The following is a 70,623-nucleotide window of genomic DNA, read 5'->3' on the forward strand; positions in this document are numbered from 1 at the left end:
GGCTTAATACAGATGGCCCACCAACAGACTGGCAAATGGCAGGCTTATAATTTTCATACTGTTGCAGAAGACCCCCAGAAGCTGTTGTTAGCAGAATCAGGGAAAGAGAAGGCATTTCGGAAGGTGCACATTGAAAACAAGAGCTAAAGAAGGTTGAAAAATTTAGAGCAGGTGAAGCTGCTCAGAAGTTTGCTGCAGAGGCTGGCTTCATCTCAAGCTATCCTACACACCACATTCATTTCTCAGACCAATTTAAGCTCTCAGAAGCCTGAGAGTTATGAACAGTTACCACATCTGGCTGGGGGAATATTTCACCCTCAGTACTAAACTGCAATTTTGCTTGTATTTAACAATCACAATAATAACCCACATTTCTGGAACCTAAGGAATGCTGTAGTGCAGGCAAAACTTATTTCTGTAATCACTGTGCAAACAGAGGAAGTGCACAAAGGGGTGAAATACTGCAGATGCTGGAACATGGCACTTAGCAAGGTTGGACAAGCTGCCTGACAGAGATGACCCTGCCCAGCACTGGAGATGAGCACCTGGGCAAGATGAAGGCTCGTGAACATAGCCACCCACAAGAGCTGAGCACAGAGCCACCTCAACCTTTGCTCTGTCAGAGAGTGGTGGAAGACATTACCTTTAACAGAGGCTACAACACAAGGAGTGCATGCCACATCCCAGATTATGCAGCCACAGTTGGGTAGGGCTCCCCTCGAGTGCTAAACACCTTGAGAGGGAAAAGTGCCACATCCTGTGGGAATCCAAGGCAAGGAGAATGCAACCACCCATACTGTAACATACACCATGCAGTCTCCAAGGGCTGCTTTTCAAAGTTCTGGAAGTCCACTGCTCCAGCTAACATCTGTCAGCTGCAAGAAATTAGTCTCCCTGTGGCCTTGCTCACCTGCAGCCTACGTTGGCTCCAAAAGAAAGGGAAGACAGGGCTACCATGGTGGGGCTTTTTTGTTTAAGCTTTTTAGCCTTAACCTTTCCCATTCCATACTGAAATTCCCACCCCAGCTGTCTTTGAAAAACCTAAATAAACACATTCTTGAAGTACTATGAATAGAAACAGCAGGGCAGACCTTGCTTTGAACTGAGTTGTGCTGGCAATTTCTTCCAGGGAGCTTTTGACTTGAACATTTCCTACTAGCTTTGAAACAAAACCATGAAACAGACCTGCATCTGAATTTGTGAATATTTCCTTTCAAAATTGTCCCAAAAGGATGGACTCCCAAGCTTTCCAGTTCCTAGACAACAGGAGTGTTATCACTGAACCTTAAAGTAATGAAGTCTTAGTGGCTTATCTCATTCAATGAACAAGGCTTAAAGCTCAGTTCTAGCTACAGAGGGGAAACTGCATTACAAGCCCTGCAACCATAAACCTAATTTTGCTCTGGTCCACTTTCACTCCCTTCTCTTTTGCTGCAGAACAACTCCCATGTTGCTCTAAGAAAGAGAATCCGTTCTTGTGTGAAGCCCAAGGCAAGGCTTTAAAGCCAAGGCATGTCTGTTTTGCCACCAAAGGTGTAAATAACTGCAGTACATCTGGCTATCCTTTGGCCAGCTTTAAACAAGGTGTTTGTGATGGCAGCCCCTGAGGTGCCAGGGTAACAAGAGCTAAAGGGAAGACAGCACCCCCCATACCTCCAAGTCAATTAGCAGCCAGGATTGAAGCTTCATTTTTGAGCTTTGGCATCTGTGGGAAACCAGCCAAGAGCTAGTTTGCCTGCTGGTGCTGTGAGTGCCTCCATCTGCAGCACACACCTACTGCTGGGCAGAGTGGGAATTGTGAGAGGGCTGAGTTTCACCCTGAGTATGCAGGACCAGCAGTACCCTGGGATTTCAGAGGCAGCTCCTCATGGTTGCATTGACCTAGCTGCATCTCCTCCAGGTACTACCTTGAGTTTCACCAGCTGTGTTTGTTCTGTCTGTGGGCAAAAGGCTACTGTCCCACTGTCCCACAGCAGGGACCAGAGAGAGCAGAAGTGTGTTAGCTTCTCTGCAACTCAGCATTTTATTTTTAACCATCCTCTCCAGGGGTTTGGGGAAATGGATCAGGCTCGGAGCTGCTGGATCTGAGGCAAGACCACAGCTTTGCTCCACTGATGCTGCTGTGGGGAAAGTAACCTCCAAGAGGGTGCAGAGAGATTGATACAGCCCTGCACTGCTTTGGTTAAACCAGCTGAAACTTCTCCATCCCAGGGCTGTAGGAAGTGACTGCCAGTGGTGGAGGGGGCACCATTCCTGTCACAACAAATAAACTCCAGTCACTTCTCAGTGCACATGTTCATCTCGCCCGGCCCCTTCACAGCCTGCCTGCAATCCATGGCAAATTCTAGACAGCCAAGGGCGACAAGGGGAAGAGATGAGCTCCTCTGACAGCCAGGCAGGTGGTTAGGAAGGATCCTTCCATTCCTATCGCCCTTGTCCTGTCACAAACACTTCTATTTTAAGTCAAGGTTTTATTCCTTCAAGATTTCAGACTAGGTTAGCTCTTCCAGTAAAAGAGGATGCTGACAAACATCTCCCTGGTCTGACAGAGTTTGAGCAAAGCTGTGGGAGTGTCAAATCCACATTAGCTGAAAGAATTCTTACAAAAAACCCCCAACTTGCTCCATTTGACAAGCCACTTTCCATCAAAATGGCACAGGCAGACTATGTGATCCTTAAATTGGGAATTAAGAGATAGAAGAATGGGCTGATTCCCCATGTTTATCAAAATCTACATTTGAGACTCAGAGCATTTATCCTGCATGCCATCAGCAGTAACATTTTACTCCCTTACTGCTGTATGGAGATCAACTTACTGACAATCTGCATTGCTGGAGAGCAGCTCCTGGCTATGCTGGTTTGGGGTTTTTTTTTACAACCTCCTCCACTGCATTAAAGAGCCCATCCAATACCTCGTCTGCTGCTCTGCAGAAGTATTTGCACACCAGAATTGAAAAGCCACCTCTTCGTCTCCTTTCTGAAAGCTACGGTTCATATACAGTGGCTGGCTTCACAGTTAAAAAGAAAATTCAACACAAAACAAGCAACCTAACAAACTTAACCAATAAAATATTAATAGATTTTATTATAATTAACATTATTGGTATTACTCTTGGTGTTATTTTTCTTGGTGTTAATATTGGTTTAATAGCACTGCTGAGAATCTCTAATTAAAGCATGGATAGAACACAACTCCTGCCCTGAAGAGCTTAATGTCAAAAATTTGGCTTCATGGATGATATGTTGCAACCACCCACAGGTTATTGGGTTCACTACAGCAGTAACTATATCAAGCTGAATCGACTGTGATGTGATACACAAGAGGTCTGGAAAGATGATCTAGCAGTCCCTCCTGGTCTTAAGCTTGTGAATCTAAATAAACAAGACAGGAAGAAGACAGAGGTGAAATCACTTGGCAAACGGCAGAGCACTGCAAAAAAATCACTAAATTCACAGTGCAGCACTCCAGTCACTATGTCAACAAGTCTTTGAACTTTTGGGAACATGTACTTTTTCAGAGAAAATCTTTTGTGTTCTTCCACCAACATTTACTGTGAGTGTATGAACAAAACTGCATGTGTATTGTAACAACCACCCATCGTGTATTTGTGTGTGCTTTGAGGGCACAACCGACAATGCTTGAAGGGTAAAGACAGAGAAGGAAATCAGGATTTCATTTGCTTTAGATGACAGTTTTCAACACCTTAAACTCCCTGACATAGTCTTTCATGACCTTCCTCCACCCTTGCAGCTCACCCACTGTGGAACACTCTGCTAGATTATACCAGCTCTCATAGAAACACCTAAGATACAAGCATATGTAAAAGTCAAACATTCACATAGGCTTTCCTCACCTTGCTCACTATTTTCATGTTCTCCTTTTGTGCAGATCCCAGTCATCCATGACCTCCTTTTTTTTGCATCTGTGTGTGCTAGCATAAATGTTACATAAATGTGTAATTCCATGTAGGTTAGGGAAGACAGAAGCAAGAAAGGATGCACAGCTGTCAGCTGGGAATTGCAGGGGTAGGTGGAATTACACCTAGAATCAAATTGTTCCTCTCCTTTCATAGCACAGCTTTATTTGCCTTGATTTCCTGTTCTCATCATCCCTGTTCCTTTTCATGTCTTTGCTATTAAAGTTATTAGGAAAATTATTCATTCAATTGCTTGTAGAAGCTGCCCAAAGATAAATACATTCAGCTTAATAAATCTAGTTAGCAGAATGGAAAGGGAGAATGCCTAATTAATGTATTAATGATTATAATGCACTTTGAAGATGAAAAGTGCTGGGAGCTCTAAGGGCAAGTTTCTGCCCTCTGAAGTCCCTAGGAATCATGTGCAGAAGCTAATTCTAAACATTACCACTGCTACAGTGTGGCAGGAAAAAAGATGCCACAACTCCTCCTCAACATCCTGGACGTGGATGCAAAGGTGAGCCCATCTTCCAGATACTGCCTGCATTAAGACAGCACAGCTACATATTCTCTTCCAAAAACAGGATCAGAGGTGTGGTGCTATTGCAGGGAAAGGGCACGTGGGTCAAAGGAGGTTTCCAGCTGGTGAAGTTTCCATGGCTCAGGAACAAAACTATTTCTCTTCCACAGGTTTCTCCTCATCCAGGCAATACGGCACAGGCTGAGATCTGAAGAACAGATTTGCCTCTTGCCGCAGTAAGAAATCTTCCTTTACAGCAAGGGAAAATAAGTTGCTTAGAAAGTCCCTTAGATGTCACTGCACAAACAAAATACAAGCTGCTAATAACAGGTTTCTTAGTCACACTTCCTTTGCATGTGGCACCAGGAGGCACATACTCTAGGCTCTCAGTATTATGGGCTTAGGTTATGAAAACTTTCATGGACATATTTTAAATTTCAGTCTGAAGAAATCAGGTACTAGCAGCTGACATTTGCATAGCTGTCTCCTGAAAACACTGAACAATCTCAATAAAACCTAGAAAAGAGAGTAAAATGCACACTAAAGCAACAGCAAGATTCACATACACCTGGTGAGAAGACGAAAGGGGCAGAAATTATGCAGTCAGTCAACATATTTTCTGGTCATCACTGGAGATACTGTGGATCAGCTAAATAATGCTGTATCACCCATCTCTGTAGCAGTTAAAAAAAAAAAACAACTCAGTTCCCTTAGATACCCACAGAGCATTAAAATTTCTGCAAACTTCACAAATCTCTTACAGGGAAGACTCCTGTCTGTGTCAAAAGCCAGAGAAGGTAAGGCCTCAGCAAGCAAAGCACACAGGTGACCTGCAGCAGGTACAACACCAAAGCCACCACAAAGCCCCGAGCTTTACTCCCAGCCATGGGTGCTCAAAATCAGCTGCACTCCTGAGCCTCAGGAACAGGAACAAGCAGCAGCTACTTGCATTTGGGCAGACCAGCTGTGCTCAAGTGGCAATGTTTTCTTGCCAGGCTAAAATCAGCATCTGTTTGTTCTAGTGTCTCTCCTCAAGTGATAAGCATGGATGGCTACTTTCTCTTCAGGGGATTATGGGCTGACAATTACTGGATGAAGTGTGATAAATCAGCCTTCCCTCCATGAGTTAATACACTCTCTGATAAAGCTGAGGCTTTGTTTGCACAGACCACATAATTTACCAATGGAAGTATTGATCAAATTGTCTTTTATGGATTTGCCTGCTTATGCCCCAACATGAAATTCTGATTTTTTTTTTTTTTTTTTTTTTTTTTTTTTGGTAACATGGTCCTTTACTCTTCCTTTCTTTTCCTGGGATATTAACAAACCCCAAACCCAAGAATACTCTTCTGTGGGGTTACTGGAGGGAACTCCCACGTGCTGCTCTAAAACTGGCATAAAAAAATAAACACAAATCAATCACTTCTTCCTACAATGTTGTTTCTTCTCCCACCCACTGTCTCTCACACCTGGCAGTGTGCAGGGACAGCGAGTGCCTGCTCACAGTTCACACTACTGCACACGTGGTGGCCCATTGCCCAGAAAGGTTTCTAGGTGCTTGGAGCACACCAAATAAAGCAATGGATGTTTAAGACGCACTGAAAATCATGAACAGCCTGGTTTTCAAAGCTGCTCTCCTTTCAGCTACCAGAAACTTCCTTCTGTCTTGGAAGCTGCTAACTCCTACCCAAAATCAAATCATTAACAAAGCTATCTCAGCAAAGAGTCTTGACAATAGACTGGATGCATCCTAGACCTCCATTCCTGCTCTTTTGCTTCTCTCCCTTCCTACAGCAGAAGCAGCCCATGGTCATCATCCTTAGGGCAGCAATGTGTCCGTTTTGTGCACGTTCCTGAGCAGCCCCAGCACAGCTCTGTGAAAGCCTGGAGAACCAATCCCTCAAGCAGAGGCTGTAAAAATAAAAGCAGGGATACCTGAACCTAACAGAAAACCTGAATGGATGAATCAACAGGGGACCTGTCCCTGATTTTCCTCTCCTTTTATTCTTTGTTTGCTTTCCGAATCCTCTCTGCCAGCTATCAGCAAAAACACCCTGTCCTCTGGTTGTGGGGAAGAACTGAAAAAGCATTACAGTGACTTCCCAGATGAAAAGAGGGTCCAGGCCCTGCAGCAGCCTCCACAAGAAGATGCCTAATTCAGAGCAGATCATCTGTGGAACTTCTTTCAAGAAGCAATTCTGAATCCAACTTCTAAAAAATGTAATTAAAATAATGACAATTGCTCTGGGGCAGAAATTGGTCTCCACCAATCTTAAAAGAGAAACCTCAGAAGGACATGTCAGAATAAAGCTCTCCTGACATAAACAAGTCTACACCTAGAAAGGACCAAGCACTCACCACTGGCAGGCCTGTACCTCTTGCCACTCTATGCTTGCATTAGAAGACTCCTACAAAAGACAAAACTGATTTGGTCATTTTTGTTTGCTATCATCTTCAGAAATAGGTACAAAAATGTCAGTATCCAAGAGATGGCAATAAAGCTTAGGCACTTGGAGAGCATTTATTTATTCTTCACAGATTCTCTTGAAGAACTGCCGACAGGTTTGCTGGAGGGCTCTCCTAGACTAAAATTTCTGAGAAGGTCACAGGGACACACTTTCTTTCACAAATTTTCCAGACTTTAAAGTTAATTAAAAAAAAAAAAACTTTCACATTTTTTACGAAAGGTGTGTGAATACAGATGAGTGAGTACTGCTCCATAGCAAGACAGGTTTCACTTCCACTTGTCTGTGACATAAATATTACTGGGTAGGTACAGTAACAGGAGCCTCCTCCTTTTCGGGAATTTTGACTACTTGCAGAATACATCACTGATCATTCAGCAGTAAATGTCAGTACTGCTTACAATGGCACTTTTGCATGTTTCTCATTGAAAAAAATCAAGCAGTCATTTAGCTGAAAAAAAATTTAAAATTGTTCTGTGTTGAGGAATCCACCACTTCCCTGGGGAGATTACTCCAATGGCCAATTGTTCTCTCTGTGAAAAATTTTCCTCCTGTGTCCAATTGGAACGTCCTCAGTTTTACCATTAGCTTTTGTGTTTTCCATGTGATTCCTTGTAAAAAGGGAGTCTTCATCTTTGTAGCCACCCTTTAAATACAAGAACAAAGTGATAAGGTCTCCTCCTAAACCTTATTTTCTCAAGGCCAAACAAACCCAGTTGTCCTTTCCTCCCATGGAAGACTTCCCTGTCATTTGATCATCATTGTGGCCCCTCCCTGGACCTTGTCCTGCCTGTCCACATCTTTTTTGCATAGCGGGGAATAAAATTGATCACATTACTCCTGGTGTGGCCTGACAAGCATGGAAGAGAGTGGGAAAACGACTTCTTTCTCTCTTCTGGTGATGCAGTTGTTGATGGGATTGAATATCCCATTGGATTTCTTTGCCGCAGAAGCCCACGTTCACTCATACCGAGCCTGTTGTTCACTGGCACCCCCAGGTCCCTTTCCACAGAGCTGCTCCCCAGATGGGCAGATCCCAGCCTGAGCTGTGATGGACTCTTGGATTATGTTTTCCCAGGTGCAAGACCCTGTGTTTGTCTTTGTTGAACTTCATAAGGTTTTTGTTAGCCCAGCCTTCCAGCATACCCAGGTCTTCCTGCAGCTTGCCTCTCCTGTCCCAAGTGTTCACTTCCCCACTCAGTTCAGTATCAACAAACTGTATCACTGGAGACATTTAATGGTTCAGTAATAATGGTACAGAAATCTCTCAAAGTACTCCTTTATTCATATTATTATGCTTTAACCCATAAAGATAGCTTTGGAGGGAGCCTTCTGTTATCCAGAAGCCCCAGAACTGCATCAAGAAGTAAACAAATAGGAAGCTACTGATGCATTTCAAGCTTAAAGGAAAGTACTCCATACATTTTCTCTTCCCAGAAGGTATGATCAGCAAAAACAATTTTTGAATAAGTAAGACAATATCTAACGTCTTACACCATCATCTTTTTTGACATTTCTATCCACAATTGCAAGGTAAATCAAGTATTAAGCCCCACCATCAGGTAAGTAGAAAAATCAGCTGATTTTCACAGCAGCTACACAAAAATAAAGGGTAAATAAATCCAGCATGATCTTTGTTGGCCTTGACTATTCTTCTTGCCTTTCCTGTTCCTTGCTATTTGAGCCAGTTTTGGCACTGCAGACTTGGGCACTGCCCATGCACCAGTACCAAACACCACACGCAGAGTCACAGGCTGAGCCAGTGGCACAGCCAGCAGGACGCTGAGATCCCAGCCTCCGAGTTCTGCCTACGAGAGGTATTTCTGTCCGTGCTGCAGCAAGAAAAGCCCTCAGAAGAGATGCACTGCATCAACAATTGGAAATCTGGCCAAGAATATCTGTTGCAGAAGCCTGTAAGGCCTGGAGATTCACTCACACAAAGCAATGCTCCAGTGAAACAAAGGTCACGACTGCCGGCCTTTACCCCTGAGATGGTGCTTCTTCCAAAGCCTTTACCTTCCTGATGTTCGTAGCTCGTAAACTAACCCAGCCTAGGAGGAAGGGCTCCCAAACTGGTTTCAGACGGTGCTTTGTACCCTTGCAGCATGGCCCCACCGTGTGACAACAGAGGAACACTGCACCCATGTGGGAATGCTCTCGGGAGTACAAAGCCTGCTTTCTCAGCAGGTGGTCCTCTGCCAGTGATTTAATTTATTCCAGCTAAAAAAAAAAATCCGGAGCAGATCTTGGACAAAGACCTGGGATTAGCAAGTGAAAGACAGCCTTCCTTTTAACCCCTTTGTCACTTCTACACAGAAATGCTGCTTTGTGCTTCAGAACTCCACTGCTTTGCATGGAGAAGGAGGGGGGCTGTGGGATAAGTGGCAGTTGCACAGGGTGTTTGAAATAAAGGTTTAATTGTGGTAGGATTTCAAATTTTCATTCATTCAAGCATGCACTGCGTCCTTTTGATAGTGGGGGTTCGTTAATTCCATCACCCTTGTACATCTAAGTCAGTTACACATTTTCATTTCCAAGCCAAGAGATTAAAATTGGTAATGTTCATAAAGTTAGTATTAATGAAATAAAAAAATGTCAGCTCAACTCGTTTACCTCCTTTGGCTAACATTATTTACTGTGGTCTACACTCAGAAGCTTTTGAGCTAAGTGTGTGGCTTGCAACCATGCAGCTACATCGCGGAGCCTTGACACTTAACACACCAGAGATGCTACCTCACTTCCTTCCTCCCTCACTTCCTCCCCCGCTCCAAACCCAGCTCTCCTTTTTTCGCTGTTCTTTCCACATCCTCTCCCAGTGCTCAAAAACTCCTTTGATTTTCCTACTGTATTAACTGTCTCCACCCTGGAGATCTCCCCTCTTTGGCACCCCTTTGGATGCCCCCAGCTCATACATGTTTCCCTTCTGGGACCTATGTCACTGTCCCACTTCCTGGTGGAGCAGAAGTAACTCCCCCTTCCCACTGCTGGCCCACATGAAACAAAATACAGAAGTGGCCCAGTGGAGCACAGGATCCAGCTTGGATGGAGTTAACTCGCTTTGTGGCAGCCTATATGGCGCTGTGGTTTGCATTTGTGGCTAGAACAGTGTTGATAACATAGCACTATTACTTCTGAATAGCCCTTGCACAGTACCAAAGCTCTCTAAGATGCTTTTTCAGGATGAGAGGAGGGTCATGCCCAGTCCAGTGGATGAAGTTTAGCCCAGCCCTGCTCACCTCCCTCATCTGAGCCACATGGAATCTCCTGCCTCAGACAAACTTCATCCTTTGGACCTTGCTACAAGGCAGATGGACTCAGAAAAGTGGTAAGCCACATTCCATCCTCCCTCTGTCCACCCCCTATCTATGAATTAAAGCAGATAATAAAACGAAAGTATTGAGTTCTTTCTACTACCTACATGTATGTGTAAAGACTGTTTTACCACTTACATAAAAATTTACATCTTTAGTATCTATCATTTTCAAGAAAATAAGCTTCTGTCATTTAGCTAATGAAAGGGAGGTATTTGATAAAACTTGATAAAGCTTCCTGTCAGTTGAGCTGCAAGAAGTCTAGGCCTTACTCTTAACCTAGAGTGAATGCAAAGCAACAAGGCTGAGCTTAGACCAAAAAGGGTCTCAGATAGTAACAGTGGTAATTAACATTTGTCACAAGCTAAAACTGTACATGGAGAGTGATCACAGCTCAGATGACTACGTGTAATTGCTTAATGACAATAAATCGACCAGAGCTCCAGGTAGTCAGTCTTTTTGATTATCATGAGATCAGAGGATAATACAGTTGGGAAGGAAATTCAATAGGTCAGACCAGGTTGCCCAGGGCTGGACTGGACAGCAAAACCAATCAAGCGAAGAGATACAATCTTTCAAATTTTTTACTGTTATTTCTGCAGTTTTGCACAGTAACCTGCTGTACAGCTGTGTAACACTGACAAATTTCTTCAGCTACAAAATGTAAAATAACAGGGTACAAAAATAAGCACTTTAACTGCTTTAATTCTGCTTACCATGTAAGCGAAAGCAGGGGTTACATCCCTCACTGGTTTTTAGACCAGACTGTTGCTTCCACAGGAAAGCACCATGATGTGCCAAAGCCTGAAGCCTGACATCTGCTGCCAAACTGCAGTGAGCTCCCCAGGGCTCCCAGCAAGTTCACCAGGGGCCAGCAGAGGCACAGCAGTTCTGTCGTTTGCGGCACAACGCAGGACCAGACCAAACAGCACAGCACATCCTCCCTCCCCATCTCCCTTTTTCCCCCTTATGAAGGCTGGCTGTATAGGGATAAATGCAATTCATGTTTAGCACCCTCCTCAGGTTTGATCTTACTGGTCATCCCAAACCAAACAGCAACTGAGCATCTTCTCAGTGCTGCATGATCAGTTCATAACTGATCATGCAGCACCAGGCAGGATTCCTCATGCAGTGTACTTTTCCTCCCCCTGCTTTTTTGCTTTGTGGTAGTGGTTGTAATCATTATACAGATCCTTAAAGACCTCCCTCACGCCTGCTGGGAGCGATGCATTCAAGAACTTGATGTCCCGTTCAATGCAAAGGTCAAGGATGTGATATATTCCTTCTGTGAGATGTGTCTTCACAGCTGGGTGCAAAGTCACCTACAAGAAGAACAAAATTGTCTTAAACTTGAAGACAGAAAGGCAAGAAAACACCGTTTCCACAGTCAGTGTACATTAAATGCTGACAACGTTATCCTTTGCATCAGACCATCTGGAACAGCCCATTAGATAAAATCCAAGATTTTGACTTGTGCAGTATTTCCCTGATTTTTGCAAACATGTTTTGCAAAACAAGCACAGCCTTTACAGTAAAATCCACAGGAGTACTATATATATTGCTGCAGTGGCAAAGACACTAATCATCCTGGAATCACATAGACACTCCTCTGCACAACAACTGTAATTAAAAAACCCCTAAAATACTTGCCTTGGATTACACATTTCAGTAGATTCTGTATGTCTCCTATAGGCTCTATACTAGTAAGTCAGTTACAAATGAGCACTTCCTTTAGGCTGCTCTCTCATTTACATTGGGTAGTCAAACAATTATAACTTCTCATTTCGTAATTTGATATTTATCTAACAATTTTTTCCTGAGTACTTCAGTGTGCAAGCCTTAATAAAAGAAGCCTTCAAAAAGCTCAGGAGATGTATATTTCCTTAATCTGTTTTAACACCAGGAATGAGGCACCTTGCCTGAAGTCAGGCAGAAAGTTGGAGGAATACAAGAAATGACTCAGGACTCAGCGCCCTGCTCCCGACAACCCCACAACCGGCAGAACCCCCACTACAACCAGGAACAGCAGTGCTGCCTCTGGAGTCCTTTGCTGCTCTAGGCTAATTGAAATTTGTCCTGTGCTCACAAATCACTTGCTAAATACTTCACTGCCCAAGACAGTGCTAGCCTCTGGCATCATCACATTATTTTTGCTGCAGAACCATGTCTTATCTTTGCTGAATCCCAAAATTAGCCTTATGCCTCCAGATGTCAGCCTCTGCACTCCACACCTAATGAAAATTACATCAAAAGCTGTCACTAAAATTCAGGCTTCTTTCTTCCTTAGGCAACTAATAAACTTTCTGCTAATGAAGTGCACTCCTCACCACTGTGACAGGCTCCTGCTCTCTTTCTGCCCTACATGTGGAACAGCTAATATATTTTGTTAGATCCACTAACATAGCAGGGAAAAACATATAGCAGGCATTAAGGCACATAAGCCTTCATTAAGATCTGTGACCCTGAAGTGTTTGCATGTCCAAGAGGTTGTAATTTTCCCCTTCTCTGTCAGTTGATCAATTGGTTTGTTTCTAACAGATGTTTTTTCTCCCTACACTGTGCAATATGGTTGGAGAACAGCTGAGCATCACAGCTCCCAGTGAATGCACTGGGCTGGGCTCTCCCTTCCTAGGGCAGAGAAATGACTGCAGAGAACAAGGACAGGAAAACCCACAGCTATTGACAATATGGACCAGATGGCCCACTTGGGATAAGTAGCTATCTGAGAGCTGCAGTTAACGGAACTGCACCCCTCACACCACAAATTCATCTGGACCCATGCCTTATTTGGTCCATTCTTGCTCTGCAGTTTCCTATAAACACCAATAACACCATGGGAAGCAGAACCAAATTTAAACAGCTGCCACTACTGGCTGGCAGTTAATTATACTTGTAAGTGGTTTATGGTCTATACAGTTAGCATAACCAATTTGTCAAGCACTATAGAGCTCTTGATGTGAGACATTAAATGTGTGAAGAGGTATTTCACTGTTGCTGAATTAAGCAACAGCTCATAGGCAACAAGCAGAAAGCACTGTCAACAGTATGAAAGAGATGCCACCCACTCCAGCAAGGAATCTTTCTAGATTAATACAAAATAATTTGTGGTATAAAGAGGAAGCACTGAGGGAGCTGCTGCACAACCACTTTAGGGGTAAGTAACTACTTAGGCCAGTAGCTTTCATCAGCTCTAGTTTGCAGACCCTTAAAAGGGTTTCAGTAAGTGTGCAAATTCCCATGTAAAGAGTTAAACCTACCAACATGTTTTTCTCAGTTATGTTTGATGGACCCTCAGGGTCTTCATATCTCACACAGAAAGCCACTTGGAAGAGATGAATGGTTAAAAGAGTTTTTCTCTCCCTCCGCAGAGCAACATGAAAGATGTGTTCAAGCTCCATTTAAGACAGGCATGCTGAGGCCTCCCCTTCCTCTGATATCCATCAATTCCCACCAGTCTAACGAGCAAATAAATCATCACCTACTTGTGATCTATCTATTCTGTCAGACAGAAAACACTCCTTTGCCACAGCGTCTGGTGGCACACTACACCAATTCCCCCTTCCACACCCAAAGGTTCCATGCATACATTACTGATCTGTGGTTTCAGCTATCATCCATCATTTTCCATTTCCCAGTGAACATCTTGCACAAAACTTTCCTAGAAGTCTCATGAGACTTTGTGCTCCTGCTAATACTGAGACAAGTGTCCTTTCAACTTAAAAAGGTCGTTTGACAATTCAAGTCAGGCTTTCAGACTTACATTCAGTGATGACCAGATTACAGATTTCAGAGGTGGTTAAAGGGAACAGAAGTTGTCTTAACAGCAATTTTCCCTCTGCCGAACTACCATGTTCACTATGTAAACAATAACCAACTAACCAGGAAATCTGACATCTCCCATTGTTTTGCTCCACCACCCCCCCGGCCAAAAAAAAAAAAAAAAAAAGAAAAAAGACAGAAAAAAGGTCATGAGAGAAGGCAGCAAAGTTTAACCTCTGTAATAGCCTCCATGGTTAGTTACACTGGTTATACCACAATCCTTCAGGAACATAGCACCAGTTAGGATATTTTTATTTTTGTAAGAGGGCCTAAAAACAAAGACTAAAATTCCTTTCTGTATTTCAGCCCATGCCCAGGCCAGAACCACAAATAATCAATTTGCAGGTACTTGTGCCAGCACTCAAACCCTAATGAAATCTAAGTATATTGGGCTGAAGAAAATGACAAGCTGAAGTTACCTCCAGATGACAGGAAATACTGATCTGGCTCTGGCATCCATAAGAGCAGAAGTAGTTGCTCTCAGTAAGGATCAGAATGGTATCTTTGGTACAGAAGGATTTGGTACAGAATTACTGAAAAGCTAATAATTCTTGACTTGGTAACATTTTTTCTATTTACTTAATAATTTAGACCATATTAAAAGATATTTTCCAGAATTTTCCACCATTACTTTGCCAGATAGGGCCTTAACTACTACCAGTCCTGGACAACAAAACTATTTGGGAGACAAACTTTATTACCAGACGTATAAGACATTTTTAACAATGATGGTGGCAAAACTCTGGAACAGGTTACCCAGAGAGGTGGTGGATACCTCATCCCTGGAAACATTCAAGGCCAAGTTGGATGTGGCAGTGAGCAACCTGATTTATTTCAAGATGTCCCTGATCATTGTAGGGGAGTTGGACTAGACCTTTAAAGCTTATCTTTCAACCTTTCAATCCAAACCATTCTATGATTCTATGAAGAAAAGCAATACCCAACATGGCATGAAAGCAAAGCAGTTCTGTACATGGGCACTGCATTGTTTCATCTTAGAAAAAAAAAAGACACAGCCCATGCCTTTAGAAAATTTTCCAGGAGTTTGGTAAGAAACATTCTCAGAAACTCTTGCTCAGTATAACAGTCTGAATCAAACCTGTATCTCCATGAGGCATAACAACTTCTGTAACTTCACAAATTTTACAAAATATAACAGAGTTGCCTTTGGAACAGAAACTCCAAAGCTAGCACAGTACTGTGGCACTTTCAAGATAGATGAGAACATACCTTCTGCAATTCAGTCACATACTGAGCCACAATGAAAGCAGAAAACACAGTGAAGTCCTCCATTTCTGCAGCAATATGAGTATACATCCGTTCCACCAAGTGTGCACATTTCAGTATCATTTCAAACTCATCCGTGTTGCCTAAAACACAAAGTGAGATGCAGCCTGGCATTTGAGGCTTAAAAACATTAGGAAAGAAACCCCAATGAATCACTCAGTCTTGGTGCTTGAACTACATGAGGCCAAGGACAGGTTGCCCATTTTATCATCTTTTCTTATCAAGCCACAGCTAGAGGCCCCGTACAACACACAAAATACATCTCTTAGAATGGCTATTTTGTAAGAGTATACTGATTCCAATTTCATGTGCACTGCAAGGCAAAAATTATTTGTTATAGACGTTGAAGTGCTCAAAGCAGCAGTTATGGTCCCTTCCATGATTAAGTCCCAACTAGCACTGTGGAGGAGAGAACAAGGAGACAAGAAAATTGTATTCCCTACCTAGAGAAAATCAGAAGACATTTCTTAGAAACAACATGGTAAGAAAGCTTTCTGATGAGATCTATTATGTGGAATATGGCAGCAAAAGCTACATCACTGGAGATATTTAAAGTGAGACTGGTGAGATCAGCTGAGAATTACCTCAGTAGGCAGAGAATGAAGAGAGCTAGCATAAACAGCGGAGAAGCCAGAAATTATTTTCATGTTACCTGTTACAAAACCAGAACAATCTTGCAAAGATAAACAGCATCATTTTCAACTTGATGATGCCATGTACCTGGTAAGCTTCCTGTGACCCTTGCCTTAGGGAAACATACTGCAGAAGCAAGACAATTCTCCAAGTCTGGCACCAGTTTAACATACCTTTCCCTCTATGATGGAGCCTCAGCTAATATATTCCTCTACAATGAATACATACACTTAGATTTGCCCACAGCTGTGGGCACCATAGCAGCTGAGATAAATCTGAACATGGCACAGGCAGAAAGCTGGGATACAATCAGCTTCAGGCCATGAAGTCAACTTGTCTCAAAACTCACCACTGTTAATGAGAGGGTATTTGTGTCCTGACCATCTTAATCATTGTGAACATCTTTGACTTGTCTACTTTGACATTGTAAATTCTTTAATAACTTCCAGTAAGAAGTATGTTTTTCCCACTTCCTCTTAGGATATTTAATTACACTTATTCCAAATCCTTGATCATACAGATATATCATCTAATCCCAACTGATGCTTCAGATATGTAGAGTTCTGGCTTTATATTTAGCATAGAATGGTGACAGCTCAGCTCCACAGTAAACACAATTCCAGTCTCGAGAAATTCCATTTAGTAGCATTGATTTGGGATTATAACTCACACATATTAGCGTGCATCACTGGAGCTTGCAGCCACCATGCTTCCAGACACAGGGAAGAGCAGAAATTGAGCACAGCAAGCCTTACTGGTTCCTGTCTACTTGCCAGCCAGTTAGCGAAGATTAACTTATTCACCAAAAGCAATGCTGTCCTGCATGCAGCTCCACAGGAGCCCCAGATATCTTCCTAAGCCCACACCACCACAAAGCTCATCCCCAGTTTTACATAAAGGACAGACAGGGCTGACAGTTTCAATGTCACAGTTAGGTTTTGAGGAATTTGCCCTGTTCAGTATCTCCTCTTCTAGAGTATATAAAATTACAGTGTATATATATAATGCAAAGGTGGAAAAGACATGGTACCTCTGTCTCCTTTCTGACGTCCTTCATGCATGACAGAAACAACCAGACGATGGAAACTGCTCAGAAAAGATGGTGCTGCTTTCAACAGCACCTGAAAAAGACATGAAATAAAAACATCTGAGATTACATAGTAAAGGGAGTGGAGAGGGTAGAAACTATCTTTTCATTCTGCATCCTGAGCCATTTGTGCTTCTAGAGATCAACCACAGAAAAAGGAAACGTTTTTTCCTAACCTAGCATCAGATGTTCATAAGCAATCCACTGTTAGAGAACAACAGTGCAGGCACAAGCAAAGCAGGAGAGCAACTGAAATTATGTGATTTTGAGGTTCCCAGCCTTTTAAATGACAAGCAGTACAACACACTTTCATACTAACAAGACAAAATATTTCAAAACCATACTAAAAAAAATTGTATCACTGCTGTTTTGCTCTTTCTGCCTTTTTCCCCTCCTCCCACCCCCTCCCAGATGTACCTTCGGATGACACTGCACAATAGAGAAGAGCACTTCATGGACCCCCAGGAAGACACCACGATAGTCTTCTGCCTTCAGATGATCCAGAGGGACTGTTAGGAGAATGCTGAATGCCAATGATACATGATGTGGATTCACGAGAACCCGTTCTCCTTGTCTTAGCAGAGCTGCTACAGTCTCTAGAATAGGTACAACTATGACGGAAATCAGTGACTGGTCCTGACAGGCCTCTTTGGTTTGCAGCTACAAGACAGGAAACAGACATGGAGAAATGCATTAGCCATCTATCATTAGTGTTGGAACACCAGAGAACCCTAATGCTCCAACTGCAATCAATGAAACTAGACCTGTGCTAGCTGGACTGGCAGGGAGACTCCTGCACCTGAGCCATTTTCATGCAATTGTGCCCTGGGTGAGGATGCATATGAGGCATTTCAAACAAACACTGCTGTGAGCGTAACTGGAACAGCAACTATTCCCAGGCCCCTCGGAAACCAGCACCTCTTTGCACCTCTTCACACGAATGCAATGATGCAGTTCACTCCTTTACAAGCCTGCAGACCTACCAAAAAGGGCAGAAACTGCAAGCTTATGACTCCCAGGCATTACAGAGCCAATCTCTGATAAATTCTTGCCTAGAGATATCATCCCAAGAGAAGACAAACCTACTAGGTTTATGTGCTGTACAAATGAAGGACAGGAAACTTGGGTTTGATTAGTTTCAGTTAAGGTTCCCTTCCATAATTCAGTAAATTTATATAATTACTTTTTTATATAAGAATTTTTTTCTTTTTGTTTTGTTGCTGTTGGCTTCTGCTGCAACCCATGGCTGACAGTTACCTTTTCCTTTACACAGAAGGAAGGACAGGAGACAGACTCTCTACTCTGTAGAGAGTCTCCCAAGTTTCTCCCAAGCTCCATATTACATGGTATAGTTCCACTGTGTATAAGAAATGGATGATCTGCACACTGCACTCACAGGAGGAGATTTACTTGAGGAAGGAGGAGAAAAAGAGTCTAGACAAAAACATTCAGATGAATCTGGCATTGATTTGTTTAGTTTTTGTTCCTGTGTGCCTCTGTGCACCTTAAATGTAACCACTAGAGACTCTAACAAATAGGAGGGGTAGGTAATGAAGTTACAATAAAGAGATACTTACAGCTAAAGCTGTGATTATCTGAGGGCTGGCAAACCAGAAAGCTTTCTCTTTGTCTCCACTTAATGGGCAGCTGAGCAACAATTTGGTTAGCGTTACAGCTGACAATACTTCCTGCAGAAAGCAGACGGATCATCAGTCAGGGGTACAAGGCACACTGGCTCCTTTCAAGCACAGAAGAGCTCTTTCAAGGCCAGTGGCACTTTTGAGCATTACCAGAGCCTTGACACATGAAAGGCCTCCCACCAATACCTCTCTTTGGAAATTGTGAAGTAAGTGGCAGCTCAACAGAATTCAATACACTGAGCAGCACTGACCCAAATGTACTTCACGCCACATTTGTTTCACAATCAACTTACTGTACAAAAAGGCTTACATGACTTTTAAGAAAGGAAAGCCTTCTCATACAACTGCCACTAGATAACAGAGGGAAGCAGAGGCAATACAGTACACTGTAAATTAAGAATGCTGCTTTTGGCAGCAGTGTTTTTTTTACTTGCTAGTTGTTTATACAGACTAATAAAAGAAGCATATTGCAAGCTACATTCAGGTAGCAGGAATTATCTGTGCAGTTCAGGAATTCCAGACACACTTTCAAAGAGATGCATCAAGAATTGATGCAGCACATCCACATCTCTTTCTGACAAACAAGACAGGGCTGGATAACCCCACAAGTTTAATCCAAGTGTCATTCTCAAGTCACTGGGCTTTCTAAGGAGCATACAGCTGACTTTTTTTGCCAAAAGTGTTCCAGACATCATCACTGGTGCTTAAGCTGCTCTGAAGAAAGGCACAGAATTTAAAAAGATCCTGAGTGGTATCTGGTTATCGCTGAGTAGTCTTTAGAGCAACAAGTATCAAAATGTAGAGTTTTGGTTTTACTTAAAAATGCTAACATTTCTAAAAGTGCCTTTTCCTTGTAAAAAAGAGCCACAGACAAACACTGACCACTGGTGTCTGTTGTGCAAGAGCTCTGAGCAGCAAGTAGGAAGGAGCTTTCAGCATGGCCTGAAACACCACAGCTGTCTGATTTCTGTTGACAATACATGGAATCCAGACTGCTGAGTCCTTAAGCTGAACAGAAAGTTTTTTGAGTAGGTTTCTATGATCTTTCCATCTCTCAATCTATATACAGAACACAGCAGTCACCAAGCCCTTACACATGTAAACTAATTTGACCTGATCACTGAACATAAAGCAGGAAGAATGTCCTGGGATGACGTTTGGAAGCCGCTTTATTCCTTACCCTCCCGCTCAATGCCCAAGGATGCTGGGCCTTTAGGATGGACCCGGGGCCGGGGCCACAGCACCGAGTGTGGGGCAGTTTAACGGGGGCCCAGCGGCTCTGGGGCTCTGGGGCTCGGCAGGGAGTGCACTGGGAGTGCTGTGCTGCTCTTTGGGTTTCTGCTGTGTTCCAGCTAGCTGGGAAAAAGCTCTGTTGGGTTTTTTCTTGTTCTTTTTTTCCCTTTCCTTCCCCTTGCCTCACTGCCTCCCTTCCCTCCTTGCCAGTCCAGGGAGCCTGCAGGGTGGCCCCAGCTGGTCCAAGCCCACGTGTCTGTTCCCTCCCCAGGAATTTGTTGTATTTTGAGGGGTTTTTTTATCCTGTTCTACCCTGCTTTGTTTGTGTGTTAATAAACAGTTTGGGGTTTTCCACTCTCCCTTGCTGTGACCCACTTGTTTTATTGGTGGAGGAAAAGGGGGAGGCCCTTTTCCCTTCGGAGGAGACACTCATTCCAGAGTGTTTCCTCCCAAAGTTTTGTCTCCAAAACCGAGACAAAGAAGAAAAAAATGTTTAACAAATGTCATTCAGCCAACAACCTTTTTTCAAGATACAGCAGCACGTACAAGGAAGTTGACAATATATTAAGATCATGTCTTACTTTAGCCTTCTGTTGCCAAATATTCCTCATTTCCAGTCCCTGCAGCACCAGCCTCATTATGGTATAAAACTCCTCAGCAGAGCAGTTTCCCAGCACCTGGACAAGCACCTCTGTCAGCTCCATCTCCATACTTTGGATCACCTGGGTTGTAATTGCAGGACCTGCATATTCAAGAGACAAAAGCAATCAATTGCCCAGACAAGGACTTCCACAGGTAAGAACACGGCAAACAAAAAATAAAATAGCTCTGTGGGTACCTTTTTAACACTCTTATACATAAAGAGCTCAATTCTTTGCTTAACTCTCTCCACACCAGTACAATGACTTGATGACCTCAAGTATATCCTACTCTCAGGTTCACAGAGCAGTCATCATACCAATAAAGTCTTCAATAACACAGAACGACTACACAAAAGCAGCTGCACAAGCCAAGGGAGCAGGCTAAACAAGCCACAGGTCTTTTCTACAAATGGTGGCCAGAGATCCATCACAAATCACAAAAGCATAAAGCTTTTTTTATGACTATTTAATAGCAATACAAACACTGAGATCACGATTGTAGCTCACTTGAGCAGTAGTCCCCAAAGTAGGTGTGCACAAGACAATTCAGTGGGGTGCGGGAATTACAAGTAAAATATCTTTAACAAATATAAAAAAATATTTTAAATAGTGTTTATTTCATCTTTATCTCATGCTTTTTAAACATTTTCTGTATGTATGCTTTGTAATGTACTTAGTGGAGTTCAGGCTGCGTGTTCAATTTTTTAGGTTTTTTTTAATGATAGGTATGTGCAATCAAAAATGTTTGGAGACCACTGCACTAGAGCACACCAGCAGTAAGTTTGACAAATTCCAACAGTTTGAAGAAGTCAAAGAGAACAGTTACACCTGTGCTGTGTTCTTCTCTCTTTCTGAATGAGGCAACATAAAGGAGCCATTAGGTCCCACAGCTGGCAGCAGAGGTTTTTCATGTAATCTCCAGTCCTGGCTCTTTATTTGATGAGGATAAAGGAACCAACCCGCCAATATCCCACAGAATTTATCAGAATTACCACATAGTGTTCAGCATCCTTAACAGTGAGGTAACTTCCACTGTTCTATAAACTCACCTACCAGATACAAAAGCAGATGAGTACTTTACTGTAAGATCTGTCCTGGAGCAAATCAGCTGCCTCAGTGGTGCCTACTATACCAATTACACAAGCAGGACAATGCACTTCAGCCCTACATCCAGAAGTATTACCATGTTCCAATTACTTTCAAAATGTTCTACCAGGGATGAGTTACTCAGGACCTTAACTTATTAAGATGCTAACATCCATCAGAAGATCACCACCAAATTAGATGGTGGCTGTGGTCCAGGTACCACAATATTGCCTCCTTGAAAATTTTCCTGTTACACATTTAAAAAAGCCTGCTGTTTTAACACAAGTAAACAGATACAGACTTTTAAAGAAGCTGTGTGCTTTGCTAAATGGCTTTTAACTAACAGAATTAGCACAGGAGGTGGAGAAAGAGTTTTCATACCAGAGAGAAGCTTTCTTATAGCAAAAACAACCATGACTGCAGTTTCTTTTCCAGGATACAGCTCTGGAACGGAGCAGAAGACGGTCAGGAACTGCAATGCAGGCTGAAGGAACTGCAGATTACTCCCTGCACAGGGCAGCTCTTTCAGTATCTGAGAGTAAAACTCTTGGTACAGCTTAATACGGGGCCACTCCAAAAACCCACCGGGCTCCTTCTGCCAGTCCTTCTTGACAGGATGGCTCAGATCTGCTTTGAGGAGAGTAGTGACAGATGGTATGAATGCTACAGGCAAAAGCTGGTTTGGGGTGTTACTCTGAAGACCGTGTTCAACAGTTCTGACCATCTGCAGAACTACTGGTTCCAACAGAGCAGACATCACATCCGCAGAATGCAGCTTCTTTTCTGGCAGCTGCTGGAGGTGCAGTGTGACGACATGACAGAGTGTGGTGAATGCTGTAAGCAGTAACTGCTCAGCTGCAGGATTCCAGTTTTTCCAGTCTTTGCTCTTGGCTGCACCTGTGTCTGGCCTGCAGCTCACCAGGAAAGACATGAACTTTTCCAAGTTGAGCTTCACACTCTGTCTTCTTTCAATAATCATCTGAAGAAAGTTGTCCAAAAACTCTTGGACTTCCTGGACATACTGTGCCCAAACAGGAACATCAGTCAAGACATCAGTGAAGAACTTGCTAGCTGTAAGCTGGGAGGTCATGACAGCCTCAAGAACATCGCTGGCATGTAACACCTTAAAAACAGAGTTGGCATTCCTGCCAGCTTGCAGGCACCTCAAGAGGTGGAGGCAAGTACTTAAAACCTTCAGCAGTAACAACCTGCTGCAAGAGACACTAGCCCTGGTATTAACTAGCAGGGACAGCAGCACCAGGAAACACCGAGTACAGTCAGAAGGAAGAAAACTGTCTAATTTCAGAAGAGAAACAATTTCTAGCAAACCCAGGCATCTTTGTAGCTGACGTTCTTTCAGGATGACAGGGCAGCCATTTTTTGCTAACAATACTATACATTGGGCAACTTTCTCCAGTGTTTTCCATGACAAGCTCAGCTCATCCTTCTGCAGTTTGTTTTCTGATGGCACTTCCAAGGGGTCAACAGTTTTGCAAGGAGCCATAATTTCTTCATGCCAAGGAATATTACTCACAGACAGCTGCTGAAGTGGCAGATCTACTGAATCCCTGGTAGCAGAGGGCAGCACCACAGCAAACTGATGAATAAGATGGGTCAGAAAAGCACAGTGCAGGACCTTCATTTCTGGTAGAAGAGAGCTGTGGATCAAACCAAGGGATATCTTTCCAATGCTGATGGAAGGCTCCTGGTCCGTGGCAGCTTCCTGGGCTTTGGCCAACATCAACGTCTCTAGAAGCACATTTGCAATGTACTCTACATCTTTTAAGGAAATATACGGCAACAGGATGGTCAGGTTGGACATGACGAGGTGCCAGTGTGCTGTGGGGTAGCTAAACTCAGTTATCGCGCCGATATCTCCATCCCACGGTTCAGATTCTCCTCTGCTCATGGTGGATCTTCCAGACTCCAGGATGAAAGCAGCAGCATGCTGCAAGGCCTGTAGGTCAGCTTCAGTCTGCATTAACATCATCTTCATTTTCTGAAGTGCAAGCAGTTCTAAGCAGTATTTACTAGTGGAGGCAAAACTATTTGCAAGTTCCATAACTCTCCCCCAACACTGCTCCTTCACACCAGGCAGGAAAGTTGAAATGCCCCAGAGCCTTGCAGCAGGTTCAGAAACAGCAACTTCAGCTGTTGGAGACACATATTTACTGCAGCTAAAACCAAACAGAGTGTCTACCTGAACCCAAGTGTAAACAAGGAGGAGAGCAGCGTCACTGGCCTTTCTTAGCCAAAGCTCTGACTTTTCTTCCTCTCTCCTAGGAGCCTGCAGCAGCTCCATCAGTGGCTGAATTACTCCCCTCTGTATGTTTGCCATCAAACGCTGAGTGCGAAGCACCACAGGGGAAGGAGTGACATCATCCAGGCTCCTCATGTTGAACAGAAAAGCATGCAGCACCGAGCACACTGACATCAGCTTCAAGGCCATGTCAACTGACCCTTCAACAGCTGGAATGATAAGGGTCTGGCATTTCTCCACAAAGAGACACAGAATGTCCAGAATCTGGTTGGGTGGCAGTTCAAGGAGGCACTCACGAAGCTTTACTGTCAGGCCAGCAGAGAAGATGGGCGGCCTCAGTTCATCAACAGCTGGCCGGCAAATGACTGTCAGCACCTCTTCAAAGAGCCGTGGGAACTGCCTCAGCTTGGAGTAAGTCTGGAATACGGTGTTGATGAGAGTCTCCTGTGCCTTCTTCGTACGCGGCTCAGAGGCCTCGGCATCAATCCAAGAAGACGACACCAAGTCATCCAGGTCTGGCTCTACTATAAGGTGGTTTAATGACATCAAGAGTTTGAGACACCTGAACCAAGCAGGGATGGAAGCTTGGGAGTGTGTAAGCAGCATCTGTGCTAGCTTCCGGTAAAACCCAAACTGCACCTCCTTGTGCCGGATGCGGTCACTGGCAACATTATAGATATCATTGCTGAGCACCAAGTTCAGAAACTGTTCCAAAGCAAGCAGCTCTGTGCTCCAGTCCACAGGGGAGAGCGTATCCCTCCTCCCTGCCTGTTGTAGGTCAGAGAGCCTCAGACAGCCAAAAAGCCTGCTGAGCATGTGGAAACACACAAGGTGGTTTTCTGCCTTACAGTATGAGTCCAGAAAGAGCTTATATAGCAGGGACACCGAACCAGCCACAACTGCCCCATGGAGGGCAGATTCACACAGGTCACTGCCCAGCTTGGTCTGCACTGTGTTGACTGGTAGCAAAAGAGTTTTCAAAGTTCCTTTCTTCTTCTCCTGGGGTTCCTGTTCTGGAAGCAGCTCTTCTTTGTAGGATGAGAAAAGCTCAGGCTGAAATAACCCAGCCTGCAGCAAAGTTTCTATTTGGTTTCGTATGTCCCGGCTCAGGTGCTGACGCACATGGTTATCATCTGCTTGTGTCCAGCTCCTCACAGTCAACAAGTGCCTCAGCAGCAAACATGGCTGGAGCAAGTGACTTGTCACTTGCCCAAACACACGGTTTGGGTTGGTTTGCTGCCTCTGGATCAGGAGGTACTGAGTAAAGGTAAGTTGGAGGACGCTGAACAATTGGGAGCCCACAGCATCATCAGAAGCCAGCTGCTGACATGCCAGCTTGGACAGCTTGCTGAGGAGATCAACCAAAAGCTCACACTTTGCTGTGTAAATGATGGACAGCGAAGGAGTAGAAAGGATGCCACTGGAGCAGCTCAGCACTGTGCCAATGTTTTGTGTTTTTTCAGAACAGGCCTCCAATAACCTTTTGTTTATGACCTGAAGATGGGGAAAAAAGAACAAAAACAAACCCCAAAACCCAGTCAATTTAGCATACAAAGATAAAGCCCATCATAATGAACCAACACCACCTTCTGTGAGCTGTGGCTGCAAGCAAGGGAGACATGTCAACAGCTAGCTGCTGCTGGGCCTCTCACATCATAGGTCTCAAACTAGAAGCTCCACTGTCCTTGCATTTGTTTGCAGCACCAGATGAGTGAGGAAGCCCTCATGTGCGCTACTGGCAACGGCGTAAGACTATCCATACTTGATCCTAATAGTTCATCCTGCAGAAACGGAGTAGGGGTAGATTTCTTCCCTTCTTGAATGGTCCTCAAAATCATGCTCCAAACAACAACAAACCCACACACAATACACATCCCTGCTCTGATACAGAGAGCTTATTTAGTAAGAATGTCCATGACTCAATGTCATCTTTATATTTGAAAATAAGACAGTTTCTGGTGCTGATATCTGGAATGTGAAGGACTGTTCTCTTTTCTCTTTGAGGGATACACATTTCTAGAGAAATAATATTGCATTTCTTTTCCTTTTCTCAAACTTTTTGTGGATTTCCCTGTTTTGATCCACTTTTCACTTACTCCCTTTTCTCACCTTTAGATAACGTCTGCAAACAAATTCAGTAACAATTACAAATCTGCCTCTATTTTGCTAAGAACGTCACCTGTCTCCTTACAACTTATTGTGGATGGTTCATCTCCTCAGCTGGAACACTGTTGGACTAAAACAGACCCTTAAATTCTTTCCACTGGACCCTCTACCACCTCTGTCCTTGGTGTTCAGAGTACCCTGTCCTGTACCTCTAACCTAATCTTTATCCAGACAGGTTTTCATACCCAGACCATGTTTAAATTTGGCACACTTTCTGCATAAAGTCTCTGAAGCACAGATTTCATCCAACCGATTCTCCATACTTCACGGTTCAATTCTGCATGTAAAGACAATCTTTTCTTGCTTCCCTTCAATCTGATCAAAACTACAAGGGCCATTTTCCAAGTCATTTTCACTGCCTTTGCAGCCATTCACTAATTCTGCCATTTTTAACCTTTGTGCTGCAGAAATACAAACTGTACTGCAGGACAGAAATATAGAAACTTTCAGTATAGGTCCTGCAAGCTATCAGATTAATACATATTTCATCTAACATCTGACACTGTGAGAAAGAGTCAAGTACTGTAAAAGATACATATTGCTAGCCAGAATTTTATGAGATATCCACAGTTATAGTTACCTGTGCAATTGAAAAACTGAGACCAATAGTCTTCCCACTCTTTAAGAGATCCTGTAGTCTTTTACTATGGATAACATTGTCAAGATATGCCCAGAGTTTTTCAACAACTTCATCCTCCAGTTCAAGTTTCTTGTTGTAGTTTGAAACCAATGCATGGCTTACCCAGTCAAGTAAAACCTGTTAAGAGAAGGGAAAACAAGAAATCTTTAATGAATCTTTAATAACCCTCAAGCAAAACTAGAACAAAAGCAGTACCTCTTCACAGTTACAGTGTTTGTGCCTTGAGAACTGTGCTACATCCAAGCAGAATAGACTCTGAGTGAGCAGAGAAGTCTGCCCCTGAAGGTTTCAATTCCTAAGAGCTTACACTCTACCTAATGTTGGCGCTGTGCTCTCATGTACCATCCCAAAACAGCTTTCAGGAGTGAACATCTAATGTCTGACAACATTCTAACTCTAACAATTGATACCGGTTAGCAAATGCAGTCTTTTAAATCAGTGCTCAGAGAATCAGCTGGTTTTCACTTTCTGACAGCTGCTATTCCACTCACATCCCTCTCTTCATGTGTTGAAATTCACTACCTAGAAATTCAGGCCCAGGAATTCAGACAGGTGCAAACTGGAAAAGGCTGAAATCTACTAATTACTGTTTTAAAACCGAAGTTATAGTGTATGGCTAAGTTTAATATTCTAAGTAACTGAAATAACAAGAACCCAAAACATAGATCTCAGATGTGCAAACCCTAGACCCCACAGTACTACCAGGGCTGGAGGAATAGGACAAGACACCCGTAACCCAGGGAAACACTGCAGAGACCTTCAGGAAACAGCGTCAAAACAAAACAGGACACACAGCGGGTTTCATGAAGAGAAAACCAAATCACCTTCCAAGCAGCAGTCCATGAATCCACTGTGTGCTCTTTGCTCATGCACAAGTTCTGAGCACCAGAGAACACACACATGGCTACAGTCAGTCGTCCCACCCTGAAGTTCTTGTTTTTAACTATAGCCAAAAGCATCTGACTTCGGAGTGTCCTGTATTGGACATAATACCAATGGCAATGTCAGCTCTGAAGACAATGATTTCTCATCACTCTGAGAGACAGAACACAGGCACCACCCTCTTTACAAGCAAGTTTCTTCCATATTGCACTAATGCAGGACTTTGTGCTAAAGCTACCTGCAATACGTTTTTAAAAAACATTTCATGTAACGACAAAGAAATCAGAGCTGATCACAAGCCTAAACCAGCGCTATATTTACAGTGCTATCAGCTATCTAAAAGCTAGGTCTGGATTTTAAGAATTGATTCATCCACAGCAGCAATCCGCCATCGGTATTTTCATCTTTCATCACTGTTCACCACTAAAAAGCACTCACTTGCTCCTTATTAGGCAGGACGCACTGGTGAGAAATCCACGCGAACCGAGCTAGTTTGAGTTTGTCCTCCCAAGAAGTCTTGGCGCTTTTCAGCTTCAGGTAAATCCCGGAGTAGATCGCTGCCATGGGGGCGGCACGTGGGAACAGCGAAGAGGCAGACACGCGTCTGGAAGAAACGCCAAGCAAAGAGAATGCGGTCGGACGGGCAGCGGCCCCTCACCCCGACACTCACGCACTCACCCACGTGGCACCGCTCGGGGCCCAAGCGCCCCCTCCACCCGCCAGCCGCCCACGGCCCCGCTCCCCAGCGCCCAGCTCTCCCCCACCAGCCCCCGGTCCCACTCACCTTCCCCTCCGCTCGCAGGGACGTCGCTACCCACTCCCCGCACCAGGTACGGCCGGGCCCTCCGCGCCGGCCTCCGTCCCCTCCAAGCAGCGCCGAGCCCGGGAGGCGGCGCGCTGGGGCGAGCCCGCGCCCATTGGCGGCCAGAGGGCGCTTGCGCGGTCCCGGCCCCGCTCCCGCCCGCCCCGGCGTGTGTCAGCCGGGCCATGGAGCGGCCGCCGCCGCCCGCCGGGCCCCGGGCAGCACCGGCCGCGCCACCGGCACCGGCCCGCAGGGGAGGCGGCAGCGGCGGCGCGCCCGCCGGCAGCTCCCGGCGCCGCTGGGCGCAGTGACAGCGCCCCCCGGCCGTGCCGGTCCCCGCCGCCTCCCGCCGCCTCCCGCCGCCTGCGATGCTCAGTGAGTGGGAACCGGCCCGGGGCCGCGGCCCGGGGCCCGCACGGGGGGGCGCGGGGGGCGGGGCCGGCGGCGGGAGCGGGGCCTGGGCGTTCCGCGGGCCGCCTCGTGGCGGAGGCCCGTAGGCCCGGCCCGGCCGGCGGCTCCCGGGAGGCCGGCGGGGGCACCTCGGGCACGGGCGCGGCCCTGGGGCAGCCCCGGCTGCGGACGGGGCCGGGCGCGTGCTCTGCGCCCGGAGGTCGCGGGGGGGGCCTCTGCTCGTGATATCCTTCTTTCCCCTGGAAAGTGCGTGGGTTTAATGAGCGTCTCCTTATCGCGCCATCTCTCTTCCCTTTTCTTTTTTTCCTCCTTTTTCTTTTCTTTTCCTTTTTTTTCTTTTTTTTTTTTTCTTTCTTTTTTTTTTTTTTTTTAAATATTGACAGGAGAAGGCTTTCACTTTCGCGTCCCTTCAGCGAGCGCCCTTCGGCCCGCGGAGCAGCAGCGGGACGGGCGTGGGGCCCCGCAGGACTCCCGGCCCCGGTGACCCCCGGCAGGGCCCAGACGCGAGCAGAGCCTGGTGCCGCGGCTCCGTTCGGCCCCGGAAGGGCTGGGTGGTGGAGCTGGGGCCGAGGTGGTGTGAAGTGGGCTGGAGGAAAGCGTGTCCCGCAAGTCCCGCAGAGGACATCGGTGAAGCACTGTTTGGCACCGCCTTGGGGCGGCGGGGGGGTCGGGGGGGAAACAGTGTGGAATTGGCGAAGCGTCATTCGTGGATGGTGAGCCAGATCTAGGTCCAAATGGAAATGGATTCATGCTGTTTTAAAATCACAGCTGTTCCCTCTCTGCCTCTTCACGTGAATGCCACTGCTCAGGCAAAAGCCTTCTCCGTAGTTCCTGCTATCCTATTTTCCTATTTTTGTACCACCACCATGCTCTCTAGGTCTCCAAGTCAGCTTGTCATGTTTACTTGCCTGTTTTTGTGAATTGCAGATGCTGCATGTGTGATATCCCTTGGCTCTGAGTTCATGGTTATCTTCATATCAGTTTATCCTCATCTCGTTTTTTCTGAAGTTTTGTAAATCTCAGATTATCCTAATGTCACAAAATTAAAAATTGGGATCTATTATTGTTGGTAGGCCCCAAATTTCACCTGTAGTGATAAAGGATAAAAGATTGGTTTTTTGCTGTCCACAACTGAGGCCTGAGACGGAGTTCTTATTAGAGAATATTCAAAAGATGCTTCTGTTTTATGCTTTTATTGGTTTGGGTGGTTTTTAAGATTGCTTGTTCTTAGTTCTCTGATGTTCACAGGTCTTTCCTCAGTCTGTTGCAAAGAAGAGACTGCTTTCCCAGTGTCAGAACCAGAATACAGTCTTTAAAAGCAGTGTTTCCAGTGCTAGTTTTTAAGCTCTTTTTAGTATGTCTGTACTGGGATTATTTCAAGGCTGTGGAATCTGCCTAAACCTGTACCTGAAATGTAGCATAGGTGGGAAATTAATTTTCTTGGCCCATTGCTTAGTTCACAACTAATTTCTAGCTTTTCTAGGAAGGAGGAACTTGCAATGTGTTATTAGCCTCTGCTCTGTCTTTTTTTTTCAGTGGTTTTGATTCTTTAAAAAAAATTACTTGAACCTTTTTTCAGTGCTCCAGTTTGCAGCACTGCAGAAGATGCTGCACTGTAGCTCTGCAAACTCACAACGTGATCTTTCCTCTCTCTTTCCTTGTGTATTTTGCTTATCAGTAAAATTAGTTAATGGCATTAGTATTTATTGTTCTCTTTCGCTGTTTGAGAAGAATGAAACAGCTGGGACTTCTGAACAATTGTTTCAAGCTTTATGCATTTCATGGACAGGGAACTATATGCTTCCGGTTTGTTTCATATTTTGGAGTTAATCTTCAGTTATAAAAGCTAGAGTCTTAAAATTGATTGAAAGTTAAAAACGGCAGGCTTGTCTTTTTATACCTTTAAATTCTGCATCATTGACCTGTTGTGCATTGGCTTAGCTTGAACCCAGCTGAAGGCATTTTGGCAGGCCATCCTTATGTTTATTTTATTATATACTCTAATTTTGATTAAGGGCTCAATAAAGAATATTTGTAGGAATGTTGGTTTTGCTCTTGCAGCTTTTGTGAATGCTTTTCCTGCCTTGGTGACACTATTCTTTGTAATGCTGAGTGTGAAGTATAAAGGCAAAAGTGGAGGAAGAAGCAAACAGCTGAAATTAGAGTATGGGTGACAGTGTGTCTGATGCCAATGGGTGTTTCTTGGTGAAGACGTATTCCCTTAAGGTAGTTCCTGTTGTGTTACCTGGCAGCAGGGAAAAAAAATCTCCTTGAGATACTGCTGGTAACATCACCTACTGTGACTGCAGGGGGGAATATAGAGGGGAGCAAGATTGCGTAAATGCCTGTGGACCTGGGCAATCACTTGCACATGAGTCCATGCTGCTGGCTGAAATGCAGAATGGTAACCATACATTGTGAAGCTTACTTAAAAGTGTTTTTAGGAGGGTGCTAAGTTGCTGATCCATCCTTGTGTCCACTCTTCTTTGTTGTCTTCATTAGAGTTCTGTCTTTCCTACAGTTTTGTGCAGCAGAAGTGTTACATTTGAGACAGTGTAAGTCTTAGATATAATTTCTTTAATTGCAGGGAAGATGAAAAGGAAGTTTGCTTTTGGAGTGAAAAAAGGTGTGGTTGAAATCTGGAAATGCTTTGAAAACTCCCACCTGTTGATGCCCCTTCCCTACCCTCAAAAGTTACTTAACCTGTGGTAGCAAATGGGAATCTTTCTAAGGTTTCACCCAAGCATGTGGGTTTGCAGTTCCACGTATCTGTTGAAAGTGAACTCTTGCTGAAACCTTGCATCCTCATCCACTTGTACCTAACTTCACAGAAGGGTTACTGTTCTAACAAGTGGAATAAGCACTAAAGTGTACATGGGTATTAGAAAAGACTCATTGTTACAATATTTTTAAAGCTGTCCTTACAGTAGAAATAATGGTGCTTAAAAGGGGAGGAAGAGCATCCTTGTCTCTCTGAGAAGTTGTGTTTCATTAGATTTAGGTGCTCACACCAGGAAGCACTAACACTCAGGAAACATTCATGTCATTGGTAGTGGAGCTGTAAGGTGTTGAACTGTCTCGAGGCAGGCTTTACCTAGTATTGTTATAGGAAGAAAAACCCCTGTGGCTTTATTTAAAGGCTTTTAGGTTATCTAAACTTTGTGTAAAATTGATGGCTATTGTGAAGGGTTGGTGCAGTCAGTGACTCTCCAAATAGCAAGGGAGCTATTGCATTCATCTTACTGAGGTTCCTCTATTACAAGCCAGGAGCTAAAGGTAGCCTTGGGCTCATTCTGTTTTTGAGGTACTACCAAGTGGTATTTGTGAGGATGGCTTCCTAAATGTATATTAAAAAACCTTCAAAGGATTATTTTTGTTTCAAACTTTTGTAGGAGGGAAGCCTGGATAGATCGAGGCAGGTGACAAAGACAGAAGGCTCTGCTTTTAATTTCCCTCTTTTTTTCTTGGGGACCTATCTGAGTGAAGTGCCAGAAGTCTGGCTCTAGCCTTTAAGTTCAGCCAATAAGCTACTGCTTCTTGGACTCCCCATATAGATTTGCTATATAAAAGCACTATGTTTCCAAAATTTCCTTCTTTGTATGTTAATTTCTCATTCCACTGAATCTTCTGGAGTTTTATTTTGTTGGTTGGTCAAGCAGAGGAACCAGAAAATGACTGAAGATTACTCAAACTGCTGCTGTAAAAAGACAAGGAGGAGAGACATTCCCGTTTTATAAGCTGTTTTTAACAAAAATGCTTCAGCTCACCATTGCACTTTTAGTCCAGAATCCTCAAAACTAGTTTTGATTCCTCTGTAAAATTAGTAGAATTAGGCAGCAAAATATCTTCAGGGGTCTACAAAATGTCTAGTTAGGCCATACCACCAAGAGGCAAATCCCTGAAGGTTCTGTTTCATACTTCAGCAACAAAAATATGGAGCTGTTTGATTTCTATTGGCATTATTGCAGCTACAGTGTAAGTTGATCTTAGCTTACCCTGTAAGAGCCTTATCACCTCTTTCTTTTCTTTTGAGGTCATGAAACGCGTACGCACAGAACAGATTCAGATGGCAGTGTCCTGCTACCTCAAGCGCCGTCAGTATGTGGACTCGGAAGGTCCCCTAAAACAAGGGCTGAGGCTGTGTCAGACTGCTGAAGAGATGGCAGCTAATCTCACAGGTAATCCTGATGTATTTTCCATGACTGCTTCTTGGCAGAGTTGTAAGCATGTATGTTGGCAGCTATATGAATTTGTCTGCACATATGGACATTTCTTGTTTTGAAATAAATCTCTCACTGTTAAGTTGGCATGAATTATGAACTTTTGAAGAATGAAAATGTGGGTGAAAGTGTAACAAGGTGACATTCAGTGGAACATCAGGCTGAAACACCATGTCAGGGTAGTGGAAAATACATATGTTGTATCCCAAATAACATGAAGTCTGGTGAGTAGTGGGGCTTTGGAATGGAGGTGAGAACAACCTAGATGAGGAAGGAAGTAGAAGCAATTCTGTTGTACCTTTGTGCTCTAGCAGAGTTATATCATGTGAAATTAAGGCTGTGTCTTTTTCTGGCCTAGTCAGCTTTGTAGTTGTGAAAAGCCTTCTCTGTCACTTGGGGGAAAAAACCCAAAACCTTCAGTGGATGAGACAAGGCATGCAGGGAAATAAACTTTCTTTTCTTTCTTAGAGATGTTTGAATCCTGCCACACTGCTTGCTTTCCAAATTGTGTCTGTGACAGTCTTCATTGTAATTATTACTTTTATTTTAACAAACTATGCTGTTGCTTGAGTGTGTACAAGTATTAGAAGGATGAAAGTTATGCAGATGTTATAGAGATTAAATTCACTTGTAAAAGTAATAGAAAATACTGGGCTGACCTTTTGGATAAAAAAGCAAGGAGAAATTTTTTTCTGTTAATGAAACTGCTTAGATTATGACAGTATCCCAGGCAAAGTGGAATGGTGGAGATCTTAGTTACTTGTAATACGACTTGATTTGATAAAATATTAGTAGCTGTATAACTGTGTTTGTGGCTAGATAAGACTGGATGCAGGAACAGCTTTTTCCACCTTTAGAGTATTTTACCATAGTTAACAATCCAAAGATGAGTGACTTGTGGGTGTATGTCCAGGGGGACTCCCTCAGTGGCCTGGAGGAAACTGGACAATATTTCATTATTAGAAGTAACTTAATGTCTTAGTAGTGCTTTTAATTCCCTCACTTTTTTCAGCCTATCTATCAGAAGTTTATTGCAATCCCTGAAAAATACTGGGGAAGATGGTAAAAAAATGAAACCAAAGTAAAATACTGAATTGTTTTTCAATGGGAGATTTTATGTGAGAAGTGGGTAGAAAGGTCAGAATGTGCTCAGCATGTGATACCAGCCATATGAGGAGGTCACCGAAGTGTCTTAAGTAGTGGAGATGGACTGGGTTACACGTGCATGTGGCCTCATGCAGAAAAAAAATATTTCATTAAAGAGTGTGAATGAGTGTGTGATTGGGTTTTGTCTTTTTTACTATCTTCCATCAAACGTTATTACTAAATTTCATATTAGTCTGTATCCTCTTGCCAGTGCACGTGTTTAGTGGATGGTGATTCAGAATTCAGTCATCAGTTTTCATTAGAACTGAAAATGGTCTGCTCTCATGTGTTCAGCTTCTTACTACTTCTTGTCAAGCATGCTTGCAGTGGGCTGTCAATGAGCGTGCTGCAGTTCCATCAATGAGTGTTGGAAAAGCAAACCCGAGCTTGTTATTTAATCTGACAACAGGTGCTGAAAATACTTTCTGCTGCAGTCATCTCAGTTTTGTGAACTGAATAAAAACTGAGCAGATTGTAAAGCCTGCATAGCTTTATTTTGGGGAAAATTATCAACATGTTTTTCTGGAGATGTTTTTGCTTTTTCCTTAGGAAAGCTCACCTTGTTTTTTCTGTTCAGTGCTTTTGTTTGACTTTTAAATTAGCTAGCCTGTGTGAATGGGAGACTTGGAGCAGATCTTGGAAGATGATCTGGTCTAGCCTTTTCTCTGGGAGAGGGAGCCCAGATGAGATTATCTAGGATGCTGTCTGATTACATCTGCAGTAAAATACAGCACAGAGCTTCCTTGTGAAAGAATAATATCTGAGGACAGAATGACTGGCTAAGGAACAGGTTCTTCTAATTCTGCCCATAGCACTCTTAGCACATATGACATACAACTATCTGAAATAATGTCAAATTGTACATCATCACGGTCACGTAAAAGAGGAATCAGTTGCTGTTATACAACATTTACAGCAGCCCCGCATTTGTTAGCTGGAAGCAATTCTGCTGGTAGCCAACACACAAGACCAGGAGGGTACTGTCCATATCCCTGAGTTAGGAGCGAGTTCCTTTGAATTTCCTATCAGGTTGCATAGCTGGCCACACTTATTGGATATGAAGGAGCAGATATTTCCAGTAGATGTTCTTATGACCACTGGGGAAGGTAGAAAAGAAACTGTGGTAGGTTTATTAATGTACGAGGATATAGCAAGTGTTTTATTTCTACCGGATGGAAAATGTGCATGAAATTTTACTGTTGTTTTGGAATCAGTTGACTTCTTGATCCTCTTTGCAGTTCTCATAAGTTTTGGGAAGGCAAAGAATTAGAATTTGTCACAACTGTCTGGTATGTAGGGTTCATTTACCATTCCCTGGACGGGAATGAGCTCTAGCATCACTGTGGAAAGAATAGGCCATAATGGTTGCCCCGTCAGACTGTTTCAGGACAGGTGGACAAAAATGATACTCCACTTTCTGAAGCACGAAGTACACCTTTGGAATTAAGTTGCTTATGCAGAGAAAGTTGTGGCATAGAGGAAACATTTCACAAAGCCCAGGCCACTGAGTTGTGCTTGCATAGCATGAGCAAGGTGGCAAGCCATTCCCATTCCTGCAGAAATGAGGCCACCAGATCTGTGTGAAGAGTTGACTGTTACATGTAATCCTGTGCCAGCATAAGAGACAGGCCCTCACATTTCTGTATTGCTTTGCTTTTACAATGAGTTGTATGGGTGACATTGGAAACTGTCACTAAGTATTCTTGAGTTACTACATGTATATATGTGCAGTTTACTTTCTCATGCTGAATATTGATTATATTAAATTTTACATCCAAATTGCAGAGCTTTTTACTTCAGCTGTTGAGTAGTACCAGTATGTAAGTCTGGAGTTCTTACTGGAGAAACTTACTGAGTTTCTGAAGCAGCCAGGCTGTAGAAAGCTCAGTATAGCTGTGCCTTTCAGCAAGTTATATTTGTTTATATCTAAACTTATTTAAGATGATATCATATTGGTGTTGGAATCTGGTTTTGGTTTTTTTTCCCCAAGAAGGGATGATGAGCACAGCCCATCTCTCTGTTTCAAAAGCTGAATTCAGCTTGCCAGACTTACCTCCTGTATTTACATAAGCTGAAGGAAGGTAGACCTTTGTCTTACCAGAGAGAGAGAGGAGTGGGGGAAGAAGTAGTGACAGGCTGCCTGTGTACCATGTGCTGATCTCTTTCTAATTAGAGGCATTGAGATGAGCTGGAGGCTGGCCTATCTCTCTTTAGCATGTGAACATTTGATAATGTTGTTTATAGACTTCCAGGGCTGTCAGACTGGTGCCTCTCTGCATGAGCCAAAAGCCCCCCCAGTGAATCAGCAGTAGAAAGGCAGAGGATGGAAAGTGATGCAGGGCAAGGGAGACTTAAATAAATTGAAGTGAAAGTAATAAAAATAGGGGGGTTGGAGGTGACAAGAGTTACAAATTGAAAAAAAATAATAGGAAAGGAAAATAGTGAAACTCCTTGCCCTCTTGTGCTCTATTTGGAACAGCAGAATGTGTGTTTCTAATCACTTGTATTTCCACGTGCTTGGGGTATGTTGATGCATGTCTGTAAAGTTGCACAAAGTCCCCTGCGGATTCCAGGCCATTAGCAGAAAAGCAAAGGTTTGGTGCCATAGAAGGAGAAGCCAATTCCCTTTCTAAACAGTTCAGAACCACTTTTACCAGAGTCTGGTTCTGAAAAACAGTTTGACACAGTCTGAGAAGACTGTAACAACTGGGTTTGTGGTCAGTTGCCAGCTACCCCTTAACCTAAAATGCTCAGGGAGAAGGGCACATTTTAGTGAAAAACTGCTAAATGTTTGCTTAGAGATTCAGTGCTTTCTCCACCACCTCTGTGAGACTTAGTAAATTATAATGATTATAATTTTTTGTAATTTATAGTGACTGGGATGAGAAATTTGAGAATCTGAAGTAATGTGACTGTAGATTTGTTTATGATGGTTGGTAGGACTCACCGAAAAAGAAACTATATTTTGGGGAAAGTTGTGTATTGCTTTCTTTATCTTTTCTGTGTGTAAAGTTGTAAAACCACAGTTGTAAAACTTTTAAGGGGTCTGTGATGGTGTTACTCTGAATTTCTTGGGAACTTAAGGTTGCGTTTGAAAACTTCAAAATGAGTTCTGGGTGGAGCAGGTGAGTTGCTGAGATTTTTAGGATGGGTTTTGGCTCTCAGTGTATTTTCTCATTCATGATCTGTCTAGGTGGTTAATGCCACATTTAGATGCTTTGGACTACGTTATACCTGGATGGTTTGAAAGATTAAATGTCATCTGAGTGGCTGCATACTCTGGATTTTATGAGCAGGTTTGTTTTCAGACACACATGTAGAAATCCTTAAATCCCCATGTAATTTTTGCTTCTTCTATTTCACAGTCCAATCTGAGTCTGGTTGTGCCAACGTTGTGTCTGCAGCTCCCTGCCTGGCAGAGCCACAGCAATATGAAGTACAGTTTGGACGATTACGCAATTTTCTGACAGGTAAATATCAGGAAGCAGGGAAGAAGTAGCTGAGTTTTGGTTTTGTTATTTCAGTGAGTAAAGGGCCATATAATAAAATGCAAAATCATGTCTCTAACAATCTTTTGATTTCTAGTTTTGAGATTTCAGTTAAAATAGAAATATTTAATTTTTCTTTTTTTGGTTGTTGTCTGTGCTGAATAGCTTTGAATTTTGTAGATGGCTGACTGTCTTTTCTTGCTCAAGCATTTGGCCTTTGTAGATATTCTAGACAACGTATTTACACAGGACAGGAGTAACTTCACTAATTAGTCTCTTGTTCAACCACCTGCTCAACGTGGGGCAAGGTGGGTGTTTGATCAGGTTGCTCATAGCCTTTTCCAGTCAGGTTTGGAAAATCAAAGACTCTGGAGATTGCTGTGCATCTCTGGGACCCTGCTGCAATTCAGTGAGAATTTTCCTTGCAACAACTTGCCTGAGCACCTCTGAGAGGAGGCTGGCTCCTTTTCCAGTCTAATATCTTGCTGGGTACTGAATGCAAGCAGTTGAATACCCCCTTTATTCTTCAGGCTAGGTGGACCCAGCCCTGTAACATCTTTGTATGTTCCTAGGGAACATTTTCTTTGTTCATGTTTCTGCCAACTTCCCTTCTCTTCCTTTTGTCCCCTACTGCAAAGTAAGGTCCTTCTTCTTGTTGCATTTTTGGACTAGTGCACCTGGAGAAAAAGGAGACCTGCTGACTGCTTAGAGCTTTTGCTACATTCAGACCACTGTTTTCACTGGCTTTGGCCCAGTTTCAGTGGGAGAGGAAGGAGAGTGATGCTTAAGTATTCAAATAGTATGTATACACTGCACACCACACATACTCTGTAGTTACTCCTGTAGAAATGAGAGAGAGGCACAGTATGGACTAGCGGAAGTCTGGAAGAGTGCTCAGCACAAAGGAAAAATAACCTAATGGAAAAGGAGAAAAGGGACTATGCATTGATGAGTGACAGGAGGGAAGAGAATGTTGAAAAGCAGCAATGCCTTTTGCATTTTGAAGATCAGCAGTGCCCATTTGTTTTCCAGTAATTTGGACCATTTGGTCCTGTGGTAATAACTCATTGTGGCCCTGTTTGTTGCCATAGTATTCTGCAGGGCTCCACTCCTCACAGTTCCCTGCAGCTGGCAAACAGCCCCAGAGAAGCTGGGGAAGGAGGGGTGGAGCTGTTGCACAGATCAGCCTCTGCAAGGTACAGCACAGCCTAATCAGGGTTTGTTACACTGTGTACTAGGAATTACTGCTGGGATTTGCCTTGGCAGAGAGAGAAAAGCATGTACATGAGCAGGCACAGAAATAGTAAAACAAGAGCACAGCATATTGCAGTACATTTTGGAAACTGTAGCTTCCTTTCCCCTGAAGACAAATCAGTTCCATCCAAAGCACCACACGCACATTTTACTGATGCTGAGAGAAAAAAAGCCACCACAGCTCAGGCCTAGACAAGCTAGGTAAACAATTTTGACTTAAAACACTTAAATACTATTTTAAATATAGTGAATAATTTTAAAGTTCATTTATCACGATAAACAAAGGGCACACTTTTTCTTTTGAAATAAGTGGGGAAAATTCAACTATCATGTATTTTATGAGGTGGTATATTATTAGCTGTCCCACACCTGAAAATGGTTTTGAAATCGCTGTATTTTATTTTGGCAAGGTACCTCACTGATGTGGCAATCTCTCTTCAGGTCTGCAATACGTACTGTACCTCCTTAAGGTGACAAAGAGGTTCACGTAGATGTGCCAACAAAAGTCTCCTTTTGCTTGCTCTCTCATGTCGCTGTCAAGGCTTTTTCAGTAGTTGTCCTTGCTCTGTTTTATTCCCAGTAGAGAGTGGATTGAGAAGTCATTCCAAGTTTTTTGTTGTTTTTTATATAGATTCAGATTCTCAGCACAGCCATGAAGTGATGCCTCTTCTGTATCCCCTCTTCGTCTACCTCCATCTGAACATGGTCCAGAATGGCCTAAAAAGCACAGTGGACAGTTTTTACAGCCGCTTCCATGGCATGTTCTTGCAGAATGCCAGCCAGAAGGATATCATTGAACAGTTGCAGACTACCATGACTATTCAAGATATCCTGTCCAACTTGAAGCTCCGGGCTTTTCTGGACAACAAGTACGTCATTCGCCTTCAAGAGGACAGCTACAACTACCTTCTTCGCTACCTCCAAAGTGACAACAACAACGCCCTGTGCAAAGTCCTGACCTTGCACATTCACCTGGATGTGCAGCCTGCCAAGAGGACTGACTACCAGCTCTATGCTGGTGGGAGCTCCTCACGCAACGAGAGCAATGGCCTGGAGCCCAGCGACATGCCGGCTTCCATTCTGCAGAACGAGGCAGCGCTGGATTTACTGCAGGACAGCATTAAACGTGTCAAGGACGGGCCCCCTTCCTTAACCACCATCTGTTTCTATGCCTTCTATAACACGGAGCAGTTGCTGAACACTGCAGAAATTTCACCAAATAGCAAGCTGCTCGCTGCTGGGTTCGATAATTCATGTGTGAAGCTGTGGAGCCTGCGCTCCAGGAAATTGAAATCTGAGCCCCACCTTGTTGATGTATCCCGCATCCGTTTGGCTTGTGACATCCTGGATGAGGAGGTCTGGATACCCTTTTTTTTCTCCCTTTCTCCCCCTTCTGCTGACCTGTTTTGAACATGAATTGTTGAGGATCTAGTAATGTCTTGGGGAACTGTGAGGCTGTTTGACAACCTGTGTGCCTTGATGGTCAGATTTTATAACCTGCTTTCCTCCTTGTTCTTCCCTGCAGTGGTAGTAAATGCTGCATTGAGGTGCAATGAGTTTGTGCTCGGGTCATAGTTTGTTAGTCCTAGGTGCTGGTCCCCCCTCCTTCAGCTGTCCTTGAACAGATGCCAGATGCCTTGAACACGCAGCCCAGTAAGGGCAGGTGACTAGAGTAGGCTCCCTTCCCTGAGGAACATGGAGCCTTCTTCGGGATGGGAAGATGAAACAAGGAGATACGGGCAGTAAAACGCAGTGCCAAATGAAAACTAGAAGGAAAGTAGCTCAGAATAACCAGGCATAAGGGTGGAGATGGAGAGAAGGGCAGAGACACAGGAAGAGGAAAATACAGACAAAGTAAGGAAACAGCTAAAGAAGTCTGATCAGATGCCTACATGCAAAACTGTATTTCAGGCATCACCTTCATTTACCAGAGGTAAAGAGTTAGGGAAAAATTATGCAAAATGTCTCTTAAGGAATCTGAAGTGTAGAAATTTCAGAGGCTTTCTACTCTGGAGCGGTGGAGACAAGGACAGGGAGGGATGTGTGTACCTTCAGTTCACATGCAAGGCTAGATGGCATCTTCTACGTGACCTTTATTTTTCTTGGGGTTTTTGGTTTTTTTGGGTTTTTTTTGTTTTTGTTTTTTTTTTTGCTTTCTAGTCATGCCTTTCCTCTCCACCCAACTGGCCAAGTAGCAGCTTATATCTGGTTAGAGATCAAAATTTGTGACTCTTTCATTGTTTAATCACTCTTCTCCTAAAAAAACCCAAACTGATTTGTTCTTGTTTAGCAGGAGAGACATCGTTTTTTCTTCTAAAAAATACTTAGTGGCAAGGTTCTATTTATTTTGGAAGAGTGCTGAGAGCTTGGTGTATTCAGGGATCTGTGGTTAGGGTTTGCTTTGTTAAACAGCTTGAGAAAAGAGGCAGGCATCAAGGTGAGACAGCACAGCAGTATGTTCACTGCTTCCTGGGTTAACCCTTTTTGCAGAGTGAGCAGGTAAGTGGGTCAAACTAGCCCAAAATGGAGCTATGGACTTGATTTCATTATAAACTGCATGAGTTCATAGGGCATGTGACTCTGTACTGCCCATCATGGAAGCCCAATGTCAGTAACCTGCAACAGAGGAGAATTTGTTTAGTAAATCAGCAGGTCACCTTCTTTGGTTCTGGACTGTGGAAAAGTGAGATATTGCCAGGTTATCAGGAGTGTGTTTATTAGGTTTCTCTGGCATGTGGTCATAGACTTGCATGTTGTGCATGTATTAGGAGACAGCCATGGAATCTTGAATGCGAATGGCTTTGGTGGCTGTTTGATGTTTTGTGTACCTTGCAGTTTTTGTGCACAGGTCTAAAGCCAGAACTGGTCAAAAACCAGCATAGATCAAAGTCCTCATTGCCCTGAATAATTTCCACCACTGACAAAACAGTGACCTGAGCAGGAGGTCAGTGTTGAAGGAGGATACCAATACCAGTCTGAACACACTGTTGGTTACCAAATGCAAATGAAAGCCCCTTGAATACAAGGAAATAAGTTCACTTATCTGGGAGCCCTAAGTGGAAATACACAGATACCCACAGAGTTGCAGGTGGGAACAGACCAGCACTTGCTTTGGTGCCATGGGAGAGGAAGCCAAAGATACCAAGACCAAAACAGACTACCTTGACTGGGCTGCAGCTCAGTGTGAGCAGGGGCTGTATTTCAGACTGTCACTGCAGTCTGATCAGTAGCAATTCACAGGGATAAAGCTGATAAAAACTTTATGACAAAGAACAAAAAATTCTTAATATGCTTTGACATTACTTCTGTGAGTTCTGTAGAATAACTTGTGAGGATGTTAAAATTTGATTTGGTTGATTTCTGTATTGTATAGTTAGTTTTGGATAATGTATTTAAATAGTAATGTATTAAATAAGTAGTCTTCAGCCTGGTTTTTGATTTTCTGCAAGGAAACATCCTTCTTTTTATGAAGTTATAAAGGTCTAAAATCATGCTAGTTTCAGTTGCTGTTGTTCAGGGTGGCACTAAAGCTACTCTGTTGAGTTTATTAATTCTTCTTGTGAGGGGGTGTGTGAGTGTGTGTATATGTATATATATATATATATATATATATATATGAGATTGAGACTTAGAAAATGTGTTAGAACAACTTCTTTTTCCTAGTCCATGTGAAGCCTTTGTGTCACTAAGGTCAAAATCATCTTCTAGGTCTAGTTTTAGTGAATTTTGCTCAGTGTGATGCTGCAGTGTACTTCACTAGTGTAGCCTTGCTTATTGCAAATAAGAGAGGCTTACTATTTTGGGATACAGTAATTCTGTTTTCTTTATAGTAGTGTCTCACAAGTGCCACTTTATAGTCTCTCTTACTTTGGGTCCAGTATAAAAATGGAGTTCTGTAGCTGTACAAACGGATGTATTGTCTGTCTCTGCAATTTTGCCATGCTCATCGCTGGTACTCCATAAATTAACATCAGAAAATAGTGCTCTGTTCAAGCCACAATAGTGCCAGCCTTTAAATCCTGTGAAGACTTAAGTACTGACCCCATTTAGCTCTGCTTCTAAGGTTCTGCTTTTAAGTGGCAGTGGTCCTTCAAGTGGTAATGAGTGAGGATGATGCTGACACTTTGTTTGATGGCAGATGGGAGGGAATTCCGGAAGGAGCACTAAGAAATGTCCTGCGAAGAGAGCCATCCTTCCTCATCTTTCCCTGCTAGGGAATCTCTACTGTAGGCAAAAGAGATCTTCCCTTTTGACATCTTAAGAGCACTGCAGGATGAAAGAGATGATGACAACCAGGAAAACCTGTTACTGGTTAGGGAAAAAAAAAAAGATGTGAGACTTTGTTTTGTTTTTCTTTGAGACTATCATTGTTGCTTTTTGAGGCTTGGTGGCTGCACTTGCAGCTGCCTCCTTAATCTGGTCAGCAGACTAACTTGGATAGGGAGGAAACTGAAAAATGTAGTGACTCAGAAGCATTATAGATACACTGTTTTCAGTAAGCTATGAGAGGAGCATGCAGTTGTGGTAAATGGGTGTCAAACAAGTCGAAGATAAGATTTGCTCCCTGTGACCATATGGGAGTGTAGGTTTCAGTGCTGCAGAAGGCATTGTCAAATCTGCTGGTACTGTAAAACAAGGAAGGCAGAGGAGGTCCTTGCAGACAGCCCATGTAGCCTTGTATTTGAATGCATGAAGTTGAGTACCTGGACTTGCAAAATTTGCAGAAACTGTAGTACAATACTGGTAGCTTGAAGGGGCTTCCACTGGTAACTTGTCAGGAATCTTATGGTCATAATTAAATAGCATAAAATGCTGCAGGTATCAGCCATTCCCCTTTAATGTGGTAACACAGCCTAGAGATGCTGTGGATTCCAGTAAGCCATGCTCTATCTGAGGTAGAAAAGCAATTTGAATAAGAATGGGGTTTTGCATGCCAGAGCCTGCAGTTTCTCTCTGCCTCACCTCCATAGCAGAGATGAAGTTGGCTTCCAGCCGCATCATAAAGCTCCCATGGGCACTGACTACTCTGAAGAGACGCAGCACTGCTAAATATGGCTGGCTGCCTACCACATAACATGCTGTTGAGATGAAGAAAGGCAAGGAGATAGCCAAGTCAGAGTTTGCTCACCTCCAGCGTGAATTTGAACTACTAGAGGAGAAGCACTTTCAGGGCTATTGCTAAGTCTGAAGCCAAACTGTCTGTGGGTCCTGAGGTCAGGGGGGTGGAAGATACAGAGCTGCTTTCAACACACCAACTTCTGCTGGTCTGACTTCTGCTGATTGGCAGCAGTCCAGCAGCCCTGGGGAACTGGGTTTCCTCTCCGGGCAGGAAGTGCTCCTTCTGCAGGAAATGGGCCAGTTCAAGATGATAAATGTTAAAGGGGCTGCTCACAAACAAAAGGATGTTGTGTTGAATTTGATGTGCTGAATGGGTGTTACTGATTCAGTACTGAGGAAGAGTGTCTGCCTGACAGCCCTGAGGAAAGGTGGTCTCAAGTTACTACACAAGTGCACCCCAAGACAGGGTTATCTTGCACTGTCAGTGAGACCCCATCTTGTCAGGCAAGGACACTTCTGAGATCTGTTGAAATCTGTGCAGTCTGTATTTCAAGTGTCAAGGGCTGCTACCTGAGTAGGCTTTTAGAGACTCTTACCTTCCATTGGGAGATTGCTTTAGCACAGCTCACTGAATAGTCTTTAAACACAAAAGCCTTTACTTGTTGACTGTCTGCCCTGGTACTTGAATTGGAGAATAACAGGATTGAAAGGTTTCCAGTTCCATCATTTTTGTGATTATTCATCTTCTCCTATGCCAAAATAGATACATTGACCTAAATAAGCTGCATACAGTTGCTGTTCTTGAAGGGTGAGGATGTGAAAGCATCCTGATGGAGCTTGCAGGGAGAAATAGATGTTAGAGCCTTGCTGGGTTTGTGTTTATGTGTGGGGTTAAGAAAGAATGTTAAGCAGACAGCTTGTCAAATACGCTTTTTCTTTCCATCTGCCTTTTATTTTAGACATCTGTGATTGTTTCCCTCTACTGTGAGATTCACTTCCAACAATGACCACACAAAAAGAGTAGATGCCAAGATCTGTTTTCAACATCTTAGCCAAGTGGTTTTAGTACAGTGTGGATAGGGGATATGCATATTTTTTTAGCAAAAGGAAAAATGTCATTAAATATTTTTTCCCCTCTTTGCCTGCAGTCTCAGGTTAAGATGCCTTCTGGATTGAGCATAAGGCTACCAAAAATAGTGATAATACCTTTATAGAAAGTCTTATCTCACCATTTCTTTCCGTATTCACTTAGAGCAAATGCACCAGCAATGTTTATGTCTCAGAGTTGTACAAAATGTGCCACATCTAAAGTAAATAATCTAAGTCCTTCTGTATTAACACCCTCCCATTTTCCTTGTGGAGATTCTTATATTTGTTGAATGGATAAACATGCTTCCTTCCTTGTTTCTTTCTCCTCTTCATGACCAGGAGGAAGAGGATGACAACACAGGCACAGAAATGAAGATCCTGAGAGGACACTGTGGACCTGTGTATAGCACGAGGTTTCTTTCAGACAGTTCAGGACTCTTATCTTGTTCTGAGGACATGTCCATCAGATACTGGGACCTCGGAAGTTTTACAAACACTGTGTTGTACCAAGGACATGCCTATCCTGTCTGGGATTTGGATATTAGCCCCTGCAGCCTGTATTTTGCCAGCGGTTCCCACGATCGCACTGCAAGGCTCTGGTCGTTTGATCGGACGTATCCGCTGCGAATATATGCAGGCCATTTGGCAGACGTGGACTGTGTCAAGTTCCACCCCAATTCCAACTACTTAGCAACGGGCTCCACAGACAAAACCGTGCGCCTGTGGAGCACTCAACAGGGCAACTCCGTGCGGCTTTTCACCGGCCACCGGGGCCCTGTGCTGGCGCTCGCGTTTTCTCCCAACGGGAAGTACCTGGCATCGGCAGGTGAAGACCAGCGGCTGAAGCTGTGGGACTTGGCATCAGGAACTCTTTACAAAGAACTGAGGGGGCACACGGACAACATAACCAGCCTTACTTTTAGCCCTGACAGTAGTTTAATTGCTTCAGCGTCGATGGACAATTCAGTTCGGGTCTGGGACATTCGGAACACTTACTGCAACGCCCCTGCGGATGGGTCTTCCAGTGAACTGGTTGGTGTATATACCGGACAGATGAATAATGTACTAAGCGTACAGTTTATGGCCTGTAATCTTCTTCTAGTGACTGGAATTGCACAAGAAAATCAGGAACATTAATTTTGCTTTTTGTCTTAGGGAAGTGGGTGGGTGTCTTGAATGCCAGAGTCCATTGCAAGCTGAGATTACTGACTGTGAAACACTTTTCTTCCTCTGCCCCCTTGAAAGGCATGTTCAGAGTGATGCAAATGCTTTAAGATGTCACAAAAATGCCTGTATTGTTGAACAGAATAAGGAAAAAAAGGAGGAGTGATGAAAATACATATACATTCTAATTTTGTACTTGTAGGAATGGGAAAAAGGGGAGTAAATCCAGTAGCTTGGGGAAACTGAAAGCCTGGCCCAGATAAGTGAAACTGCCAACCAGATAAGCTGCTGACCTGCACTTAGATATCCTTCATTGATTGATGGGCACATCTTACCTACTGTTAATTCGGCTTGAGTGTGTGGAGAACTACTGGCTCAGTGGTTTTTGTTTTGTTTTGCTTTTATTTTCCTGGTATTGCAGAGGACCAGCATTTTTAAGACCCTTTTATTAAAAGAACATTGTGTATTTCCTACAGTGATAGTGGTCCTAAATATTTCAGCTCCCTATAGCACTTCTGGAATATTTTGGGCTAAATAAGTAGAAAATACCCTTGTTCTTTTTTAGTAAGGGGATGGAAATCTGACCTCAGTTGGGGCCCATCTCTGCATTGTTGTTTGGGTTTGGTTCCTGGTACTAGCTGTGATTATGTGTATTTATGTTCCATTAATTAGGAAATTTTCTGACTCTGGTTGCACTGTGTTTTGAGGATGGGAGGACAGTGGGGACAGATTGGTGGCTTTGGGGTAATGAGCGACTTGCCCTGTCTGGGGGGAGGGCACCCTAGAACAGAAGCGGCTAAGTTAGGACTCCTGATGGAAACAGGGCATGTCAACCCACCACTGCACCTCACAGAAATATTTCCCTAAATGGAAGTTGGCAGTCTAGGGAGAGGGGGATGAGAAGAGACACACAAAAGTGACATGGGAAAAAAATAGTATTACTAAATTATTGTGTGTACACAGAGGCAGCTCTGCCAGTGTTGGATTTTTCTCAAATGTTGCAATACCGGTTTCATGAACACTTTGTGAGATAAATCATCAGCATTTACAAGGATCTGCGGAAAAAGCACGTTCTAGTTTGTCATTTGGAGAGATTAAATATTTCTGCTTTCTGGAAAGAGTTATTTTGTATTTTGTTTTCTATTAAAAGCATTTAGTTTAAAAAGAAAAATAAAAGTTGTTTGGTCCCTTTCTGGGAAGTTTGTTCTGACTTGTATGAGAAGAAGAGGGCAGCAGCTTCCCCTGCACTGCTTGAGCCAGACCCCACTTGGCACTTGGAGGCTGAATCTGGTGGTCTCGCTCACTTGGTGCTGTTTTGATGTCCCCCTGCTTGCTTTCCACAGAGCTGATGTGACGCATCACAGAGTGGAATATTAATACAGCTTTGTAGGTCAGCTAAAATGTATGTGGAGAATCTAGGTACTCCCTGAGGTTGATACTAGACACCAGAAGGCCTCATTCTGTAGTGCTATATGACCTTTACTTTGTGGTTTGATCTTTTAAAATGCCTCTTTCAAGCAAATGTCTTCTAGACAGGCTGTGGGTATTAAATGATAATTCCCTTCAGCTTCCCTTAGCCCTTCTGGATTTTCGTGAGAAAATTCTCTTGAGAAGATCTAAACAATCTAATAAGAGTTCAGACAACAACTCACAGTTGCCTTTTTATTTTATTGTGTATTTAGATGATAGTAAACTACAAAAAGCCTTTCACCAGGAAAAGTGTTTAACCTTTCTGACATGTGCTGCAGCTCAGTGCTGGGAGTACCAGAAACCCCTCTGTACACTTGGAGTTGAATGGCACTGCTGCTCTTCTGATGGCTGCTTGTTAGAAGTGTGAAGCAGCTTAATCCCAGACGAGGATTGGGCATGTTGAAGAAAAATGTATGGAAGATGGTTGTGTTGCTGATGCTTTGTGCTATGCAAGTCTCTAAAGAGACCTCCTTCCGCTCTGTTGAGCCAATACTGCACACCAGACCAAACACATGGTATTCTTCAACCTGCAGTAACCTGTCTAGTTGTTTTGAGTGGTTTTGCTCGCTTCTGTAGATTTTAGCCCAAGGGTTTCATTGAAATGACTGTTTTGGCTGAAGGCCTGTGTGAATACCTAGGAAGGATGTGGCCCACCAGTGCTCACTGGAACTCATTTTGCTGTTTGTTGCCATATGTCCTGAGCAGTGTTTAGATTTAGAGCAGCTGGAGTTCTGGTCCTGAAGTAGAGCAAACAGCAACCAAAAGGGAAGGGGAGGAGGGAGGGGGAAAGGGTAGGGGACGGAAATAAGAATGAGATGGGCAGAGAACAAAGTTTCCCATTATCATCTTACTTCTACAGCAGAATTGGGCTTTTTATTACTTGCATTGCTCTGAAGTATTTTGCATATAGAAGTGACAAGAGTAAAGAGACTTCAGAAGCAGATCCTGTTATGTGTACATAGGCTAAAAGATGTGAAACTCATTCCTGAATTGTTGGAAAAACAAGGACTAATTATGTGCTTCAAAGCTATAAACTACTATGTACTATGTGGAGAGTTTTTGGTGCTCTTTGAAGGAAGCTAGGAAATAATCTAGACTATAAAAAATGTCTGCAGTTGATTGACAGACTGAATCTTAAGGCAGAATTGGGAGGAAAGTATGAGTGGATGGAAGGAATACCATTAAGTATAGCAAAATTTGGACTGTAGTCTCTATTAGCTACCTAGTTCAGAAATAAGTATACTTGCACAGACCACTTTCTATTTTAATTATATAACAAAAACGACAAAAGGATTTAAGTTGACATAGTTAAACACTCAAATGTTAATAAACATCCTAGCAGGATCTTGCAGTTTGTGTGTCCATATGTAATATAGTTCTCAGTTGCATAACTGGGTCTTCCTTCCCCTGCAAAACTTTTTACTTCATGTGCCTTCTGCACGATGCACAGGGCACCAGCTACTGCATGGTACCAGCCAGTGGCTGTCAGGAGATACTCAGAAAAAGAGGACAGATAAACAGTGGTCCTTTCATGGTTTACACAATCCTGTCTTCTCACAGTTATGGTTTGCTGGGGTTTGGGGTCTGTTATAGTAGACCTCCAGCCCTGCAGGCTGTGTGTCTTTAATAACAGCTGATGAATTTAGTTTCATCTAAAATAGTCTCATCTCTTTTATTAATCAGCTATATACTTGTAGCTTCCACAGTTTTCTGCAGCACTAAGTTCTACACCTTGATTTTATGAGGGGGGAAAATATATCCTTGGTTTTGACATTTGTTATCTAATAGTTTTGTTCTGTTCCCTAACCTCTTGATAAGACAATGAAGAGCAAAACACCTTTCCAGGGTGTCAGGTAGTCCAGGCCACAGCAGGTATAGACAAAGTTAAGATAAAAGCCCATGTTTAGTCACTGAATACTGATGAAAGGAAAGGGTATATAATAATTAAATAAATAATAAAAGGGTATAATAAATTGCTACACCCATTCACAGGTCTACGCTAAAGTTGTCCTCCTCACTTTTAACACAGGTGTCTCCCAAGGAGGTTGCTGCCACACTGTTCAGTCTAAATGTCTTAATTCCTCAAATGGTAAATTCATCCTATTCCTCCCCATTCTGGTCACTTTGTGACAAGACTGTCTCTTACAAGTGTTTTTAAGTCTAAAAACATTTCACAGAATGGTATTTCCATTAACAGGTCCTTTGGGTTTGCCAAGAAAAATAAAAAGGACTTCAAGCCATGTTGCTAACCTTGTTTCAACACTTGCTGCCTTTTGTTAGACCTCTGGGCTCTGGGTTCTTCAACAAAGTCCTGAAATGGCCTTTCTTCTGAGTGGTGTCTAGTTGCTTACAGTGAGCCAGGCTCTAAAACTGTACCATTACAAGACACTGATGTGACAGTTAAATTAACTGCCTGGATGTCCCTTGCCAAAGACTATCCTGGCATGCTCCACATTAGCTACGGGGTGTTTTTAAAATGTACTGGATGGGAGCCCAAACTGACTGAAATAACAATGTTCACCATGCTCAGCGTACTTCAAGTATAAAATACTGATAAAAATTTTTCTCTGGACTGGTAATCTTTTTTAACAATTTTAAACCTCTGTCTGGCTTTCTGTTTCAAGTACGCTTCTGTACAACAGCACTGAGCAGCAGGTGAACAGAGAAGGTAGTACATTCTAAGGGCACAGTTTAAGACGTGTCTCTGGTGTGTTATATTGAAGAAACAGTCTCTTGGGACAGGGAAGTTGTTGAACAAGGCAGCTGTAGAAGTTCTTTCTATAACTTGATATTACAAGTGTTACACTTGCATTAAGCTGAGGGTTAGGGGGGAGGAAGGAGGCAATTTCAGAAGCCTGCTTTTATCAGTAGTCCTGCTTTCCTACCTAGTCCAGATCTCTGCAGTTCCTTTTAGGATAAAGTTGTCTTCTCTTTGCACAGGTTTGTGATCTTCAGTGAAGTTGTGGTCTTCTGTTTATGGCAAGCCTGATAACAACAATATTTTAGGATATACAGATGGGGGATCAGCTAAGAACAGGGCTTTATAGTGTTTGGTGCTGTACAAGTATATCAGCACACAGGCAGTGCTCCTCTGACACTTCGCCTGAGAACAGGAGGAAGTAACTCCATCCTAATCCCTCTACCGGGCTGTCAAAGGGAGGAGGTATGCTGGGATTGCTATCCAAGCTCTGGAGAATGGGATGGGAGGCAGCTCAGGAGCTATGAGTGTCAGGGCACAAGACCAGGATAATGACCGTAGCCAGTTCTATTTCTTTGCTATCACTTCTTTCCCCCACCGAGTCGTGATGCTTCTGTTCATAGTGCTGTACATCATGCATCAACACTTGCTCCAGCAGCCCTGGTAGGGCAGCAGAGGGGCTGGTCAGGCAGCTTCTTGAAATGATCACCCTGCATTCCTCGTAAATGGCCTGTAAATATCAAGCCTGGGGTTTGGGCTGGAGTGTTTCTTGTTTGTTGTTTTTTTGTTTGTTCGATTTTTATTTGCCTTTTGTTGGTTTTTGTTTGTTTGTTTTTCCTGTGGCATAAAATTATTTAACAGAAGTAGGCTGTAGCAGACTAAATTGCCTGCTTCCTGAAAGAAACCTTTGATTGTGGAACATTCTTTGGGATATTTAGGGATATGTTGAACCCCCTGCCCCTAATTTGGAAGGTGCCAGATCAAACTCCATTTTTACACCTAGACAAGTGGGCTACCTAGACAGCAGTGAGTGCTGTAGTTCTATTCAGAGACACAGCAACACTCCCGCTGAAATATCCAAAGGCTGGATTGCACATGAGTCTTGGGAAGTTCCTGGAAGTGACAAGGTAGCTGGACACTAAGGAAAGGCTGTTAGATAACAAACCACTCCTGCCAGAAGGTGTTTCTTCTTCTCTGGACAGCAGCAGCAGTAGTACCTGTGCTCTCTGATGTCTGCCTTAGGCCAGCCCTGCACTGGCTTTGCTGATGCTTTGTAGTTCATGGAGAGGGATGGGGCAAATAAAGGCAGAAACTGCTGTGTGCTGCTGCAGTGATAAACTGGGGCCATGCTGTAAGACAGCTCCAGACGAACTAGCACCAACTGCATGTGGAGAATGGCCAGTTGTCTGGCATCCAGAAAAGCACAGCAAAACTCATGTACTGACAACTTGCCCTTTAGAACTAGCACAGATCCTTCCGGAGCTGCATGTACTTCAACACCAGAAATCTGCCAACCCTAAACATTCGCTCCCGGGGACTGGACTTCTGAGTGCACATGTGACTTTGTAGTATTTTAGGTTAACACATCACAACTTCAGCCCATTACTGGAGTTGAAGCAAGGCATGTTTGCACAGCTTTTTCCTTTTTTTTTCTTTTTTTTTTCTTTTTTTTTTAATTGGTGAGTAGCTTAGCTGGAGACGTGCAGGACTGCTGTTGCTTTTTGCCATTTTTGCTTAAGGCAATAGGAGAGCAATCTGCATGTGATTAACAGACTGGAAAAGAATAGCCAGAATTTTAGGCACTCTCTTCCCTCCTGGCAGCTCCACTCCAGTAGTGCAAATATTTCATGACCATTTAGGATGACTGTATAACCATCTGTGAGTTTGGAGGTGGTTGTATTTTTATTTATACTTTTTTAACCCAGAAAAAAAGGCTAAACCAAACTGGAGTGTAAAGCTCTGCTGCATCTAAAATTTCTGATGCCTTTGCTATGCAGATCTCCTGGTCCCGGAAGAGGTGGGGAGTGCTTGGCTTTCTCTTTTGTTTTTAAAATTATTTATCCATAATTCTCACTTCTCTGAAGTCTCTCAAGAGAAAACACAAGTGCTGACAACCTGCCTTTCTGAAGCACTGTTTGTTTCTCCATGGATTGTTTTATTGCATAGAGAGATCACACACCTCAGTGACATCTACATGCAGCGATGCCAGAGCCCCACCCTGCACACCTCACTGCTCAGGTGCACCTGGCAGTGGGAACTGTATGCTTCATTCAGGTTTAATTTCACAATGGAAATGTTTCATTTTCCTTTAAATGGCACTTTGAAAGAACATGTATTATGGGATTTCAATGCTCTGTTGCTTTTGTACTGCTTGCTTCACTCAATGCAAAGACTTTTGTCCTGAAGTGCCTGGTTTTTTCTCCCTGAAGATGGAGACAGGCTACAAAACTATTTCAGTATCATGCAATAACTGAATAGAAATTTAACGTTTGCAGTTTAATCTACAACATCTAACCCCATCAGCTTTCATACACCCAGCCAGATAATCTGGGGACAGTACAGGTTTGGCAGGACAGCCTGCAGCACCTGAAGCTTCACTGCAAGACATAAACTCTCATCTCTGCAAACTTTCCTGGGTGTGTCCTTCTTGTGGTGCTTTCACCTCCCCTGTATTCACCTGATTTCCCCTCTGCACCTTCCAGGGCAGGGGGCAGAGCTGCAGCAGTTTGGCAAGACCCTGGCTCTTGGTATTGCACCCAGGTTTGAAGTTTGCTCTGTCCTGTGTCCCAGATGCCATTTAATCCCCAGCCCTCAGAGGTGGGAGGCAGCCACCCTGGGGCTGGCATGGGGGACACAGTGCTAGCCTCTGGGGCACACCATGGCACACAGCCTGCAGCGGTGTGAGGCTCCTCAGGCCACAACAGGGTCAACTAACCGCTCCTCTCACTAAAATATACTATTTAATTGGGTGTTTCCCCCTTTTACAGCCTTGTGTAGAGTTGCCCCAAATACCAGTATTGTGTACTAGTGTTTTCCAAAACTAGGTTGTTTAGCCTAGGGGAGGTGCGACCTTATTGCTCTCTACAACCACCTGCAAGGAGGATGTAGCCAGGTGGAAGTTGGCTTCTTCTGCCAGCCAGCCAGCCAGCGACAGGACAGGAGGACACAGTCTCAAGATGTGCCAGGGGAGGTTTAAGTTGGACATTAGGAGGAATTTCTTCACAGAAAGGGTGATTAGACACTGGAACGGGCTGCCCGGGGAGGTGGGGGAGTCACTGTCCCTGGAGGTGTTTAAGGAAAGGCTGGATGTGGCTCTCAGTGCCATGGTCTAATTGACAGGATGGTTGGTGTTCGGTCATAGGTTGGACTTGATCGCAGAGATCTTCCCCAAACCAACTGGTTCCACCCCTCTTCGGGAAACGCGGGTTCGATCGGGGCGAGCCCGCCGAGAGGCGCCGCCTGGGCTCTCTCCTGGCCCGCGGGAAGCGGCCACGCGCTGCACTGCCTTTTCCTACGGGAGAGAATTACTCAAAAAAAATCGCCCTAAACCGGGGCATAGGGGGAGCGCAGCTCCCACACACCCTCCCACCGACCCTCACAGGGAGGACGGCCTGCCCGGCTCGGCCCGTCGCGCTCCTCCCGAGGGAGCGATTGGTCGCGCCTCTGCTCCGAGGGCAGCTCGGGAAGCGCCGAGCGCCACAAAGGCCCCGGGAGCTCCGCGCCGCCAGCGGCGCCAACACCCGCCCCGCGCGCCGGGCCCTGCCCCCTGGCGGCCTCCTGGCCCCGCGCGCCGCAATGCCGCCAGCCTCGCCTCCGTGAGGGCCCGCCGGCGCTGGGAAATGACCACGGGAGTCCGGCTGGAGACACTACTGAGAGGGAACCTCATCAGTGTGTGTAAACAGCTAAAAGGAGGGTGTGAAGAGGATGGAGCCAGGCTCTTCTCGGTGGTGCCAGGCAACGGGCAGAAACTGATGCGCGACAAGTTCCACCTGAACATGAGGAAGAACTTCACTGTGACTGAGCACTGGAACAGACTGTCCAGAGAGGTTGTGGAGTCTCCCTCACTGGAGATATTCAAGAACCATCTGGATACAATCCTGTGCCTCTAGGATGACCCTGCTTGAGCAGGGAGGCTGGATCGGATGACCCCCTGCAGTCCTTTCCAATCTGACCCATTCTGTGATTGAATATACAGTATTTATAAATATACACCACATCCTCCTAGCAGTGCCTATAGAGGGCAGAGAAGCTGGATGTGGGAAAGGACGAAACTCTGTGGTGCTACTGCCCTTGCACCGCAGGCCTCCTGTGAGGAAGGTTTATGCTAATTCACTCAAATACCAAGGGAAACTGCTCTGGTGGTTTTCCCAGGATGAGGCTCCGTTCTTCAGCACTGTCACTGGATGTGCTAACCTCTCGATTTCCCTAAATACTGGGAATTTGGCTATATCATTTGCAGTAGCAAAAGGTTGTTCATGTTTTCCCCGTGATCTTTTGATACAATTTTACACATTTGTAGACTTTAAAGTGTGGTTGTTCGAACCACTGTGGTAAATCTAGTCTCACAAACCGTTGTTAACTAATTTATACAGAAGCTTGACCCAAAATTTTAAAATTGAAGTATAGGTATCCCTATATTGGGCACTCGGGTGAGGAAAACAGGACAGTCAGTTCCCTGCTCTGGCTGCTGGTACTGTGTGGCCTTGGGAAAGTCATGACTGGGTTTCCTTTTCTCAAATGAGGTTTGTGGCAGGAGATTATTTGGAAAATGGTTCGCACCCTGAGCAGTGATATGTGAAAAAATAGTAATGTTAAGGGGTAGGAAAGGACCTTAAAGATCATCTAGTCCTAACCCCCCTGCCATAGGCAGGGACATCTCCCACTGGACCAGAGCTCCATCCAAACTGGCCTTAAACAGTTTCAGGGATGGGGCATCCAGAACTTCTCTGGGTAACCTGTTACAGTATCTCACCATGCTCACCGTAAAGAATTTCTTCCCAATATCTATCCTAAATTTCTCCTCTTTCTGTTTGAACCCATTAGTCCTAATCCTGTGGGCTCTAGCCCCTTGCATGGGCACATAAGGCCAGTTTATATAGATCCTTTAGACACCAGCCTGAGCATGGGATCAGGAACATGTGGTGTCCCTGAAAGGCAGCTCTCCTCCGGATGGAGATTTTTCCCTTGTTTGGACCAAGACCAAACCCATGGACACAGGCTGGCAAGGTCCAGTGGGCAGCCCGAGATGGCTGGAGATATTGTGACTCATGCGGGCCTGGGAGGAACAGGGGAGGGGGCCAAGTCCCTGCTTTCTTCTCCCGGGATTGGCTGCCTCAGCTCCCGTCCCCTCCCAGAGAGTCTCTGCCATCACTGGGCAAGGCAGGTCAGGCTCAAAGAATCAGAGACTTGTCAGGGTTGGAAGGGACCTCTGGAGATCATCCAGTCCAACCCCATGGCAAGGCAGGGTCACCTCGAGCAGGTGACACAAGAACACGTCCAGGTTGGTTTTTTAATGTCTCCAGACAGCGAAAATCCACCACCTTCTTGGGCAGCTTGTTTCAGTGATCTGCCACCCTCAACATTAAGTTCTTCCTCATGTTGAAGTGGAACTTCTTATGTTTTCATTTATAGCCACTGCTCCTCGCTCTCTCGCAGGGCACCACTGAAAAAAGTCTGGCAGCATTCTCTTGGCACCTGCCTTTGAGATATTTATACGCATTAGTAAGATACCCTCTCAGTCTTCTCGGGCGCCATTTCGGCAGGCCCGGGCCCCCTCCAGTCCCTTCCCCGGGCCGTGCGGCGGCAGAGGGCGCTGGCCGGGGGCGGCCGGGAGGAGGCCGACTGCCGCAGCCTTATCAGCGCGCCGCAGGCCGGGCCGGGCCCGCGCGGTCGCGGGTTCCCGGCCGCCGGCCCATGGGCGGCGGCAGCGGCGGCTCGGAGACGCCTCCTCATCCTCCTCCTCCTCCTCCCGCCGCAGACCCGCGCGGCGGGGACCTGCGGCCGCAGCAGTAGCTCGGGTGCCGCGCCGGCCGCATGGCGGGCTACGCGCCGCGCCTGCCCTGGCTGCTGCCGCTGCTGCGCCGGGCGGCGCCGCCCCCCTGGGCTCGGGCAGCCGCCGCGGCCGCAGCGCTCCGCACCCCGCCGCGCCCGCCCGGCAGGTGCGGGGCGCACCCCCCGGTGCCGCCGCTGTCGCCGGGCTCCCCGTCCTACCACCGCCGCCTCCTCCCCGCCGCAGCGGCAGCGGGCGGCGTCCCGCGCTCCCTGAGCACCGCGGCGGGCACGGAGCCGCCGCGGGGATCTGCGGGCTCCCCGCCGCGCTTCGAGGCTCGGAGGCTGCTGGCCCTGGCGCACCCCGAGCGTCGGAGACTGACAGGTACCGGGGCCGCCCCGGGGCTTTGCCCGAGCGGGAGGGGGCGGCGGGCGCCCCGCCCGGAGGGGCTGCCGGGGCCGAGGTGTGCGGCCGGGGTGCGCCCCCGGAGCGGCCGCCGCCGGGGCGAAGCAGGAGGTCCTGTTTCCCTGGCGAACCGGCCCAGCTGGCAGCATCCCAGCACAGCGCGGAATCTTGGAGCGAGCCTTCCATACGTGTGAAAAGCCAAAAACATGCATTCTCCCCCCTCTTCTCACTTTGCCATCTCTTAATCTGTTGGTTTTTGAAGGGAAGGCAAAAGTTTTGGAAGTTAACAGAACTCGGTTCCATTTGTTTAATGCCTCTGTGCGTGTTCAGTGCTAGCTTTGCAATCCACCTGCAATAAAATTTGGGCCCAAGACTCTATGAAATGAAGTAAAAAGGGGAACCGAAGCTTTTTTTTTTTTTTTTTAATAAATGGGAATTCTCTACCCCAATAATTGTTTTGCTTAAAACTTTTGTAAGATGTTTTGAGTATTGTTTATTTCCTAGTGTCTGTGTGGTGAAGTCAAAACACCATGGTTGTGTAAGTTACACCTCTAACACTGATATTTTCAACAGAGTATAAACGAACTTTTCTTGACGTTCTTCTCATGGGTTAATAGGATAATAGCTGTTGGTAAGAAAATGTCAAATTATTATGTGCTTTGGGTTTTTTAAGGCATCTTTATTGGTAGACAGTATGTGCACTATCATGGCAGTGAAAGGCCTGTAGTCTTGCAAAAATTTAGGTAGCTCCTATGGAATGGGTAAATGGTGTTTGAGAGAAGAGAGGTGAGGTAGATAGAGGTGGTTTTTGAAATACAAATACTTCGCACAAGATTTTGAGTGGATATTTACAGAGTTTCATTACATGTTGGTATTATATAGTCAACATAATTTGGATCCAAATGAATGTTTATAGATTTTAGACTACCTGCTGATTTTACAATGAAGTTTTAAAAGTCTGTGGTTTTCCCATTTAAATTAAATCAAGTAAATAAATCAGCTATTTTAAGGATGGCTTTTAGGACCCAAGGCTTCTAAATAACTGAAAATTTAATTTAGTTCACTCTACTGGGCACTCACTCAGCTTGTTTATCACAGGCAGGGTATGGTATGCTTGTTTGTAATTATGTTTTGAAATAGAGCAAAGTATCCTTAATCTGTGCAGTCTTCTGATGGTTTTATCTAAGTAATCAGCTATCACAGTTACTAAAAATCAGCTACATGCAGTTTTATCTTTTGAGATAACAAAATGGCTTGAATTAAAGTTAAAAAAACCCTAACACAACAACTTGATGTATCAAGTCATGAGGATGAAAAAAATATGGAAATGTAATAGCTGCTCTTCAGTGTTCAGTTGGTCTTCATTCTGGGAGAAGAGTGAATTTATGTAAAATTCTTCTTTTTTGACACCCTACTTAAGTGTAAACTTTTGTTGTTTAGTTGTAATTAGGTGGGCTGATGGAAAAGCTAACAAGGAAAATGCTTTTGGTCATTACAGAGTGGAGGGATAACAAATATGGGTAAAATGCATTGTAGGTGGTTGTAGGGAAATTGCATCTACCGATTGTATTTAAAATATGTTAAAATATGTTGCATTTTGTTCCTGTTGAAGCTTGGTACTGAGAAACTAGCCCTCAGAAACTCAGTATTGGTTTTCCTGCATTCAGAAAAAGAGGAAGGTTAATGGTTTCACTATATGAAACAATGAACCAAGGGTAAAACATTTAATTTCCTCTTCCAGTCCACATAACCAGTAAGCAAAAGCTGTGAGATCTCTTCAGAGGTCTACAGGTGCTGTTTAGTTCTGCAGGAAGGTTGAGTTCTTCTGGATTTTCTTCTCTTTTATAGAACCAATGGCTGGTAACATAGGGGTGTAGCAGCACTAGTGTGGAGTGCTGTGTACCTTTTCTGGGATTCCATGTGGTGGTCTGTCTGCTCATAGCAGTTGTGAGTTGAAATTCACAGTCACAGAAGGTGAAGTGGTTGCCGTGAGGACAGTGGAAGACAGTGGGAGCAGAGGATGATTTATGAGGAAGTTGAGTGAGACTAGCTTCACCCATCTTGGTGTGCTGGGGAAATGGTGTCAGCTGATGAGGTGCTGGTACAGAGGTGAAGGTGACCTGCTCCCATTGTGATGGGCACCAGAGGAGAAGGTCCCATCTTGCTGTGCAGGGCCGCCTCATCATCCAATGGCTCAGGAAGAAGCGATGTACTCTGGCCTGGAGTTCCAGTGCGCTGGCACACAGCACCTCTTGCAGAAGGAGCTTCTGACCTTCTGGAAGCTCCTAGGAATGAAAATAAATGTATCAAAGGTCATACTGTCAAAAAAAAAGAAAAAAAAAAAAAGTATCAGTGTAATATGTTCCGTGTCCAGTTACTTCTACAGCAGGGTAGAGCTATGAATATATTTTAAATGGGACATGTGTGTTGAATTTTGTTGCTTGGCATTAAAGTGGTAGAAAGAAGCCTAAATACTATGATGGGAAATCACTGTGTTAGTGACCACAGTTTTGTGTAGTGATTAGGAGTTTGTAAATCCTGTAATACATCCCAGGTTTAACAAAGGAGAGGAGTAGTTGCAGGAATTCTTTGGCTGATCTGGTGTAGTCAGGTAAGGTAAACCTGCATCTTCAGTTAAATTCAGTTCCTGGGGAAGAGGACAGGGCCGTTGTTGAAATTATTACATCCTGCTGTGTGTGAGACCACAAAAATGCCTTTTCAAAATGATCCCTTTTATTTCCTCTTGCCTCCTTGTTTCTCCCCGTGAGAATCTGTCTGTTGCACTTTATCCAAACCACACTCGAAGGAAACAATAGTTCTATTGAATTGTAAAGTAAGCACAAGGAACTCTGAAATTTTTAATTCCATAGCAAAGTGTGCCCTTTCCCTGTATAAAACTATCTGTGCACCGTGTAAGAAGGATTGTTTTGTACACAAGTCTTCTTTAGAGGCATTCAAGAAATGTTATTTCATAAGTTTTATTTGATATTTTTGGCAAATTTGTAATAGCTGCTTTCCAATGGATTAAAATTGGTGACAGTTGCTTATTTTAAACTGGTGGTGAACTGTTAACGAAGCTACTTAAGTAAGACATTGCAGAAACAGTAGCTGCTTATCACTGTGATCAGTTAGGTTCTTAGAGCTTAATTTCCTTGGGGAATGTTGTTGCTGCATTATGCATTTGTATAAATTGTGGAGCTAGGAGTTCTAGCTAGCTAGTACTAGACTAGCTAGTCTTCTATACAAGGTAAATATGAACAAGTTAAATGCTTTACTGTTAAATGCACAATAAAAAAAGAAGCCGTACTCTCTCCTGTAAACCTAGAGTTTTTCTGTTACTTTCTGTTACTTTGTGAGCTGTATTTTTTTTTTTCTGAGCACAGTAACACAGTTGTTCTTAACAATGTAAGAAGGGTGGTTCTAAAACGTTCTTGCATAATAATAGGTGCAGTGTAGATGCCATATATGAATTTACTTTAACACAGAAAGAAAACCACACCACGCATAACCTAGAACTATACAGAACATCCTTAAGTGCATACAGTGTACTCTGGAAGAAGATTTTTATCTTGTAGTAAGTATTTGCAGAGCTGATTCTTTACAGGGTTGATACCCAAAAATATTATGGACCAGGGTCCACCAAGAGGAAATGAACTTTACTCGACCAACAAATACAAAATTTACCAGTGCATCTTTCTCCCGTTAAAGAACAAATGAAGAGCCTGATCTTTCTGAATGCACGTCATAATGTGGTAGATTTTATTCATCCCTCCAAATGCTCTTGTGGAAAGCCAGTCAGCGTTAAGCTAAAAAAATCCCGGTGTATTAAATAAAACTGCACAGATAACTGTAAAAGGACAGACATTCATTGTTACTGGTAGAAGGATATTTCTCACGAATCCAAAGCTTGCTTCTGACCTCCCAGCCCCTATATTTCAATGAAACCAGTACAGTACTTAAAAGATTTCAGGAGGTAACATTCATAGCTTATGGAGTAGTAAAAACTAGCTAGGGTGACCTGTTGCTGGGTTACTGTGCACTGCCAGATATCATCAATACCTCATTTTTCTGTCTTTCATCCCTGATTGACTTGGGTGATTTTAATTCATCTGGGGTAAAATCCTTATGTATTTGTCTTTAAAACAGCCCCTCTCCAAACAGGCTTGCAAGTATTTTGTCTTCGTACACTTCCACATACTATATTGGGTGAGAAAGGTGCTCCGGTAAGAACCAGCAAAATTAGAAACATTCTCTGTCTTAGTGGTGGTTTTGTGTGTAGCAAATTAATTGATGACTCTTTGGAGTCACTTAGTCTGCATTCTGAAGAGAGGTTTCTGATACCTCTGCCTAGTTATTGCTTGTAAACATCCCGGTTTATCACTGGGCAACCAATACCTTGTCCTCGAAGGAAGTTGCAGATTTGCTGTCAAGAGGCAAGCCCATGTTGGCCTTAACAGAGAGTGTGTTGATCTTAATAGTGATAAAAGCATCACTTTGTACAGCAGTCTGGATTTCTGTGCAAGTAGACAAGCAAAATGTTTGCCTAATGTTTCTAAGAGGGTTGCTCAGCTGCTGCTGCAGCCAGCTTGCCTTCTGTTACTACTTTGCAGACCTGGTTTTATAAGTTCCGCTGATCTGCCTCACATTTTCTTTACTGTCATCGCATCGCCTACAAAAAAAATTACTTAAAAAAATAAAAGGGTGTATTTTGGAAGCTTTGTTTGATGTAATTTTGTGGGTAACAGAGTAAACCATGTGAAACTAATACTACAGAGTTTACGCCGACCTTTTTTTTTCTATCAGCAGCAACCTTCAGTGTCACTGGAGTGTCTTCATATCTGGTTTCTGAACACATTGAACTCCTCCCTTCAGCCAGTTATCACCATTAGAGCTCCTTTGAAGGAGGAGATGGAAAGAGTGTTTGCTGGTTCCCGTTTTTTCAACTAGTCATTTTAAAACAAACAAAAACAGCAGCCCCTTGGCAACTGTGCTGTTTTCTAGCTGGTCTGCTGGTCTAATCAAGATGAGAGTCTCAACTAGGGAACCTTATTTTGCATGTGATTTGTGATTAAATTAATAAAGACAGGTATGCTGCTTAGTTCAGTAGTTTTCAGATTGCTTTAGGTACTAGTATTTGCTCTTCATTCAGTTAAGGCTGTTGGAAGTAATTACAGTGAAACCCGTGCTAGTTTGAATGAAGAAGAGCTGAAGATAAATTCAAGCCACTGGACAGAAACATATGGGGGTTTTTAGCCATACAGTCCTCTTCCTTCTGTGAATATTTGTATCTGCAGTTCAGGTGTACTGTTCCATCCGTAACTGAGAAATTGTCTGAACTAATGAACACTGAGCTGCCATGCAGTACTGTGCTTATAATCAATGCTTTTGGCCATCTCCAGCTGCCTTGGAGACCAACCAGCTTTTTCTGACAGGAAATGACCTGAGTTTTGTTGGATTTTTCCCTGCTGCTTTACAGTTTGAATACACCAGTGCTGCCAACCTGTTAGGAAGGTCATTCATGAATTTTTAGCTAGTAAGTAACATCCTTGTGAGATGTGCTTATGGCATAGATCAATAAGTTTGCAGCAGAAGGTTCTTCCCTTTCTCCTCTGGTTTCTTATAGTTTCTATAGCTTCAAGTTAAAGATCCAAATCCTGTATCTTTCACACACTTGCTGGCCTGAGTGTAACACAAGGGAAAGATAGTAAACAAATCTTGAATAAGAAGCACAGGCTGCAGGTATGCATTTTTTGTACTCTGAATTCTTCTTTACACAGCTGTATTTACACTTCAAGTAAAAACTGAGACAAAACTTTCCACGTGTGTGTGGAGGTGGTAAGAGGCGTCAGACTATCTGTGTCAGGTGTTAGAAATATTGCTTACAGCAGTGTGATGCTGGTAGGCTGGCTGCTGTCTTCATCATAGAAGTGATACAAGAAGCTCAGTAGAATGCAACTAAATGTCAGGACTTTCAACACAGTCTATTTTTGTCTTCAAAGGCATTATTTGCTAGTAGTTTTGTAGCAATCCTATGAATGGTTGCTTTAAGTGTGTGGTTGGTTTTTGGAAAATGATGCTATATAAATATCATTGTTTGTTGTGGTTCAGTGGTTTTCATATCAAATTTGTTCAGTTTTCAATTAAGGTGTGATTTTTTTCTAGCTCTCAGCCTTCCAAGCTTGGCTTGCCTTTTTAGAATTAAACTGTGTTCCTGGCTCACGAAATCTCTGCAGATTTAAGCTCAAAAGGCTGAGTTTTGGTCCAGTGGGATTTTCATACTTTGTGATACACCCTCAAAGAGCGACACAGGTTGTTCCATGGGTGATCCTGCAACTGGAATTCAAGAGCTCTGCTTATCAGCTAATGTACTTCTAATTAAGACTTAGGCTATTTTTCTTTTAGGCCAACAATAGTAAAGAGTAAAACAAAATGAATGTTTATAAAATCCATCAGTCAAGAGGAAATAAAATTACGGGGGATTTTTGGTTTTTGGGTTGGTTTTTTTTTTCCTCCAATAAAATTGCATGGTTAAATGGTTCTCAGATGAGATCTTTACTTCAGTTCATTGTTATCTCAAAAACAGACAACTGGAAGCTTTCATACAGTAACAAACATTAATAATAAAATCCAAACGAAACAGGAGCTGAAGGATTGTGTGTGAGAATTTGGTAACTGCCAATGCTCTCTAAGAGTGACACCTGTGAAAAGTTATCTTTGTTGGATGGTGCTGTTGAAGATTAGACAAGAGAAGTGATTCCAGGACTGTGATTGAATACAGAGGCCTTCAGAGTCTTAAAATGTGCCTTGCCTAGGTTAATTTATACAGTGGCTTAAAATACCCCTTTCAGAACTGGGTGTGAAAGAGTGCTGATTATTTCAATTGGCACTTGCAAACTTAATAGAAATTCCAATTGAAAAATCATTTCATTTGTACTATTAATGATCTTGTAACTTCAGAATAACTTTCCTTTCTCTTGTTGATTTGCAGCTGCTGTTGGCTTTTTGGCAGTTTCCAGTGTCATTACCATGTCAGCCCCTTTCTTTATGGGGAAAGTTATTGACATTATTTATACAAATCCCAGTGAGGATTTCACTGACAGCCTGACCAGCCTGTGTGCCTTGCTAAGTGGAATCTTTTTATGTGGTGCTGCTGCTAATGCTACTCGTGTCTACCTCATGCAGACTGCAGGTAAAAACAGAAGCAAAAGTGGTACTGAGAGTCATCTTGTTTTTTGCAGAGTCAGGATATCTAATGATCTTAAATAAATTCTTGGCAATGGCCAAAAGATGATCTTGGAATCAGTAGCTTTTTTTAAGCAGAGGAAAGGTAAACTAATAGTGCAAAGACAAGTATGCTGGAATGATTGCTCAATTTTATTTACTGTTAGGTGACATCTTAAAAATCTCATCTGACAGATCTTACCAGACTCTCTTCCCTGTAATGTGCTTTGTTCAGTGCTGTGCAATCCTGTGATTTTTATATTGTTGGTGTCTGTGTAAAGCCTCTTGTGTCATGCTTGACTGACTTATGTTTCTGACAGGACAAAGAATTGTGAAACGTTTGAGAGCAACCACGTTCTCCTCTATTGTGAAGCAAGAAATGGCTTTTTTTGACAAGAGCAGAACAGGAGAGCTGATAAACCGCTTATCTTCAGATACAGCCCTCTTGGGCCGCTCAGTGACTGAAAACCTTTCAGATGGGCTCAGGGCCGGAGCACAAGCATCTGTGGGGGTTGGAATGATGGTATGGTGGTCTCTTATTTGCTTGACACTTCTTGTAGTTTCACATTTGCTTCTGTTCTGTTAGGTGAGTGTGAGTGTGAGTCAGTCCAGGAACAATTGTGTGCTCTTGGATGCAAGTGTATTTCATTGGTTATCTACAACTGATGCAGAGATGATTGCAATAGGTGATGTGCCTGTAGCCAGCCACTTGATATTTACTCACAAGCAAAATTTGGAGGATGAAGGATTGCAATTAACTACTGTTGCTACCCAAAGTTATCAAGCAAAATGTAGTAGGCAAATAGCTGAATTCCATTCTTACTGGAGATGCTAAAATCAGTGATAACATTCTCGTGGTTGTTGGTAAAATATGGTAAGATGGGCCTGATATGAAAATCATTAAAGTTGGTTGATTCTGGTTAAAGCCTAGGTGAGCAAAGGCAGCATCACATATTTAATTAATGCAGAGGATTTTTACAAGCATTAGTCTTCCTGCTTTAGTCTGTCAGCAAAGAATATATTTATGTAGAAAGCCTGTTAATGAAGGCTTCAGTGCAGTGCATCAGTTAATATTCCTTGGTGGTCAGTTGGTTTACATGAAAATCTGACTTCTCTTGATGGTTTTTTTTTGTGGCATTAATTTTTTTATGCTTATGCATTGATTGCAATTATCTTGAATGAAGGTGTAGTAGTTTCTGCTGTCTACCTGGAGTTAAAAACAGATAGCAAATAGTCTCCTCATAAAAATAAGCTTCCAATATTGTCATTATTAGAAACTGTTAAGAGTTTCCACTATGAAGCTTTAAAGCTTTAATATTTTGTCACTGATAAGAATTATGGCTTTCTGTACTCTCTTACAAAGAGAGTCTAAGGTTTTATCTTACCACAGATAAAATGAGATAACTTTATATAATGCATTCTGCTCCAAAATACTGCCATGAGACGGTTGTAAGAGGTGGGCTATAAAAGCTTGCCCAGAAAGAAGATATTATTATGAAATTATTATAAAGCCTGTCAATTATGTTGATTTTGAATTTTTCTGGAGATTTTTGTTTTCAATACAGAAAGCAAGTTGAAATTAAAACACACTAGATCTAATTTCAATAAATCTTACGAAGAGAACCTCTTTAGGTGCTTCGATGATGATCGTTACAAGTGATAAGATTTGCAGTAGTAAATTAAATACACTGTTCCACCCATTCGTGGGTGTCAGGGAGTACTGGTGGCTCCATCTATTTGTTCCTCAGTTACCCAGAAGTACTGTATGATATTTCTCTACCCACAGTTTCTGTATTACACCACCTATTTAATAGTTGTGAAAGCACTTTAGAAACTGTGTAATAGCTTATGTCTTTCAGCATCCCCAAGAGATTTCCGGGTAGGCCTGTTTACTGGCAGGTTAAGATGCTTGACTAAGACCACACAGTGAACCAGTGAGAAAGCTAGAAATTAAATCCAGACGGCTTTGTTTATAGTCCTTTGTTCTAACCTCCCAAATGCTGTGGAAGAATGGATATTTTGCCTGGAAAAGAATTAAAACATGATAAATGAAAGCATGGCAGCACTAAATCCCTCCTGGTTTTAGAAAAGTAGGAAGGGAAGTTGCACTTCAGTACTCCAGGGATTATTTTTAATCTGAATGCTAAACTCTGACAATACCTTTTTCTTCTAGTTTTTTGTGTCCCCTAGCCTTGCTGCATTTGTACTGAGTGTCGTGCCACCCTTGGCTGTCGTGGCTGTGATTTATGGCAGATACTTGCGAAAACTTACTAAAATGACTCAAGATTCTCTTGCAGAAGCAACTCAGGTAACCTTTCTAGTTAGCTTTAAAGTTGCTCTAGTGTATTTAGGTTAATATCTCTGAAGTTACAGATCTTCTGAAGACAACTGTACTGTTAGTTCTGACCCTTTAGTTTTGCACCTGAGTAGTATGAAAGGTAAATGTCAGTAACGCTTACTCATAGATCTCAAAAACAACCATGCTTCCCTTGTCCATAACAATATAATGCAGAGATACTAGGCCTTGAGAATTTGGAAATGTAGGAAACTATAAGGAGGTTAGACTTTAGCTTTGTGAGAGCATAAAAAAAAACAGCCTATGAAGTCCTGTGTAATTTGGTACCTAGGTTTGAAAAACACTTTTCTTGGATTATGGTTTTGAGCTTAAAGCTATCAGGAGCATCCTAGATGGATGCTTCCTTTGCTACCAAGTCCATCTCTGGAATGCATCCCTGATGCTTGACCTCTCAGCTCTTAAATGTTTATGGCGCCTGTTTCTTAAACATTTTACTGAAAGGTTTAGGGTGGGGAAACATTTTTTATAAAGCATAGAAATATAATTAGGAAAGCTCTAGTTAAAACAGTCACAGTTGTCAACTGTTGTAAACTTGGGATGTCCTTTGTAGGACTGAGCAAAAGGAAGATTAGCCCTCTTCTGTTTGTCTCCCTCAGACTCTGTTGATGGGAAGCTCGTGCCTTTGTAAAACAGGTGTGGGACTTCATATGAACAAGCAATTGTTGCTCCATTCAAATTTTCGGGTTGAATGGGGGATGGAAGAAGGAGAATTGTATTTTTATATCATACTTTTACTTACAAAAGGGAGACTTGTTTTTTCTAAGACCATCACAGTGTCCATTAACAACTTAGTGTAATTGGTTACAATTCAGGTATTTTAGAATTAATACTTTGCTGTTTAGAAGTTAAAATACTGAGTTGAAATGAGACATTAGTAGTTGGGCTAAATTAATTCCCAGCATTGCTTTGATCAAATGAGTGGAATTGTTTTAGGAAATAACTGCAGGCTTTTTTGCATGATTTAGTATGGAACAGAATATTCTTTATTTTTTCTCTTCCCACGTTGTTATTGCAAATTATTGTGAATAGTAATTTCCCTATGGGTGTTGTTCACACCAAATTTTTTAACCCTACTTTTATATTCTTCTGTCTCTGCTAGCACTTAAGACAATCTTGAGGTTTTTTAAAACTGCCTGGGCATGCAGTTTGCTTTTAACTTAATAGAATTTTAAAAAAGGGAGTTGGGGTGGGGAGAGGAAGGCATGAGAAATTTTACAGTGCTATCCAAAGATATGTAGATTAGTGAAGTGATATTGGTTTAACTTTCAGATGTTCTGTAATGTAAGCATTTCAAATTGTGTGTCTCTGTGCATCTGTTTTGTGCTTTGCTTCTATGCAGTTAGCTGAAGAGCGTATCGGAAACATCAGAACAGTTCGAGCTTTTGGGCAAGAAGTGGCTGAAATGGAGAAGTATACAAATAAAGTTGATTATGTGCTACAGCTGGGTAAAAAAGAAGCACTAGCTCGGGCAGGCTTCTTTGGAGCAGTAAGTATATTTTAATGAAAGTAAGCCAACCATGTTATGCAAAGTGTCAATTGTTTCAAAACTCCTGATGATACTTAGAAATCTGCAAATAAATGATTGAGAATAAATTGAACCTACATAAAACTGTGAGAAGACTGGACTTAAATCAGTCAAAATTGCTGTGAAACTGCATTTCAAGATAAAATGATATGATAAAGTTACTTTAAGCCTCTAGTTCTGCCCCACACCCCATAGCTGGGGACTACTTCTCTGAGGCCACACCTTCTATTCAAGGAATTAAACCAGTGGAAACCCTCCCCTGCCCTTTGCATTTAGAGGTTTGGCTCCCTGATGAGAGGAGCATCAATTCATAGGGAGATGGGGAGTGCACAGGTAGGGGAGGGAGGCTTGGATTTTTCCATAACTTTGTTTAATCGAATTCTAAAAGTGGAACGTAACTGCCGACTACCAATTCTTCCTTGGTAACGATGGTTAAGAATAATGTTTAGTGTTCCTTTCCACCTTGGGGAAAAAAAGCCAAAAAAGAGTTGCTTGCTTTTTGAACACCTGTTGGATAGCACAGTGCCACTGGATGTCTGGCTGGCTGTTGGCTGGCTTTACGCTAGAATTGTTGAATTTACCTCACTCCTCCAAAAGCCTAGATACCTATAGTGTGAGAGTTCTTTTTATTACAAGGAAAATTCTGAGACAACATTTTAGAGGATGAAATTTAAGATGTATGTGACAAAATCTGCCTTTTCCTTTTTCTTTAGACTGGCCTTTCTGGAAACCTAATTGTCCTCTCAGTGTTATACAAAGGTGGATTACTAATGGGCAGTGCTTACATGACAGTTGGTGAACTCTCATCTTTCCTAATGTATGCTTTCTGGGTTGGAATAAGCATTGGAGGTATGGAATGGAAAATTAGATTTTCTTCACTTCAAAGCATTACAGTCATTATAGGGGCAGGAGGGAAGAAGCTCTCAAAAGACCTGACTTTCTTAAAAAGTCTTCCAAATGAACTTCTCAAGAAATCATAATTTTTTTTTCTGAAGAGTTAATGAAAATAATAATCTATAACTTAATATAAGCCTTCTTTTTCCCCAAAAGAAAGGTTGGTTTTTTTCAATGTGGGCATATGACAGCATATATTACTTTAATTTTCTTCAGGTCTAAATTAAGATACTTGCTGTATTGTGTATAGCATTTAGCTGTAACTCAGTATAGAGTGTCCTCAACTAGGAGAGTAAACAAAGTGCCAGCAGAATACTGCACTGTGGTGCTAACCTTCTGGTTTTGCTTACTCACTGACTCCTCCTTGAAGCCCACACTCTGTAATCTACTGGCCCAGCAACAAGATGTTCATCTTTTTGACAGAGCTGTCTTCATGACTGCATACAGGCAAAAATGAAGATAAGTTGCTTGGAAGTTCGACAACTAACTGGAAGCATTCTTCTTTAAACTGAGTCTGTTACTTCTGATAGACTAGGAGGGCAATGCAGCTTGCCGGTAGTTTTCTTTTTTAAGACTAGGCCTGCTATCATGGGGAGCACAAAGATGTGCCTGAGGGCAAAATTTAACAAACCTGCTTCCTTATATGTCAAAATTCCAGTGGCACCCATTCCAACTACTAGCCCCCTTTCTTCTCTGCTTAAATCATTGAAGTTTGCTCAATGGAGAGATATCTGGCACTTTGAAAACATGGGACAAGCTAATGTTAAATAAACGAAGATTAGAAGCACTGCTAAAAATCTCACTGAATTAACTTTTATTTGCTATAAAATAGCAATTTGCTATAAAAATTGCTTTCAGGTAGTCCTCAGCAGCAACATGATGAAACACCCTGCCTACACTTAAAAACCTTGAGTTGGGATTGTTGCTCTGCAAAAACAAACCCATTATATATATATATATATATATATATATATATATATGTATATATATATTTAGATATACATATTTTTTTATATATGCCTTGGGTTTTCTGCTCTCCTGCAATAACTCTTAACACTGTAAGCATTTTACAGTGTAAGTATGTTTATTCTGTTGGAATTCAAAGATAATGAAATTGGTGTCTTTCTTTTGAAAGGCACACAAAAAATTAAGAAATTGGACATTTTATGTCTATGTACTACTCCATTTTTAGTTCTATATTGGTTTCTGTGTTTGTCAGCAGGAAAGCCCTTCAGCTAAGCTACCTTCAAGGTATTCACATAGCTGCTAAAAGCTGGGACCTAGTACTATGTGCAGGCCCTGTCCTTAGGTTTTTCTTTCTCCAGTAAGGTTTGAAGCATACTGGCATGGGAGACACATTTCTTTCCATCGTCCATTCTTCACACACCTTCTCAAGTGTCACTTCAGCCTTAGGTTTTGTGCCCTCTCTCCGCTGTGGCTGACTCAGTCAGGCTCTCCTGTTCTAGTGTAAACCTGTCTGACAAAAAAGAGCATGCAGAATGCTCTGTTCTACTGAATCATCTGGAAATATAGCTGGTTGGATGCAAAGCTATTTTCCTATAGTTGGATGCTGTTCTTCCTGACAGGTGAATGAAAAAGGGCATACATAAGATGAAGTGTATTAACATTTTCTTTTCTTCAGAGTGATTTGTTTTACAGATATAAATAAGAATGGTGAATAAGGGTTATTGGTAGCTCTCAAATGAGACTGGATAGGATTTAACACATTTAACAGTTTGTTGGAATAAAAGATCCCCTACACATCTGATCCTTTAATGCTGTTGCTGAAAAGTATAATGCTAATTTTATCTCTTCTATGTCTTCCATTCAATATAGATGCATAATA

At 43.2% G+C, this 70,623-nt stretch overlaps 3 protein-coding genes across 6 annotated transcripts in view; 2 read left to right on the plus strand and 1 right to left on the minus strand.

Moving 5' to 3' along the window:
* Positions 1-10,868: 10,868 nt before the first annotated feature.
* Positions 10,869-28,505, minus strand: URB2 (URB2 ribosome biogenesis homolog). The gene is made up of 10 exons (XM_082302745.1): positions 28,372-28,505; positions 28,026-28,191; positions 26,646-26,822; positions 22,021-25,393; positions 20,494-20,654; positions 18,617-18,727; positions 17,457-17,699; positions 16,983-17,073; positions 15,263-15,402; positions 10,869-11,535 (listed from the first exon to the last, which is right to left on the minus strand). Exons 2-10 carry the CDS (start codon positions 28,149-28,151, stop codon positions 11,338-11,340), a joined length of 4,620 nt encoding a protein of 1,539 aa, XP_082158871.1. The 5' UTR covers positions 28,152-28,191; positions 28,372-28,505; the 3' UTR covers positions 10,869-11,337.
* Positions 28,506-28,590: 85 nt separating this feature from the next.
* Positions 28,591-47,412, plus strand: TAF5L (TATA-box binding protein associated factor 5 like). Of its 3 annotated transcripts, none has more exons than XM_082302987.1 (5): positions 28,591-28,764; positions 32,834-32,978; positions 37,532-37,636; positions 39,540-40,264; positions 45,395-47,412. In XM_082302987.1, exons 2-5 carry the CDS (start codon positions 32,837-32,839, stop codon positions 46,190-46,192), a joined length of 1,770 nt encoding a protein of 589 aa, XP_082159113.1. In that variant the 5' UTR covers positions 28,591-28,764; positions 32,834-32,836; the 3' UTR covers positions 46,193-47,412. The 3 variants fall into 3 exon arrangements, with proteins under 3 accessions (XP_082159113.1, XP_082159115.1, XP_082159114.1); XM_082302989.1 differs by lacking the exon at positions 28,591-28,764 and adding an exon at positions 28,905-29,046; XM_082302988.1 differs by lacking the exon at positions 28,591-28,764 and adding an exon at positions 29,072-29,427.
* Positions 47,413-56,193: 8,781 nt separating this feature from the next.
* The window catches only part of ABCB10 (ATP binding cassette subfamily B member 10), a 22,514-nt gene continuing 8,084 nt past the window's right edge, over positions 56,194-70,623 (plus strand). Inside the window, exons 1-6 of one of the 2 annotated variants that reach the window (XM_082303399.1) lie at positions 56,194-56,760; positions 63,770-63,970; positions 64,323-64,525; positions 66,176-66,310; positions 67,698-67,844; positions 68,597-68,732. In XM_082303399.1, the coding sequence (XP_082159525.1) occupies positions 56,421-56,760; positions 63,770-63,970; positions 64,323-64,525; positions 66,176-66,310; positions 67,698-67,844; positions 68,597-68,732 (1,162 nt within the window). In that variant the 5' untranslated portion in view covers positions 56,194-56,420. The remainder of the gene's footprint in view (positions 56,761-63,769; positions 63,971-64,322; positions 64,526-66,175; positions 66,311-67,697; positions 67,845-68,596; positions 68,733-70,623) is intronic. The other variant, XM_082303400.1, reaches the window with a different exon arrangement.

The sequence above is a fragment of the Coloeus monedula genome, assembly GCF_965178545.1.
Source record: "Coloeus monedula genome assembly, chromosome: 2".
Classification (NCBI taxonomy): domain Eukaryota; kingdom Metazoa; phylum Chordata; class Aves; order Passeriformes; family Corvidae; genus Coloeus; species Coloeus monedula.

What these genes read in the sequence shown, in the direction of transcription:
- URB2 (XM_082302745.1), bottom strand. Translation starts at nt 28,151, where the DNA reads ATGGCAGCGATCTACTCCGGGATTTACCTGAAGCTGAAAAGCGCCAAG. An exon ending in TATAAGAAAGCTTCTCTCTG is followed by an intron (nt 20,655 to 22,020) that starts GTATGAAAACTC and finishes TTGAATATGCAG; the next exon opens with GTCCTGCAATTACAACCCAG. An exon ending in ATGTGACTGAATTGCAGAAG is followed by an intron (nt 11,536 to 15,262) that starts GTATGTTCTCAT and finishes TTCTTCTTGTAG; the next exon opens with GTGACTTTGCACCCAGCTGT.
- TAF5L (XM_082302987.1), top strand. Translation starts at nt 32,837, where the DNA reads ATGAAACGCGTACGCACAGAACAGATTCAGATGGCAGTGTCCTGCTAC. An exon ending in GATGGCAGCTAATCTCACAG is followed by an intron (nt 32,979 to 37,531) that starts GTAATCCTGATG and finishes TCTATTTCACAG; the next exon opens with TCCAATCTGAGTCTGGTTGT. An exon ending in GTGACATCCTGGATGAGGAG is followed by an intron (nt 40,265 to 45,394) that starts GTCTGGATACCC and finishes CTTCATGACCAG; the next exon opens with GAGGAAGAGGATGACAACAC.